General features: G+C 39.7%; 3 protein-coding genes across 3 annotated transcripts; 2 read left to right on the top strand and 1 right to left on the bottom strand.

The window, feature by feature from the left end:
- Positions 1-10,329: 10,329 nt before the first annotated feature.
- On the top strand, positions 10,330-17,001 carry LOC136150873 (olfactory receptor 2G3-like). The gene is made up of 2 exons (XM_065911730.1): positions 10,330-10,364; positions 16,074-17,001. The coding sequence occupies exons 1-2, from the start codon at positions 10,330-10,332 to the stop codon at positions 16,999-17,001; spliced, it is 963 nt and encodes a 320-aa protein (XP_065767802.1).
- Positions 17,002-36,230: 19,229 nt separating this feature from the next.
- LOC136164551 (olfactory receptor 2D2-like) lies at positions 36,231-37,169 on the top strand. The gene has a single exon (XM_065929661.1). It carries the CDS (start codon positions 36,231-36,233, stop codon positions 37,167-37,169), a length of 939 nt encoding a protein of 312 aa, XP_065785733.1.
- A 5,982-nt stretch (positions 37,170-43,151) lies between these two features.
- LOC136164546 (olfactory receptor 2G3-like) lies at positions 43,152-44,099 on the bottom strand. Its single transcript, XM_065929650.1, has one exon. The coding sequence runs from the start codon at positions 44,097-44,099 to the stop codon at positions 43,152-43,154; it is 948 nt and encodes a 315-aa protein (XP_065785722.1).
- Positions 44,100-59,560: the final 15,461 nt, after the last annotated feature.

The raw sequence follows: 59,560 nt of genomic DNA, 5'->3' as shown, positions 1-59,560 counted from the left end.
CTAGGTTATTGCTTTATTGTTTTTCCTTGGTTCTCTCCTCAACTCTGGAAAATTATGTCAATTCAATATATCATGGCCAAGTGTTTAACATGCATATGTGCTTTTCAATAGTGTAAAGGACTGGGGGTGAAGATGACATAAAGGGTAGCAGATTATGTAGGAACAGTCTTGTGTTATTCTCTGACAAGCACTCAGAAGTAATATTAGCATTGCTTTTTGCACTTGGTGGTATAAAATCTAAGTTAGAGTTATTTTAGACATATCTGTAAAACAATATGGCTAATAATATTCTTCAACTTGTGAAAGGGACTCTTAGCTGATTTTATATTTTAAATATCATTTTTATTTTCATAAAAATAAATATACAATTCATAAAAGAAAATACATATATATATATATATATATATATATATATACCTGCATCTTTTTTTTTTTGGCTCTTCTTCATTGTGTGTCTTTGGCTGAGTCTTCGCTGTGGCACATGCACTTCTCTAATTGTGGCACATGGGTTCTATAGTTGATGCCCGGGTCTTAGTTGCCCCATGGCATGTGGGATATTCCATCCCTGATCAGAAATAGAACCTGGGTCCCCTGCATTGGAAGCATGGATTCTTAACCAGGACAAGCAGGAAAGTTTCCTATGTATCTCTCTTTTTATGTTTATGTGTATAATGAGATACCAGACAGAGTCATAAATATGCAGAAAGAAATTATAGAAAAGAATATAGCAAAGACCTTGTTTTCTCACACTCAAATATGTTAATATTTTGCCATATTTAGTCTGAGTCTTTTTTATACTTTAGAAAGGGATTAAATAATTACAGGGAAAATTGAAGTTCTCTTTGACTATTTCCATCTTCTCTGAATCAACCACTTTTATTAGATTGAAGTCTATTCTCTGTGTTTCAAAGCTTTTGCTTACATATAATCACATCCATAACCAATAGACAAAATTGTTTTTGTATAAACTTAACATTTTATAATGGCATCAAGATATCATTGCCACTATGAAAAAATTTAACTCAACATCATGATTCTGACATCCCCCACAGGATACTTAGAGGTCTAAATCATTCTCTTAAGAATTTTAAACATTTTACCATATCTCATTTATCTAACTCTTTATCATTAGACATTTGTTTAATTTTAATTTTTTGCTATTTAAATAATATTGAGATGATTTTCTTTGGACATGTCTCCATATGTAAAAAGTTTTCCCAAGACGTATTTATAGCAGTGAATGTAGCAGTCTTTAGAACTTTCCAATTTACTGCTGCTGCTGCTAAGTCACTTCAGTAGTGTCCGACTCTGTGCGACCCCATAGATGGCAGCCCACTAGGCTCCTCTGTCCCTGGGATTCTCCAGGCAAGAACCCTGGAGTGGGTTGCCATTTCCTTCTCCAGTGTGTGAAAGTGAAGTCGCTCAGTCATGTCTGATTCTTCGCGATCCCATGGACTGCAGACCACCAGGCTCCTCTGTCCATAGAATTTTCCAGGCAAGAGTACAGGAGTGGGTTGCCATTGCCTTCTCCATTCCAATTTACAGGATACCCCTAAATTATTCTTCTAAGTACTGATACCAATCTACACCTTTCATTCTCATCAACCCTTGATAATGTTATTTATCGAAACCATGCTAAAAGAGTCTATCTCATAGATGGAAAGTGGTGACATTTTTTGTTTCACTTATAATCCCCTGATTGCTAATGAATTTAACATTTTTTCATAAGTCTGTTGGTAGTATTGTGTGGTGAAGTCAGCCCTGGAGTCAGACTTCTGTATTCTAACCACAGCTAACCCTTTACTAACTCAGTGATGATGGGTAAGTTACCTAACTTCTGTGAGTCTCAGTTTCCTCATCTGTTAATGGGAAGAACATATTATAGATCTCAGAGGGGTGTTAGATGGATTAAATGAAATAATACATGTAGAGCATTTAGCATAATAAAAAATAGTGAGTGTTCAATGAATAAAAGATATGTTTACCTTTTCTTATTTATAGTTCATTAAATATTTTGGCTGTTATTCTTTCTCTATTACACGCACTGAAAATACCTTCTTGGGAACTTTCATGGAGGTTCAGTGACTGGACCTCTATACTCTAATGCAGGCAGCGTGGGTCCAATTCCTGGTGGAGGAACTAGATTCCACAGATCACAATTAAGAATTCACATGCCTAAGACCTGGCACAGCCAAATGTATAAAAATTTAAAAAAAAAAAAAAGAAAAGAAAGCATCTTGTCTGAGTCTATTATTTGTTTTCATTATTGCAAAAGTAGTATATATTTGTTCTGAAAACTTCGCATTTATAAATACAAACAAACAACTGTTATCTTAGATTTGGAGACAACTAAATTAACATTTATTTTCTGCTTCTTTTTTATTTTTTAAATTATGAAAGTATAATAACACACTTATAGGAGAGTTGGAAAATACAGAACAAAGTTACATATATTTCCACTATATATTACAATCATTTTTAAGTAGATAAATTAAAATTTTTAGTTGGAGTAATTAACAAATCAAAAATTAATAGAGTGAATACACAAAGAAGTAGAAGGATACAGTAGACCTGAAAATCACTATGAGCCAATTCAACATGATTAAGATTTAAACAATTTTCACACAACAGCAGCATACAAATTCTATTCAAGTTCCCTTAGACTAAACTAGGAGACCCCACAACATATCCAATGACATAAAACAAGGTGCAAACATTTCATGGTCTAAAGGTATTGAAATTATACAGAGCCTGTTCTCTTATCACTATGGAACTATGTTAGAAATCAATATCAAAAGATATTTGAAAATAACCCACATAATTTCAAGTGCAATGTGACACTTACCAAGAGAGATCTTTGATTTAGCCATTGAAAGCCTCAATAAAGTTTGAAAAAACATAAAGGGTGATGGCAAAGAAGAAAGCATTTAAATAAGAAATTAATATCAAAATGAGAAATTAATGATAAAGATATTTTAAAAACATGTGTTTGAAAATTAAATGTCTGCTTTTAAATGTTGTATGCGTCTAAGAAGCTATAACAAGAAAAATTTGATATTTGTAAGAAAATCAAAATGAAAAGAGAATTTATCAGAATTTGTCGCATGCAGCTGAAGCTACTCAATGCAACTAAATATAATATGAAATCTTGAATAAGATATGAAAACAATGGACACTAGCATAAAATTTCATGCAATGTGAATAAAATCTGTACTTTAGTTAATAATACTGTATCACATGTTAATTTCCTGTTTTTTAAACTTAATTTATTTTAATTGGAGGCTAACTACTTTACAATATTGTAGTGGTTTTTGCCATACATTGACATGAATCAGTCTTGGGTGTACATGTGTCCCAAATTCTGAACCCCCTTTCCACCTCGCTCCCCATCCCATCCCTCAGGGTCATCCCAGTGCACCAGCCCTGAGCACCCTATCTCATGCATCCAACCTGGACTGGCAATCTATTTCACATATGGTAATATAGATGTTCCAATGCTATTCTCTCAAATCATTCCACCCTCACCTTCTCCCACTGAGTCCAAAAGGCTGTTCTTTACATCTGTGTCTCTTTTGCTGTCTCACATATAGGGTCATTGTTACCATCTTTCTAAATTCCATATATATGCCTAATATACTGTATTGTTGTTTTTCTTTCTGACTTACTTCACTCTGTATAATAGGCTCCAGTTTCATCCACCTCATTAGAACTGATTCAAATGCATTATTTTTAATAGCTGAGTAATCTTCCATTGGGTATATGTGCCATGGCTTTCTTATCCATTCATCTGCCGATGGACATCTAGGTTGCTTCCATGTCCTAGCTATTGTAAACAGTGCTGCGATAAACATTGGGGTACATGTGTCTCTTTCAATTCTGGTTTCCTCAGTGTGTATGACCAGTAGTGGGATTGCTGGGTCATATGGCAGTTGTAATTCCAGTTTTTTAAGGAATCTCCACACTGTTCTCCATAGTGGCTGTACTAGTTTGCATTCCCACCAACAATGTAAGAGGGTTCCCTTTTCTCCACACCCTCTCTGGCATTTATTGTTTGTAAACTTTTTGATAGCAGCCATTCTGACCAGCGTGAGATGGTACCTCATTGTGATTTTGATTTGCATTTCTCTGATAGCGAATGATGAACATCTTTTCATGTGTTTGTTAGCCATCTGTATGTCTTCTTTGAAGAAATGTCTATTTAGTTCTTTGGCCCATTTTTTGATTGGGTTGTTTATTTTTCTGGAATTGAGCTGCCGGAGCTGCTTATATATTTTTGAGGTTAATTCTTTGTCAGCTGCTTCATTTACTATTATTTTCTCCCATTCTGAAGGCTATCTTTTCACCTTGCTTATAGATATCTTCGTTGTGCAAAAGCTTTTAAGTTTAGTTAGGTTCCATTTGTTTATTTTTGCTTTCATTTCCATTACTCTGGGAGGTGAATCATAGAGGATCCTGCTGTGATTTATGTCGGAGAGTGTTTTGCCTATATTTTCCTCTAGGAGTTTTATAGTTTCTGGTCTTATGTTTAGATCTTTAATCCATTTTGTGTTTATTTTTGTGTATGGTGTTAGAAAGTGTTCTAGTTTCATTCTTTTACAAGTGGTTGACCAGTTTTCCCAGCACCACTTGTTACAGAGATTGTCTTTTCTCCATTGTATATCCTTGCCTCCTTTGTCAAAGATAAGGTGTCCATAGGTGTGTGGATTTATCTCTGGGCTTTCTATTTTGTTCCATTGATCTTTATTTCTATCTTTGTGCCAGTACCACACTGTCTTAATGACTGTGGCTTTGTAGTAGAGTCTGAAGTCAGGTTGGTTGATTCCTCTAGTTCCATTCTTCTTTCTCAAGATTGCTTTGGCTATTCGAGGTTTTTGTATTTCCATACAAATTGTGAAATTATTTGTTCTAGTTCTCTGAAAAATACCGTTGGTAGCTTGATAAGGATTGCATTGAATCTATAGATTGCTTTGGATAGTATCTCATTTTCACAATATTGAGTCTTCCAATCCATGAACATGGTATATTTCTCCATCTATTTGTGTCATCTTCGATTTCTTTCATCAGTGTTTTATAGTTTTCTATATATAGGTCTTTTGTTTCTTCAGGTAGATTTATTCCTAAGTATTTTGTTCTTTTCGTAGCAATGGTGAATGGAATTGTTTCCTTAATTTCTCTTTCTGTTTTCTCATTGTTAGTGTATAGGAATGCAAGAGATTTCTGTGTGTTAATTTTATATCCTTTTATATCCTGCAACTTTACTATATTCATTGATTAGCTCTAGTAATTTTCTGGTGGTGTCTTTAAGATTTTCTATGTAGAGGATAATGTCGTCTGCAAACAGTGAGAGTTTTACTTCTTCTTTTCCTATCTGGATTCCTTTTATTTCTTTTTCCTTTCTGATTGCTGTGGCTAAAACTTCCAAAACTATGTTGAATAGTAGTGGTGAGAGTGTGCACCCTTGCATTGTTCCTGACGTTAGGGGAAATGCTTTCAATTTTTCACCATTAAGGATAATGTTTGCTGTGGGTTTATCATATGTGGCTTTTATTATATTGAGGTATGTTCCTTCTATGCCTGCTTTCTGGAGGGTTTTTTTTTTTATCATAAATCAATGTTGAATTTTGTGAAAAGCTTTCTCTGCATCTATTGACATAATCATATGGTTTTTATCTTTTAATTTGTTAATGTGGTGTATCACATTGATTGATTTGTGAATATTGAAGAATCCTTGCATCCCTGGGATAAAGTCCACTTGGTCATGATGTATGATCTTTATAATATGTTGTTGGATTCTGTTTGCTAGAATTTTATTAAGGATTCTTGCATCTATGTTCATCAGTGATATGGCCCCATAGTTTTCCTTTTTTGTGGCATCTTTGTCAGGGTTTGGTATTAGGGTGATGGTGGTCTCATAGAATGAATTTGGAAATTTACCTTCCTCTGCAATTTTCTGGAAGAGTTCAAGTAGGATAGGTGTTAGCTCTTTTCTAAATTTTTGGTAGAATTCACCTGTGAAGCCATCTGGTCCTGGGCTTTTGTTTGTTTGAAGATATTTTTTTACAGTTTTGAATTCTGTGCTTGTGCTGGGTCTGTTAAGATTTTCTATTTCTTCCTGGTTCAGTTTTGGAAGGTTATCCTTTTCTAAGAATTCATCCATTTGAGATCAGCCCCCCAGAGGAGACACACAGCACACCTGAGATGGCACTCTTGGGGCACCCCCAGGAAATCAAGCGGCTGGGACTGGGGAGGTGATAAGATGCACCATACACTGGAATAGTGCGCTTACCAAGCACCTGGTTGCCTGAGCTCCTCAGGCCTGGGAAGGGCACAAAATGCAAGCCCAACTGAATCTGTGCCTTTCTGGAGTACCCGAGAACCTGAACCTGAGCAGCTTAGACCCGGAAAGAGCACGCAACCCAGGGCCTGTTTTGGACAGTTTCCCTTCAGAGCAACCTGGAGCCTGAGCAGTGTAGACGGGGAAAGCACAGGCACCGTAAGCTGGGGCAAACCCAGTGCGGTCCATACACTGCGAGCACTCCCCACACACAAGTGATATTTGTTTGTGGTGTTCCTCCCTCCCCACAACACAACTGAACAAGTGAGCCTAAATAAGTGACCACCTTCGTCCCCTTGTGTCAGGGTGGAAATTAGACACTGAAGAGACTTGCAAACAGAGGAAGCCAAAATAAACAAAAAGAGGGAGACGCTCTGGAAGTGACAGGTACAACAGATTAAAACCCTGTAGTTAGCATTAACTGTTTTTTATTTTTACAACATAGTATTTCTTTATATTTTCAGAATGGGAGCAGAAATTTCAAGCCTCATTCAAAAAAAAATTTTTTTAATCACTAAGATAAGCTTTCTAGACTTTTAGCAGTAATGCATGCATGCTCAGTCACTCAGTCGTGTCCAACTCTTTACGACCCTATGGACTGAAGCCTCAGGCTCCTCTGTCCATGGATTCTCCAGGCAAGAATACTGGAGTGGTTGCCATGCCCTTTGCCATTAGCAGTAATACCAGATGCCAGAATAAATGGAACTACATCAAAGTATTGAGTGAATATGAATTAGAAATCTAGCATTCTATTCATCTTAGTCAAACAAATGAAACCAAAAAGTCATAAAACTTTTAGCCAGGCAAAACTTTGTAAGTTTTCTAAAATATATATTGAATGTATATATTTAATTAATATTTAATATTAATTATTGTTAAATTTAATATTAATTAATATCAAATGTACTATTTAGTGATATATGTATATAATAGCTTTTCTACTACACTTGATAATGGTTTGAGAAATAACAACAAAAAATGAGAGAGAAATTAAGAAACATAAACTAAATGAAATGGGAGTACTGAATATGAAATAGAAAAAAGTGAAACAAACCAGATAAAAGTGAAAGATATATAGTCCAGTTGTTTTTAAACATGGTTGCTCATTAGAATCACATCTGGAGCTTTGGAGAAAGAAAACAATACCTGGGCATTTGTATTTTTCAAAAAATTCCAAGATAATTCTAATGTGCATCTGGATTTTAAAAGTTGATTACAGGTTTTTCTATTAAATGATAGTTTTAGTGATATAGAATTCTATTATCTTCTGTTGACCAATTATGATACAATTGTATTAAAATGAATAATAGTTACATGGGGCTTTTCCTGGTGGCTAAGAAAGTAAAGAATCTGCCCACAAAGTGGGAGGCCCGGATTCGATCCTGGGGCTGAGAATATCCCCTGGAAAAGGGAATGGCTACCCACTCCCGTATTCTTGCCTGGGGAATTCCATAGATTGAGGGAACTAGTGGACTATAGCCCACAGGGTCACAATGAGTTGGACACAACTGAGCATCTAAAACACACATCCAATCACAATAGTAAAAGAGGTTTATCAGTTTTCACAATCAATAGCCAGACAAAAAAATAAAAGATAATTACAGTTGCAAGCCATAATGGAAACATGATTAACCTAACAGTATAAAATAATTACATACAATTTGGGGTTTAAGTAGAATGATGTGTTAAGTGGAAATGCATACATACACATATTTTCATCCACCCAGCCAGTCTATGTCTTTTGGTTGGTACATTTAATCCATTTACATTTAAGGTAATTATCAATATGTATGATCCTATGGACATGAATTTGAACAAACTCTGGGAGATAGTGAAGGACAGGGAAGCCTGGCATGCTGCAGTCCATGGGGTCTCAAAGTGTCAGACACAAGGTAGTGACTGAACAACAACAACAAATGACCCTATTACCGTTTTCTTAATTGCTCTTGGTTTATTTTTTGAGGGTCTTTTTCTTCTCTTGTGTTTCCTGCTTAGGGAAGCTCCTTTAGCATTTGCTATAATGCTGGTGTGGTGGTACTAAATTCTCTTAACTTTTGCTAGTCTTTTTGCTTTACAGCCTTTGATTTTTCCATCTGATCTGAACAAGAGTCTTGCTGGGTAGAGTATTCTTGGTTGAAGAGTCTTCTCTTCCATCACTTTAAATATATTGTGCCATCCCCTTCTAGCCTGTAGAGTTTCAATTGAGAAATCAGTTTATAGTCTTCTGTGTGTTTCCTTGTATGTTATTTGTTGGTTTTCCCTTGTTGCTTTTTATCTTTTATCTTTATCTTTAATTTTTGTCATTTTGATTATTATGTGTTCAGTGTGTTCCTCCTCGGGTTTATCCTGACTGGGACTCTCTGTGCTTCCTGGACTTGGCTAAATATTTCCTTTCCCATTTTAGGGAAGTTTTCAGCTATAATCTCTTCAAATATTTTCTCAGATCCTTTCTCTCTTCTCCTTCATGCCTATAATGCTAATGTTGGTGCATTTAATGTTGTCTCTTGGGCAGAGGTCTCTTGGGCTGCCTTCACTTTTTTTCAGTCTTCTTTCTGTTTTTCAGCAGTGATTTCCATCATTCTGTCTTCCAGACATTTATCTGTTCTTCCACCTCAGTTATTCTACTATTGATTCCTTCTAGTGTATTATTCATCTCTGTTTGTTAGTTCTTTTGTTCTTCTGGGCCTTTGGTAAACATTTGTTGCATCTTCTCCATTGCTTTTCCTAGGTCCTGGATAGCTTCACTATAATTATTCTGAATTCTTTTTCTGAAAGGTTGCCTATCTCCACTTCATTTAGTTGCTTTTCTGGGATTTTAGCTTGTTGCTAAATCTGGGACATAACCCTCTGTCATTTTCATTTTGATTAACTTTCTGTGATGTGGTTTTCATTAGGGAGCTGCCAGATTGTAGTTCTTCTACAATCAACAATCTTCTATAAGCCTGTTAGCCTCATTCACCAGAGAGCAGACAGAAGCAATAAGAACTACAGTTAACATTTCAAGATCTAATTTTTTAATTGCTTTCATTAATATTTTTGAAGAAACATAACACAATTTATTGTTTCCATAATTTTTAAAATTGAGTTACACAGTATATATATTCTTTTGTACCTTGATTTTTTCACTCAATATAGGTTTTAATATTTTTCCATGTTCATTATTTTCACTCCTGAGAAGTATTCCTTTAATTTTTTTGACAAATAGAATAATGACTTTGAATGAATCAAATTCTTAATGAACTTATGAGTCTCTTTACTTATGATTTTTGTTAGATGAACATACGTCAGAGGTTTCATTGAGCTGCAAAAAGGAAGGCCGGAGTGATGGACAAGATTCAGAGCAAGAAGGATTTTGACATCTGAACTAAGGACTTGAGACTAAATTCCACACAAGGGAATCAATGAGGCCTCTAGGACAGGGGGAACAAAATCAGAGCTGCAGATTAGAAAGATGGCTACAGCCGCCATGGGAATGTCACAGAACTGGAAACCCTCATTGCTTGAGGTAGACAGCTTGGGAGAGGGTTTTTCAGGCTGGTCCAGTGGAATGTGAGGAAAGAAACAGCCCTCCAGAGGTATGAGGAGTCTGCTGGGCTGATGCTTCCCTTTGGAGCAGATAAAGGCCTTCAGCCCTGAGGGTCTCAGAGGGAGCTGAAGCCAGAATTACCTGGACATGGATGCCACAAAACCCTGAGCTCACCTCGAGTGGAAGAGGGGATGGCCTGGTCAGTGCTACGATGGACTCCATTCTGGGGTCAGGATCAGGATCTTTACATCTGTAGACTAAAGCTCCAGGACCCTAGAAATTTTGCCTACAATTTTTAATGGATGAAACAGCCCTCAGGATGCACCTTGGCAGAAGGAGAAGACAATCCCATGGCCTTCATCAACCTATACCTCCCAGGGGGCCTCATTTTTTTTTTTTTTTTCCCCTGGGGAAGGAGGAGCAAATGAGAAAAGATCCATCCCTCAGGGTCCCTTCTGAGTCCCCAAACATGCCTCCTTTCCAGCATCCACACTCCTGTCCCAGGTGAGCCTTACATCCCCCCTTCCCTCCCTGGGCCTGCCGAAGAGCCTGGTCTGAGCAGGGGTGATGCTCCTGAGTGGGAGCCTAGGGCTTCCTCCCCAACAGGAAGAGACTGCAGTAACTTAGCTCCTGGCTAGAGTCCTGGGGCCACATGTCACCCAGGAGTTGTCCCCTGAAACTGAGGGAGCTTTGCCCACAGCTCCCTTCCCTGTAGGGTTATAAGTTCAGGACAACAGTGCCCACAAACATTCTGGGGAGCAAGTCAGGCTGCAACTGTCCCCCACCCCCGGACTTGTAGGAAGCTCTAGGTAGGACCTAGTCCATTGTTCCTGCTCACCTTGGTTTCTGTCCCCACATCTATGTGAGTATCTCCTTGGCTGAGTCTGCCTCTTTCTCTCTTTATGTTTATCTATTCCTTCCTCTGTCTCTGGGTCTGTCATTCTCTCTCTCTCTGCCTCTCCTCTTTCTTACTTTCCATATGTCTCCTCCTGCCTCTTTTTCTGTTTGCTGTCTCTGGGCTTCTCTGTCTCCAAAGATTTCATCCATCTCTCTGATCCTCTTTCTAAGTGTCTAGCTCTGGTGTTCTGTCCGACTAGATCTTCAGCTCACTCTGGGCCTTTCTTTCCCTCTTGACCTTGGTTTACTGCTTGCTCTGCCCCTGGATTTGCCTGTAGCTCAGTCGTCTCCAGCCTCCCTGCTTCTCTCCTCTTCTCCTCGCTCTGTACCTGCCTCTTTGACTCACAAGGATTGTCCCTGCAGGGTTTCTCTGCGTCTCCCCCTGCAACCCAGTTCTCTGCCCTCATTCTCCACTGTCTGTGAATCTCCCTCACCTTCCAGCTCCCTCTGCTTCCACCCCTCTGTCCAGCTCTCCCTTGCCTGCAGTCACCCCATCTTCTTGCTCTTGCCCTCTCCTCCATCTCCTTCTCTCTCCCTGGGAGACTGGTCTTGCCCCTGCCTCTCTCCACCCGCCCTGTAGATTGCCTGTCTCTCTTTTCCCCTGTCTGGCCTCTGCAGGCTCTTTGCTGCTTCAGTTGCCCTGCTCTGTCCTCTGGTGACTTTTTCTCGCAGGCCTGGCTCACACACCACCTTCCCAGCTTTTCTGATATTCCCTCCTGTGTTCTCCCTTGTCTCCCTGTATCTTTCTTCATCTGTGTCTTCACCATGTTTTGTCCCTCTGACTCTCCCAGTGGGTCTCCATGCCTTTTGCCCCTTTCCTCTAGTCTTTTTACTTCTTCTTTCACAAAGAGAAGAAGAAACAATTTCCCACCTTTTTCCTCCTGCTGAGCCCCCTCCTTCTCCTCCCACTGATGTCTATTATACTCCCAGCATTAATTTTCCTCTCTCCCTGTCTGTAGCCCACTTGCAGATTCTTCTCTGTACCTCTCTCCACCTTCTTCTCAACTGTGTTTGTGTGTCTCTCTCCCTTCGGGGCCTCTCTATCTTTTCCCATCATTCTCTGTGCTGTTGTTTCTTTCTAGCTTTGTCTGTTTATTGGACATGACTGAATGACTGAGCATGCACACACTGAGCATGCACTGGGTCATTTTTAGTCCCTGCAGATCTGTGATGATGCTGGAGGAGGGTATGGGTAGGGAGAGCTGGAGAAAGGGGAAGGGAGGAAAAACATATCTTCAGAACTTGACAGAACCATGTATTATTGCAATGAACCTCCTGCTTTTTTTTCACAGATGAGAAACAATTACTTGCTCAGAGTGACAGCAAAAGTGAAAATTCAAAACTACTTTGAGTCTTTTGTCTCTTAGCTTGTGCTGCAAGAGAGTCGGTATTCGAGTAAATGATAAATATAAGGATACAAAAAGATAAACAAAACAAATTTTCTGTGATTTCTATTACATCCTAACAAGAAACCAAGACTGACATCTCTAGCCCCAGATCCAGCCAATTTGGAATCTGAAGGTTTATCCCTACAAGGACTTGGCAATCGCATGATTCATTTCTGTTCTTTCACTGGTCACAGGTCATTATCACACCTGGAGTGGCAGGGTCAGAACCTGAGGTTCAGAGAGTTAAGACACCCAGCAAGTCAGCCAAGGAAAGTAAAGGTAGAACCCAGTCCCCAGGCTCTACTTAGGGCAAAGACACAAACTCATCAAAGGTCAAGGTGTCCTTGGGGGGCAGAGTCCTGTCACCCACATCTCCTCTACCCTCACCCTGAAAGGACAAGCTGGAGGTAAAAAGTGGGCAGTTTCTCACCAACTGGGACCTGTTCAATTATCTCTCTCTTAGGACCTATTTCATATTCAAAACACTTTTATCTTAAGCAGTAAATGTACTTGCAATGAGCTATATCAGCTGATTCCCAAGTGTAACTCAATGGAGGAGATGAGCTCAGACAAAAGGAGAAGCTCTCCCTTCCATCCTCTTTCAGTCTTGTCTAGGTCCAGCATGTCTTTCTCCATCTCTGATCTTTCACTCTCATATCCACCCTTTTACCTAGCTTGTCTGAACAGAGAAGTTAAATCCCTATAAATTCCATCTTCACAGTATCACTGGGGGCTTCCCTGGTGGCCCAGTGGTTAAGACTATGCCTTCCAATGCAAGTCTCTCCCCACATGTCTCATTTTTCCCTAGGCAAAATTCTTACTGGTGAATTTACATACTGTCAAATTTTCTTGCAGAAATATTACAGTCATTTATTTCCCATATGAATTTTCATATCTATAAATAAGAATGTCTCTTTTACTGTAAACTGGATGACAGGTATTATCATTTTAAGAGAATTTTTTGCCAATGTGTAGGCTCAAGTCTCTTTCATTAATATTTTAACAGGCAGTCTTTAAACTTTTGTGAGTTCATTATTCATGAATCTCTTCTTTTGAGAAAAATTGATTATTCATATGTCAATTTTGGTTATTAGTCTTTTCTTTAAGAAGAAATGACCTTTATTTTCTAATCATTTTAATAACTTGTATGCCACATTGTTGTTGATGTTCAGTCACTAAGTCATGTCCAACTCTTTGAAACTCCATGAATGGCAGTATGCCAGGCTCCCCTGTCCTTCGCTGTCTCCTGGAGCTTACTCAAATTCATGTCCATTGAGTCAGTAAAACCATCCAACCATCTCATCCTCTGTCACCTCCTTCTCCTTTTGCCCTAAACCTTTCCCAGCATTAGGGTCTTTTCCAAGGAGTCGGCTCTTCACATCAGGTGGCCAAAGTATTGGGGCTTCAGCTTCAGCATCAGTCCTTCCAATGAAAATTCAGGGTTGCTTTCCTTTCAGATTGACTGGTTTGATCTTCCTGCTGTCCAAGAGACTCTCAAGAGTCTTCTGCAGCACCCAAATTCAAAAGCTTCAATTCTTTGGTGCTCAGCCTTCTTTATGGTCCAACTCTCACATCCACACATGACTACTGGAAAAACCTTACTTTGCCTATACAGATTTTGTTGGCAAAGTGATGTTTCAACTTTTTAATACAGTATCTAGGTTTGTCATAACTTTTCTTCCAAGAAGCAAGTGCTTTCCATTTTGTGGCTGCAGTCACCATTTGCATTGATTTTGGAGCCCAAGAAAACAAAATCTGTCACTGCTTCCACTTTTCCCCCATCTATTTGCCAAGAAATGATGGGATCAATGCCATGATCTTAGTTTTTTGAGTGTTGAGTTTTAACTCAGGGTTTTCATTCTCCTCTTTCACCCTCATTAAGAGGCTCTTTAGTTCCTCTTCACTTTCTGCATTAGAGTGGTGTCATCTTCATATCTGAGGTTGTTGATATTTCTCCTGGCAATCTTGATTCCAGCTTGTGATTCATCCAGCCCAGAGTTTAGCATGATGTACTCTGCACAGAAGTTAAATAAGCAGAGTGACAATATACAGCCTTGATGTATTCCTTTCACAATTTGAAACTAGCCCATTATTCCATGTCTGGTTCTAACTATTACTTCTTGACCTGATACGGGTTAATCATGAAGCAGGTAAGGTGGTCTTGTATTCCCATCTCTTTAAGAATTTTCCACAGTTTGTTGTGATTCACAGAGTCAGAGGCTTTAATGTTGTCAATGAAGCAGAAGTAGATGTTTTTATGGAATTCTCTTGCTTTTTCTTCTATCCCACATATACAACTATTATTCTTTTTTTAACTTAAAGAAAAAAATATTTTTTATATTTATAACATCAAAATATTTACTTTTTCTTTTTTTACTTTTCTTCTTTTATTCTTATGCTTAAATGAAAGAATGAAAATACTGAATAGTGGCATTTAAGCAGGGGATATGCAATGAGCATAATGCAATTGAGCATGATGTGGAGGCAGGGAAATTCAGCAAGAACAACTTTCTTTTTACCATTAAGTAGATCAGTTTTCAAACTGTGACCACAGCATGTGAAGAACCGGGGAACTTGTTAGAAATGCAAATTCTCATGCTCCAACCCCATCTTCCAATTCAAATCTCCTTTTGACACACAGCAGCAGAATCTGGCACACCTTCCAGGTAATTCTGAAGCACAGTGAAGTTTGAAAGCACTGATTTGGAAGCACTGGATTTGTGGCTCATGGCCCAAGTAACAGGAGTAAGGAGAGTCCTAGAACAGGGAGGCAAGCAGAGATGGGAGGAGGTTCCAAGAAGTAGACCAGTCTCCACTCACCTGCCAGCTGGCTGGGAGCTAGAGAGGAAGAAGTGCTACACAGATAACTTAGGAACTATACAGCATTAAATGTTCATTAAAATAAGAGTTTTCTGTTCTGTGCTGCATTCTAAGTCTTTCCTTTTACACATACCTTTAGGACAAGTCTTACATATATCATCCCTGTGTTAGTGAGGTTTGGGGACATGAAGAAGAAAGAGCATAGGGATGATCCACTGAAGAGTTCAGTACCCACACAAGCAAGGCAGCAAGGTGGATCAAAGATTCCATGAGACCAAGGATTTTAGAGCAAAATGACCTGGGATACACAAGGAACCCTCACAACTACTGAGTAAATAGACAGAAGGTCAGATGAGGAGCTGTGTTGCTTTCTTTGGTTATTAGAGGAAAAGGGTCAACACCAAGAGGCTGAAGGACTAATCAGTTGATGCTCAAAGGCATCTCTCTCACCATAAAATAAATATTCACCCATATATTTTTCCAAGATTGTCTTACTATATTATTTCTTGCATTTCACTCTTTAACATATTTAGAATTTATCTTGGTAGATGCGTGAAATCATTTTCCCACCCATATCATTTATAACTCTTCCTTGCCACCCTGATTTGCAACAGAGAGTAAGCATTTGGCAAAAATCATGTTGAATCAATGACATAATTAATGAACAATGGTAAAGTTTCATTCACCAGAAAAAGTCTAACATTAATGATAATCCTAACAGTGATGAAAAGCTTAACCCAAATTATGAGTGTAATAGTTCTAATCCTGATCTTTAAACCAAGGTTTAGCAACCTCTGTTGTCCCAAGAGAAATCATAAACTGGAATGAATAAGTCTGAGAAAAGCAAAGCTGTCTCTAGAAAGGGAAAGACAGAATTGAACACAGCACACAGCATTTCCTTGACACGGCCTTCACCATTTCATCACCATGACCGTGACTTAATCCAGAACCAATGCTGACACCACTCAAACTACCACAGGGACCTCTCCAGCAGTGCCCCATCTGCTAGCCCAAACTTCCTGTTAAGAAACATAAATGAAAAAATGATGTGAAAGTTCCTTGATACCAAAACCCAATAAACTACATATCCCTCAAAATCTTTAAACAGGCAGATCACAGTGCAGGAGCTCAACCAGCCCTCTGTGACAGAATTCACCCTGCTGGGCTTTGCCTCGAACCCCAGGACCAATCCTCTGCTCTTCACCTTCTTTCTGGTCTTTTACCTGCTGATTCTTGTGAGCAACAGCCTCCCCATCACCCTCATCCACCAGGACACACGCCTCCACACGCCCATGTACTTCTTCACCAGTGTCCTCCCCCTGCTGGACATGGGCCATACCACCACGACTGCGCCCCAGATGCTTGTGCACATTCTCAGCAAGAGGAGAGCCATTTCTTTTGCTAGATGTGTGGCCCAGATGTACATCTTCCTCCTCTTTGAGATCACTGAGTCCTGGCTTTTCACCATCATGTTCATGGACAGGTACGTGGCCATCTGCCACCCTCTCCGATATAAGGTCATCATGAGCCACTGGATGTGCCTTCTCATGGTGGGCATCTGTGCAGCCTATGGTGTAGTGGGTGGTCTGTCCTATACCTTCTTTGCTATGCACTTTCCCTACTGTGGCCTTAATGAAATTGACCACTACTTCTGTGAGGTCCCTGTGGTCCTGAAGCTGGCCTGTGCAGTCACATGCCTCAATGATTTGGTGGACTTCATCACAGGCTTTAATGTCATTGTGGTCCCACTTTCCTTGATTGTCCTTGTCTACGTCAACATCTTTGCCACCATCATGAAGATCTGCTCAGCCCAAGGACAGATCAAGGCCTTCTCCACCTGCACCTCCCACATCACTGTGGTTACCATGTTTGCTATTCTATGCATCATCACATACATGAGCCCTGGCTCTGACTCCTTGTCAAACAATGGCAAGAAAATGGCCCTTTTATATAACATTGCCACAGCCTTCCTCAACCCTGTCATCTACAGTCTGAGGAATAAGGATGTGAAAAATGCTTTCCTCAAATTGATGTGAAGACGCAGGGTCCCAGAGTGACACTTTAAAGATTAAGATCTGGGAAATCTTACATGAGGGCGCATACTCACCAACTCCCTGAAGACTCTTCCACGAAAGCTGGAAAAGATGGTCTCCATAAAGCTAACCATTCAACTCTTGAGTGGGAGAGAACAGGGTGCTTGGCAATCAGCATTATCTATGGTGCTGTGGTTTTAGACAAAGACAATCCAGAAGATCTAACACAGTGGTCAAGAACCTGGACTCTAGTGCCAGGCAGACCAGAATGACACCCTTGACTTTATCAATAATGAGATATGTCAATTTTTTTCTATTAACATAATTAATCATATGTTTTTATTTTTTAATTTTTTGGCATGTGAATTCTTACAGCTCACTTAACTCCTCTAAGGTTTGTATCTCTCCCTCAGAGGGAAGTTGTAATGATTAAATGAGATAATACACAAAATGTTCTTCATACAGAGCCTGACATACAGTAATTTTTTAGGAAATGTTACTTTCAATTTTCAATATCTTTTACTCGCAGATGAATTATCAACCCTTAAATGGTCATGATCTCCCTGGTTAGTGACAGTGACTGAATCCCTAGAGAGACAGTGGAGGAAAAAAAAAAAAAAGAGGGTGATGGAGTTGGAGGGTGGAAGAAGGAGGAACTCAGAAACTGTGAAGTGGAGATTTTTAAGGTGGGAAAAGAAGTTGAGAAGAATGAAATGAGCCTATATGTACCCATCTATAAGCTGGGCCAGTTAGAGCGTCTGGGATCAATTGAAGTTATTAGTATCTTAGAAAGGAGCAAAATTTCCCTTTATGACCATTTTTTTCTGTTCTCGTATTTTTCTCTCTTCATTTCTTTTTTTTTTTTTTTTCTAATGACATCCACTTTTAAAAACAATAGCCTCAAAAAAAAATAAATAAATAAAAATTTTAAAAATAAATAAATAAATAAATAAAAAAAACAATAGCCTCTCTGGATAATCTCAAGGAGAAGAGACTCTGTGCACTTAAGGATGAGAGACATTAGAGGATGAATACAATGTGACCTCTAGATGCAAAATTTAGGAAGTTCAGAAAGAGGTTAAAAATTCAGTGGAGTTTTTTTGCTCTATTCTCACTTGCTTGAAGGGACTTTCCCCCAAAACAATGTTTATTTCTCATAGAATCTTTACAAATATGAATTTTTTCCCCATGTTTCATCAAACTGCAGGGTCATGGTACAGGGCATCACCTGTATTTACTGACTGCTGGCTGTCATGGGAACTTAAGAACCCAACAAAGCAATTCCCCTGATGTTCTAGAGACATGTCCCATAAGCTAGCATGCAGCCCCTTTGGATTTTTCCCAGCTTCTTGCTGATGTACACTGCCTATGAAACTCCTTACAAAAAAATCAGCTGGGCTTGCCAAAAAATATAACATGAATGTCTGTTCCCTCTCTAAGAGGCCAGGCTCCATGTCAAAGGTGCAGGTTCACAATTCCCCAAAGCTATTACCCAACCTCACCATCCAGGAGCCAGAGCATTGCACAATGAAGCAAAATTAAAGGCAAATAGGAACACAAAGCATATAACTGCAACATACTTATAGACACATGAATAAAATCATTAACACAGAAGAAGCTCTTACAAATTGGTAAGAAAAATATACACACTTAGGAAAACTGGCAACAGATATGACACTTTATAAAAAAGAAGTTCAAAAAGTTAATAAACATATGGGAAAATCATACCATAATAGGCACCAAGAAATGCGATTTAAAATATCAGTGAGATACCACTTTTTGCCTTTAGAATCTGGCAGAGTTTACAGAATAGAGGAGAGGTGGCCTCAATAATAAATTGAGAACACAATAAAACATGGATTTTCATACATTGCCAGTTGGAGTGCGGATTGACCTAAAAAGCACATTTGTATTTCACATGACCAAGTAACAGTAATTAGTCTAGGTTCTGGTTGTATAGTAGCAAAGACCTTCGCAAGGCTCAGTCTATGGCCAGAGCATTGCAGAAGATGTTTAATACTATGCAGTCAGCTGTGTTCATACTCTAGGTTTTAGCTCCATTAGAACATGTGGTCAAACAGAAAGTCAAAACTGAAAGCAGAAAAACCAGCAAAGAAAATTTCAACTCAACCCCAGATATACTCAGCTCAGCAGCAGGCTGCAAATAAGGATGTGGAAGTCGTTGTTCATTCTGGTCAAGAGGGCAGCAGAGGTGAGGCCGATGGAGCCCAGGAAACCTACCTGGATGACCTCTGACATTGTCTCCAACTCTGAGGGTCATGATTACTAGAGCCTTGCAGAGCAGGAACACCAAGCACATCACCCCTTCCTCCATTACCTTCCTCTTACAGGGAGTCCTTATCTGTTCCCAGAGTGATGCCTGTCAGAACTGGTTGCAGTTACAGATTCCTCTGTGTCTCTAATGGGATACATTATGCTCTCCTGGCTGCTAGAAGGTGATGGGAGTGTTGATCACAGAAGTGCTAGGTCTGCTTCTGGTGAACACAATGGATGCTGTCCCCACATTAAAGTGTGAAATACAATTTGTATGGAAATACAAAAAACCTCGAATAACCAAAGTAATCTTGAGAAAGAAGAATGGAACTGGAGGAATCAACCTGCCTGACTTCAGACTCTACTACAAAGCCACAGTCATCAAGACAGTATGGTACTGGCACAAAGACAGAAATATAGATCAATGGAACAGAATAGAAAGCCCAGAGATAAATCCACGAACCTATGGACACCTTATCTTTGATAAAGGAGGCAAGGATATACAATGGAAAAAAGACAATCTCTTTAACAAGTGGTGCTGAGAAAACTGGTCAACCACTTGTAAAAGAATGAAACTAGAACACTTTCTAACACTATACACAAAAATAAACTCAAAGTGGATTAAAGATCTAAATGTAAGACCAGAAACTATAAAACTCCTAGAGGAGAACATAGGCAAAACACTCTCCAACATAAACCACAGCCGGATCCTCTATGACCCACCTCCCAGAATATTGGAAATAAAAGCAAAAATAAACAAATGGAACCTAATGAAACTTAAAAGCTTTTGCACAACACAGGAGACTATAAGCAAGGTGAAAAGACAGCCCTCAGAGTGGGAGAAAATAATAGCAAATGAAGCAACAGACAAAGGATTAATCTCAAAATTATACAAGCAACTCCTGCAGCTCAATTCCAGAAAAATAAATGACCCAATCAAAAAATGGGCCAAAGAACTAAACAGACATTTCTCCAAAGAAGACATACAGATGGCTAACAAATACATGAAAAGATGCTCGACATCACTCATTATCAGAGAAATACAAATCAAAACCACAATGAGGTACCATTACACGCTAGTCAGGATGGCTGCTATCCAAAAGTCTACAAGCAATAAATGCTGGAGAGGGTGTGGAGAAAAGGGAACCCTCTTACACTGTTGGTGGGAATGCAAACTAGTACAGCCACTATGGAGAACAGTGTGGAGATTTCTTAAAAAACTGGAAATAGAACTGCCATATGATCCAGCAATCCCACTTCTGGGCATACACACCGAGGAAACCAGATCTGAAAGAGATACGTGAACCCCAGTGTTCATCGCAGCACTATTTATAATAGCCAGGACATGGAAGCAACCTAGATGCCCATCAGCAGAAGAATGAATAAGAAAGCTGTGGTACATATACACCATGGAATATTACTCAGCCGTTAAAAAGAATTCATTTGAATCAGTTCTAATGAGATGGATGAAACTGGAGCCCATTATACAGAGTGAAGTAAGCCAGAAAGATAAAGAACATTACAGCATACTAAGACATATATATGGAATTTAGAAAGATGGTAATGATAACCCTATATGCAAAACAGAAAAAGAGACACAGATGTACAGAGCAGACTTTTGGACTCTGTGGGAGAAGGCGAGTGTGGGATTTTTCAAGAGAACAGCATCGAAACGTGTATATTATCTATAGTGAAACAAATCACCAGCCCAGGTTGGATACACGAGACAAGTGCTCAGGCCTGGTGCACTGGGAAGACCCAGAGGGATCGGTAGAGAGGGAGGTGGGAGTGGGGATCGGGATGGGGAATACATGTAACTCCATGACTGATTCATGTCAATGTATGGCAAAAATCACTACAATATTGTAAAGTAATTAGCCTCCAACTAATATAAATAAATGAAAAAAAGTAATAAAGTGTGAAATACTCAGAAGAACTATACCAAAAAAACTATACAAACCATGATGGTATGATCACTCACTTAGAGCCAGACATCCTGGAATGTGAAGTCAAATGGGCCTTAGGAAGCATCACTGTGAACAAAGCTACTGGAGGTGATGGAATTCCAGTTGAGCTATTTCAAATCCTAAAAGATGATGCTGTGAAAGTATTGCATTCAATATGCCAACAAATTTGGAGAACTCAGCAGTGGCCACAGGACTGGAAAAGCTCAATTTTCATTCCAATCCCAAAGAAGCGCAATGCCAAAGAATGTTCAAACTATGCCACAATTGCACTCATCTCACAGGCTTGCAAAGTAATGCTCAAAATTCTCCAAGTCAGTCTTCAACAGTACATGAACCATGAACTTCCAGATGTTCAAGCTGGTTTTAGAAAAGGCAGAGGAGCCAGAGATCAAATTGTCGACATCTGTTGGATCATCAAAAAAGCAAGAGTTCCAGGAAAACATCTACTTCTACCTTATTGACTATGCCAAAGTCTTTGACTGTGTGGATCACAATAAACTGTGGAAAATTCTTCAAGAGATGGGACTACCACACCATCTTACCTGCCTCCTGAGAAAGCTGTATACAGGTCAAGAAGCAACAGTTAGAACTGGACATGGAACAATGAACTGGTTCCAAATTGGGAAAGGAGAATGTCAAGGCTGTATATTGTCACCCTGCTTATTTAACTTCTATACAGAACACATCATGAGAAATGCTGGGCTGGAGGAAGCACAAGCTGGAATCAAGACTACCTGGAGAAATGTCAATAACCTCAGATACACAGATGACACTACACTTATGGCAGAAAGCGAAGAACTGAAGAGCCTCTTGATGAAAGTCAAAGAGGAGAGTGAAAAAGCTGGCTTAAAACTCAACATTCAAAAAACTAACATTAAGGCATCTGGGCCCATCACTTCATGGCAAATAGATGAGGAAACAATGGAAACAGCGAGAGACTTTATTTTCTTGGGCTCCAGAATCACTGCAGATGGTGACTGCAGTCATGAAATTAAAAGACGCTTGCTCCTTGGAAGAAAAACTATAACCAACCTAGACAGCATATTAAAAAGCAAGGACATTACTTGCTGACAAAGTTCTGTCCAGTCAAAGCTGTGGTTTTTCCAGTAGTCATGTATGGATGTGAGAGTTGGAGAAAGTATGAAGAAAGCTGAGCACCGAAGAATTGATGCTTTTGAACTGTGGTGTTGGAGAAGACTCTTGAGAGTCCCTTGGACTGCAAGGAGATCAAACCAGTCCATCCTAAAGGAAATCAGTCCTGAATATTCATTGGAAGGACTGATGCTAAAGCTGAAACTCCAATATTTTGTCTACCTTATGTGAAGAACTGACTCATTGGAAAAGACCCTGATGCTGGGAAATGTTGAAGGCAGGAGAGGGGACAACAGAGGAGGAGATCATCGGATGGCATCACCAACGTGATGAACATGAGTTTGAGTAAGCTCCAGGAGTTGGTGATGGACAGGGAAGCCTGGCATGCTGCAGTCCATTAGGTTGCAAAGAGTCAGACACGACTGAGTGACTGAATTGTACTGAACCCTGAGTAAGTGATATCTCCTGGCCAACCTCCAGTAACCTGCAGGGCCAGTCCCCAGTATAGTTCTTCTATTTCACAGTTCAAGAATCTTTGCAAGTTCAGAGGTACCACCATTTTGGTTAAATCCAGCTGGTTCAAGTTTTCCACCAGGAAGAGGAGGTGCCTGCTATAAATTCATGCCTGGCAGGCTAGCTCTGCACAAACTTGTTCTATGTAGCAACTGGAGTTCATTCAAGAAACATAGACACTGCATGTGCTATGGATTAAGAATTTATTTTAGGGATTAGACCTTACACAACTGTGGGAAGACTGAGGAGGGGGCATTGGAGGGTCAGAATAAAATCGCTAATACTTAATCAGGATCCACTGGTAAAGGCAGACAAGTCAGAGCTTACCGGAAGGTGTGAGATGCCCCAGATCCAATCCATTAACACACTATAACAAGGGAATGCTCTCTTTTAATTGGAATATAATTGCTTCACAGTGTTGTATTAGTTTCTCTGGACAACACAGTGAATCAGCTATATGTATACATATACCCCTTCCTTCTTGAGCCTCCTTGCCACCACCCCATTCTACCACCATAGGCCGTCATAGCACAGGGCTGATTTCCCCATGCTATACGGCAGCTTCCCACTAGCTAGCTATTTTACACATAGTAATGCATATATATCAATGCCACTCTTTCAATTCATCCTCCACTCTCCTTCCCCACTGACGTCCATAAGTTCATCCTCTATGCCTGCACCTCTATTTCTTTCATGCAAATAGGTTCGTCAGTACCAGTTTTCTAGATCCCGTATATTTGCATTAATATGTGATATTTGTTCTTCTCTTTCTGAATTACTTCACTCTGTATGACAGGCTCTAGGTTCATCCACATCACTTAAGCTGACTCAATTTCACTGACAAGGGAACTCTCTCTCTCTAATGTTTTTTAATTGGAAGATAATTGCTTTACAATATTGTATTGGCTTCTGCCATACAACAGCATGAATCAGCAATAAGTATACATATGTCCCCTCCCTTAGCACATGGTGTTGTCACACAGCACCAAGTTGAACTTCCTATGTTATATAGCAACTTCCCCTCCATAGCACATGGTGTTGTCACACAGCACCAAGTTGAACTTCCTATGTTATATAGCAACTTCCCACTAGCTACCTATTTTATATACAAGGTAATGTATATGCTTCAGGGCTGCTTTCTCAATTAGTCCCACTCTCTCCTTCCCCATGTGTACACAAGTCTGTTCTCCATGTTTGCATCTCTATTCCTGCCATTAAAATAGGTTCGTCAACACCATTTTTCTAGATCCCATATATATGCTTTAATATACAATATTTACTTTTCTCTTCTGACTTACTTCACTCTGTATAACAGGCTCTAGGTTCATCCACCTCACTAGAACTGACTCCAATTTGTTTCTTTTTATGGCTGAATAAATATTCCATTTTTTGTGTATATATACATATACATATCACAACTTTATCCATCCCTAACGGCAATCCTGTGTGCTCAGTAGCTAAGTCCTGTTCAACTCTTTGCAACTCCATGGACTAGTCCACCAGACTCTTTAGCCCATCAGATTTATCAGGCAAGAATACTAGAGTGGATTGTCATTTGTTTCTTCAGGGGATCTTCTCAACCCAGGAATCTCCTGCTTGGCAGGCATATTCCTTACCACTGAACCATGACAGGGGAACTCTTAAAGAGGTCTCTGGAAACCTGTTGCTTCTGAGAGGCCACAGCCAAGGATTCAGGTGTAGTCCAGGCTTTACTATTAGTTCCAGGGTCAGCTTTCGATAAAATAAGCTTACCAAGGAAAACAAGGACAAACTAAGACCAAATGAGCCTCAGTGTCTAGCCATCACTATACCTGATCACGAAGACTTTCAATCCAACGATAAGAACTGCTACTTCACTCCTGCAGGCCAAATCCCAAAACAAATAAGAAGAAGATTCTGGAAATCAGGTCCCACATTTACCAGTTAGGACATTTTAGAAATAAGGTACTCTGAGTCAAACTCTATCATTAAATTGTAGTCTATTTAGGGTGTTTTAAAGCTTTTGCTTACATATAATTGTATCCATAAACAATACATAGAATTTTGTATGCACTTAAGATTTTATTAAAAAGCAGAGACTTTACTTTGCCAACAAAGGTCCATCTAGTCAAGGCTATGGTTTTTCCAGTAGTAATGTATGGATGTGAGAATTGGACCATAAAGAAAGCTGAGTGCCGAAGAATTGATGCTTTTGAACTGTGGTGTTGGAGAAGAGTCTTGAGAGTCCCTTGGACTGCAAGGAGATCCAACCAGTTCATCCTAAAGGAAATCAGTCCTGAAAATTCATTGGAAGGATCAATGCTGAAGCTCAAGCTCCAATACTTTGGCCACCTGATGCAAAGAATTGACTCACTGGAAAAGACCCTGATGCTGGGAAAGATAGAAGGCAGGAGGAAAAGGGGATGGCAAAGGATGAGATGGTTGGATGGCATCACCGACTCGATGGACGTGAGTTTGAGCAGACTCAGTTGTTGCAACTTGAAGGCTCTAGAGCACAGGCTCGGTAGTTGTGGCACATGGGCTTAGTTGCTCCCTGGCATGCAGATTCTTCCCAGACCCGGGGTCAAACTCATTTCCCCTGCATTAGGCAGATTCTCATCCACCAAGGAAATCCCTAACTCACTCTCTTTAACAAGCAATTTAATTTGCCACATTTCATTTATCTAATTCTTTATTATTGAACTTTTGTTCATTTCCAACTTTTCACTATTTAAACTATTCTGTGGCAAATGTCTTTGGACATTTCTCCATATGTAAGTATTTTTTCCAGTGAATGTGGTGGAGTTTAAAACTTTCAACTTTACTCAGTTCAGTTCAGTCGCTCAGTCGTGTCCAATTCTTTGCAACCCCATGAATTGCAGCACACCAGGCCTCCTTGTCCATCACCAACTCCCGGAGATTACTCAAACTCATGCCCATCGAGTCAGTGATGCCATCCAGCCATCTCATCCTCTGTCGTCCCCTTCTCCTCCTGCCCCCAATCCCTCCCAGCATCAGGGTCTTTTCAAATGAGTCAACTCTTTGCATGAGGTGGCCAAAGTATTGGAGTTTCAGCTTCAGCATCAGTACTTCCGATGAACACCCAGGACTGATTTCCTTTAGGATAGACTGGTTTGATCTCCTTGCAGCCCAAGGGACTCTCAAGAGTCTTCTCCAACACCACAGTTCAAAAGCATCAATTCTTCACCACTCAAATTTCTTCACATGCTCCTAAATTATTCTTCTAAGTAGTTATACCAATGTACACCATTCATTTTCATCAACACTTGATAATATCATCTGTCTCAATCATTCTAAAGTTGCTATCTATCTCATAGATGGAAAATGGTGACATCATTTTTGCTTCATTTGTAAGTCCCTGATTGCTAGTGAATTTAACATCTTTTCATAAGATTATTGGTAGTATTGAGTAGTGAAGTCAACCCTGGAGTCAGATTTCTGTATTCTAACCTCAGCTAACCCTTTACTAACTCAGTAATAGTGGGCAAGTTACTAACTTCTGTGAGTCTCCGTTGCCGCATCTGTTAATGGGAAAAATAAACCATAGACTTCAGCGGGGTGTTAGAAGGGTTAAATGAGATAATACATGAAAGCACTTATTATAATAAAAACAAATACTAACTGTTCAATGAATATGAGATATGTTTACCTTTTCTTAATTTATAGCTTATCATATGTTCGCTATTATTCTCATGCTCTGAATATATCTTCTTGGGAACTACCCTGGTGGTTCAATGGCTGAGACTCCATGCTCTCAATCCACGGGGCCTGGGTTTGATCCCTGGTGGGGGAACTAGATCCCACATGCCCCAATTAAGAATTGACATGCCACAACTAAAACCTGGTATAACCAAATAAATAAAAAATTTAAAAAGAAAATATCTTCTCTCAGCTTATGACTTGTTTTCTTTGATTCAAAAGTCATATAAGTTAATTCTTAAAATTATATAATAGACACAAACACATAGCTATTATCTTAGACTTGGAGACAATGATAGCTAACATTTTAAGGTCTAAAATTTTTTAATTGCTTTTATTAATATTTTGAAAAATATAACACAATTCTTAAACAATTTATTGTTCCCATGATTTTTAAAATTCAGTTACACATGTTACTTGATTTGTTCACTCATTCATTATGTTTTGACAATTTTCCTCATTGATTTTTTCTCACTGCTGGAAAGCATTCTTTTCACTTTTTTGATGAATAGAATAATGACTTATAATGAATAGAATTCTTAATGAACTTATGAGTCTTTTCCTTACCGTTTTTCTCAAATAAACATATGTCAAAGATTTCCTTGATCTGCAAGAGGGAAGGCTGTGGAGGTGGACAAGTTTCAGGGCAGGAAGGTCTTTGGCAGCTGGACAAAGGAGCTGCACATGGAACCAATGTGGGCTATGGCCATGGGGAGGAAAGTCAGAACTGCAGGTTAGAAAGCTGGCTGTAGCAGCCATGGGAATGCTTACCACCCCCAGAGTCTGTTGTTGAATCCAGGCCCTGGCATATGAGAAGAGAGGTGGGTCATGCACCTGGAAACCCTGGCTGCTTGGAGTGGGCAGCCTGAGAGAGAGCGTTCCAGGCTGGGCCAGGGGAATGTGGGAAAGGATACAGCCTTCTAGAGGTGTGAAGATAGGGTGGGAGGCAGGCAAAGACTTTCCTTTGAGACCTGAGGGTCTCAGAGGGAGCTGAAGTCAGATTTAGCTGGATGTGGGAACCACCAAACCCTGCACTCCCCTCCCGTGGAGGAAGAGGCCTCAAGGGCCTAGTCAGTGCTGCAGTGGACTCCACAGTGGGGTCAGGATCAGGATCTGGGGAGCAGGAGACAGACCGCCACCCAGGAGGAATTGCTCAAGTGAGCAATAAGGAGAAGGAAGGGACTTCATCTGGTGCATGTAGGACACAGTGAGGGCTTGAAAGTGCCTGGTGCCCCCGCCTAAGGAGACTGCCTTTCCCAGAAGCAAGGCTCTGCAGATGGGCTCTGCTCTCATCAGCCTCTCCCCTGTGGCTCCCAGCTTTCAGCACAAACCCCAGTCTGGCTCCTGTGGGGAAACACTGGCCCAGGAAACAAGTGTAACTCCAATTCCCCTGGGCTCTGTGTGGGCAGCGGACCTTCTCATGCTCAGGAAGGATGGAGTCTGAAGTTTCTTTTGCCTTCAGGCAGGACTGAACTCCCTACCCCTTGGTCAGAGGTGTCAAAAGGGGGGCTCCAAAACCTTCCTTGCTACCTCACTCTGTCAAAATTGCAGGAGGCAAGTTCTTCCTGTTTCCTATCTCAGGTCCTTGATGCCACAGTCCTTGCCAAGTAAGGGGCCACAAGGGTACCTGGCCCCTTCTCTTCTGCTTGAGTAGAGCTTTTCATCAAGTGACTTGAAATGACACAACATACCCTCATGGGTCTGAGACTCAAGAGGCCAATGGGTAGTTTCAGACCTCCATGGGCACCATTGTTTACTAGACACATGTTAAAATGTACCACATCCTACATCAAATATAATGAAGATATCACTTCTGATATATGACTATCTAAGAGTTGAATGAATTGTCATTGACTGCTGCATTCAATATGCCAGCAAATTTGGAAAACTCAGCAGTGGCCACAGGACTGGAAAAGGTCAGGTTTCATTCCAATTCCTAAGAAAGGCAATCCCAAAGAATGCTCAAACTGCCGCACAATTGCGCTCATCTCACATGCTGGTAAAGTAATGCGCAAAATTCTCCAAGCCAGGCTTCAGCAATACGTGAACCATGAACTTCCAGATGTTCAAGCTGGTTTTAGAAAAGGCAGAGGAACCAGAGATCAAATTGCCAACATCCACTGGACCATTGAAAAAGCAAGAGAGTTCCAGAAAAACATCTATTTCTGCTTACTGACTACGCCAAAGCCTTCGACTGTGTGGATCACAATAAACTGTGGAAAATTCTGAAGGAGGTGGGACTACCAGACCACCTGACCTGTCTCTTGAGAAACCTGTATGCAGGTCAGGAAGCAGCAGTTAGAATTGGACGTCTAACAACAGACTGGTTCCAAATAGGAAAAGGAGTATGTCAAGGCTGTATATTGTCACCCTGCTTATTTAACTTATATGCAGAGTACATCATGAGAAATGCTGGGCTGGAAGCACAAGCTGGAATCAAGATTGCCGGGAGAAATATCAATAACCTCAGATATGAGATGACACCACCCTTAAGGCAGAAAGTGAAGAGGAACTAAAGAGCCTCTTGATGAAAGTGAAAGAGGGAGTGAAAAAGTTGGCTTAAAGCTCAATATTCAGAAAACTAAGATCATGGCATCTGTCCCATCACTTCATGGCAAATAGATGGGGAGACAGTGGAAACAGTGTCAGACTTCATTTTTGGGGGTTCCAAAATCACTGCAGATGGTGATTGCAGCCATGAAATTAAAAGACGCTTCCTCCTTGGAAGGAAAGTTATGACCAACCTAGATAGCATATTAAAAAGCAGAGACATTACTTTGCCAACAAAGGTCCGTCTAGTCAAGGCTATGGTTTTTCCAGTGGTCATGTATGGATGTGAGAGTTGGACTGTGAAGAAAGCTGAGTGCCAAAAAATTGATGCTTTTGAACTATGGTGTTGGAGAAGACTCTTGAGAGTCCCTTGGACTCTCAAGGGATCCAACCAGTCAATCCTAAAGGAGATCAGTCCTGAGTGTTCATTGGAAGGACTGATGCTGAAGCTGAAACTCCAGTACTCTGGCCACCTCATGCGAAGAGTTGACTCACTGGAGAAGACCCTGATGCTGGGAGGGATTGGGGGCAGGAGAAGAAGGGGATGACAGAGGATGAGATGACTGGATGGCATCACCGACTCGATGGGCATGAGTTTGAGTAAACTCCGGCAGTTTGCGTTGGACAGGGAAGCCTGGCATGCTGCGATTCATGGGGTTGCAAAGAGTCGGACACGACTGAGTGACTGAACTGAACTGAACTGATAAATAGTTCTACTTACTATTTATTTAGCTATTTACTAATTTTATTTTGTGGGATCCCTATTTTGACTCAAATATCATTCATGTCTCTAATATGTCTGTTTATTAAAGTTCCAGGACCCTAGACACTTTGCCTACAGTTTCTAATGGATGAAAGAGCCCTGGGGATGCCACCTGGTGGAGGGAGAGGACCATTTCATGGCCTTCATCACCCTATATCTCCCAGGGGAGCTCATTTTTCTTTTCCTGGGGAAGGAGGAGCAGCTGAGAAAAGATCTGTCTTCCGAGCACAGCCTGAGTCCCAGGACATGCCACTCCCTCAGCAACACTCCTGTCCCAGCTAAGCCTTACATTCTGGCTGCCCTACCTGGGCTTCTAGAAGGGCCTGGCCTGAGCAGGAGTGATGCTCCTGAGTGGGAACCTGGTTCTTCCTCCCTAACCACAGGAAAGGGCTGCAGAAGCTGTGGCTGCTGGCTAGAGCCCTGGGGCCACATGCCACTCACGAGTGGCCCCTGAATCTGAGGGAGCTTTGCCTGCAACCCCCTTCCCAGCAGAGTTATAAGCTCGTGATAGCAGTGCCCCAACCATTCTGGGGAGCAAGCCAACCTGAAACTGCTCCCAAGCCATTCTGGGAGCTCTAGAGTGGAGCCCAGCCTGGTCTGCAGTTCCCGCTCACTTCGGTCTCTCTCTCCACATCTATGTGAGTGTGTCCATGGCTGTCTCTGCCTCTTTTTCTCTGTGTCCATCCACCCCTTTCTCTGTCTCTGGGCCTGTTATTACCTCTCTGTCTCTGCTTTTCCTTTTCTTTCTTATTCTCCATCCATCTCCATCTTTCTCCTTCTGCCTCTATTTCTGTTTGCTGTCTCTGTGTTTCTCTGCATCCAAAGTTTTTGTCCCATATCCTCTGACATTTTTTCCTGAGTATGTAGCTTTACTGTTCTGTTTGACTGGGCCTTCAGTTCACTCTGTGCCTTTCTTTCCAACTTGACATCTGTTTACTGCTTGCTATACTACTGGATTTGCCTGCAGCAGCGTCATCTCCAGACACCCTGCCTTTCACCTCTTCTCTTTAGTCTACAGCTGCCCCTTTGACTCACAAGTGTTTCTGGGTCTAGCCTGGGAACTCAGTTCTCTGCCCTCATCCTCCGCTGTCTGTGAGTCTCCCTCACCTTCCCGCTCCCTCTGCCTCCAGCCCTCTGTCCTGCCCTCCCTTGTCTGCAGTTGCCCCCATCTTTTTGCCCTTGCCCTCTCTTCCAGACCCTTCTCTCTCCCCGGGAGACTGGCCTTGCCCCTGCCTCTCTCTACCTGCCCTGTGGGTTGCCTGTTTCTCTTTTCCCCCGTCTGGTCTCTGCAGGCTCTTTGCTGTTCCAGTCACAACCTCTGGTGCCTCTTTCTCTCAGCCCTGGCTCTGACCCTACCTTCCCGGCATCTCCGACATTCCTTTGTCTTTCCCTTGTCTCCCTGCCTCTTTCTCCTCTTGTATCTTCATCTTGTTCCATCCACTGACTCTTTGGGTCTCATATCTCTCTGCCTCTTTCCTCTAGTCTTTTGTCCACTCTCTACACAAGGAGAATAAACATTCTCCCACGTTTCTCCTTCCGAGTCCCCCCTTCTCCTCCTGTTGATGTCAATTACACACCCATCATCCATTTTCCTCTCTTCCTGTCTGTGCCCCGCCCCCAGATTCTGGTTCTCAGCGCCTTTCCCTCCCTGCCTTCTTGTCTCTTGTGTTTGTGTCTCTTCTTGCCTTCTTGGCCTGACTATCTATTTCCATCATTCCTTCTGCTTTTGTTGCTCTCTAGTTTTATCTATTTTCTGAGTCATCCTTAGCCCCTGCAGATTAATGCTGATGCTGCAGGAGGGTATCAGGGAAAGAGGGAAGAGGAGGAGAAAAGGGGAAGGGAGGAGAAAGCATATCTTCAGAACTTGACAGAATTGTATATTATTGCGATAAATCTCTTTTTTTTTAATAGATAAGAAACAATTACTTGCTCAGAATCATGGCTCTAAATGGCAAAAGTGAAAATTCAAGACTACTTCGAGTCTTCTGTCTCTTAACCTGTGCTGCAGGAGAGTAGGCATGTGAGTAGAAGACAAATATAAGGGTCCAATGTGAAAAGAAAACAATTTTTTTCTGATTTCTATTACATCCTAACAGGGAACAAGGCTGGTACCCCCAGCCCCATGAGTGCATGCTAAGTCGCTTCAGTCGTGTCCGACTCTTGGTGACCCCATGGACTGAAGCCCACCAGGCTCCTCTGTCTATGGGAATTCTCCAGGCATGAATACTGGAGTGGGTTGCCATGTCCTTCTCCACCCCCAGCCCCAGCTACAACCAACTTGGGGACTAGAGGCTCACCCCTACCAGGAATTTGCAATCACACAATCCATTTCTGACTACTTCTCATTGGTAACGTTTCTTTGTCAAATCTGGCTGTGGCAGGGTCAGAAACTGGGATTCAGAGAGGCCAAGTAAATGGCCCTTAAGACACACAGCAAACCAGCCAAGTGAAGTAAAGGCAGGAACCAGTCCCCAGGCTCCACTTAGGACAGTGACATAAACTCATCTTAGGGCAAGGAGTCCCGGAAGGCAGAGTCCTGTCACCCACATCTCCTCTACCCCAACCCTGCAGGTACAAGCTGGAGGTAAAATCTGGGCAGCCTCTCATCACCAGGAACCTTGTTCAAGGGTTTCCCTCTCTCAGGACTATCTCCTATCCAAAAGACTTTTACCTTAAGCAGTAAATGTACGTGTATTAATCTATATAAGCTGATTGCCAAGCGCAGCTCAGCGGAGGGGATGAGCTCAGACAAAAGGAAAAGCTCTCCCGTCCATCCTTTTCCAGTCTTGTCTAGGTCCAACATGTCTTTCTCCATCTCTGATCTTCCACTCTCATATCCACCCTTTTATCTAACTAGTCTGAATGGAGAAGCCAAATCCCTATATGTTCCATCTTCAAAGTATCACTCGAAACTTATTCCTTATTATAAAAGTTATTTATGTTTATTGTATAAAAATTGGAAAGTTCAAAGAATTCTTTGATCCTGGGAAAGACTGAAGACAGGAGGAGAAGGGGACAACAGATGATGAGATGGTTGGGTGAGTCGGCATCACCAACTCAATGGACATGAATTTGAACAGGCTCTGAGAGATGATGGAGGGCAGGGAAGCCTGGCATGCTGCAGTCCATGGGGTTGCAAAGAGTCGGACACGACTGAGCAACTCAATACCAACAACAACAAAGAATTTTTAAAAATAAATATCACCCGTAAATTTAATCACCAGAAATGACCACTGTTAATGTTTTGGTATAATTATTTCCAACTCTTAGTCTGTGTATATGATCTTTGTACTGTTAGGATTGGGCTATATATAGTTTCATATTCTGCTTTTTAACTTAACAATCTGTTGGAGCATTTCTCTACAATGTGAAATAACTTACAAAATATTATTTTAAAGGTTGGTGTGTGCATGCCCAGTTGCTCAGCTGTGTCTGACTCTTGCAACCTCATGGACTATAGCCCAACAGGCTCCTCTGTCTATGGAATCTTTCAGGCAAAAATACTTTAGTGGGTTGCCATTTACTCCTCCAGGGAATCTTCCCAACCCAGGGATCAAAACCACATCTCCTGTGTCTCCTGCTTGGCAGGCAGGTGCTTACCACTGAACCACCTGGGAAGCCCATTTTAAAGGCTACAAGGTGTTTAATCATAACAATAGACCACAATTGATTTAAGCAATTACCTGTTATAGGACATTTATGTTTTATCCAATTTTACCCATTAGAAGTAATACTCTAATAAACCTCCTTGATGAAAATCTCTCCCCACATCTCTCATTTTTCCCTATGCAAAATTCTTAAAGGTGAGCTCTGTTCAGTTCAGTCACTCAGTTGTGTCCAACTCTTTGTGACCCCATGGACTGCAGCATGCCAGGCTTCCCTGGTCCATCACCAACTCCCAGAGCTTGCTCAAACTCATGTCCATTGAATAAGTAATGCCATCCAACTGTCTCAACCTCTGTCATCCCTTTCTCCTCCTGTCTTCACTCTTTCCCAGCATCAGAGTCTTTTCCAATGAGTCAATTCTTCAAATCAGGTGGCCAAAGTATTGGAGTTTCAGCTTCAGCATCAACCCTTCCAATGAATATTCACGGTTGATTTCCTTTAGGATTGACTGGTTTGATCTCTTTGCAGTCCAAGGGACTCTCAAGAGTCTTCTCCAATACTACAGTTCAAAAGCATCATCCTTTGGTGCTCAGTCATTTTTATGATCCAACTCTCACATCAGTACATGACTACTGGAAGAATCATAGCTGTAACCATATGGACCTTTGTTGGCAAAGTGATGTCTCTGCTTTTTAATATGCTGTCTAGGTTTGTCATACATACCTTTTCTTCCAAGGAGCTATGACAGGTGAAATTACATACTGTCAAATTTTCCTACAGAAAGATTAATTTATTCCCATATGAATTCCCATATCAATATATAAGAATTTCTCTTTTACTGTAAGCTGGTTGATGCCAGATATTATAATTTTAAAATAATTTTTCTCAATATTAGGTTAAAACTCTTTCATTGATGTTTTAACTTGCAGTCTTTGATTACTATTAAGTTTAAACTTTTGTAGGCTCATTGTTCATTAATCTCCTCTTTTGTAAATGGATTATTCATATTCTCGATTATTATTGCTTTTCTTTATGAAGAAGCAATCTTTATATTCTTTATATGCTAATGATATTAATCACTTGTATTCCACATATGCAACAAATATTATTCATTTTTTTAACTTAGAGAAAATTTCCATTTTATATAGCCAGGACTATTTATCTTTTTCTTTAGTTTTCTTCCTTTATTTTTATGCTCACATGAAAGAAAGAAAATATTGGTCTGGGAAATGGGGAATATAGCAGCTTGACCATTAATGTAGAGACAAACTGTGAAAGAGCCAAATTTCCCTTTACAACTAAGTAGATCATTTCTCAAAGTGTGGCCCCCAGCATCTGCATTACCTAGCAACTTATTAGAAATGTGAATTCTCAGGCTGCACCCAAGATTTTCCAAATCACAACTTGGTATGAGACACAACAGCATCTGACAAGCCCTCCAGGGGATTCTGAAGCACAGGAAAGTCGAAAAGCACTGAGTTAGAGAAATTGGGAGTTTGTGGCTGGTTGCCCTGGTAACAGGAGTAAGGAGAATCCTAGAGCAGGGAGACAAAAAAATAGATGAAATGAGGTTCCAGGAAGGAGGTTAGAAACAGTTGGCTGGAAGATAGAGAGGAAAATCTGCTGCACAGATGACTTACGGACTTTACAATACTGTGTTCATTTGTTAAATCATTTTCTGTTCTGTGCTGCAATGTAAGTCATCATCCTTTTACCACACCTTCAGGATGAGTCTTACAAATAGCATCCTTGTGTTGGTAAACTCTGGGGCATAAAGGAGAAAGAGAATAGGGATAAGCCACTGAAGAGGTCAGTACTGACACAAGAAAGACAATTAGGGGGGTCAAGGATTGAATAGCAGCACAGATTTTAGAGCAAAATGAACAGAAATTCACAAGAATCCTGCAACAATACTGAGGAATTATAGAGCAACTCAAATGAGGATTTGTGTTGCTTTGTTTGCTTATTAGAGGAAAAGGGGTCAACACCATGAGGTTGAAGGACTTAGAACACTCTGGTGATGCCAACAGCCTTTCTCTGTTCCATCATAAAGTAAACACTCACCCAAGTGTATTTTCTCCTAAGTTGCTTTATAATTGTATTTTTTTAGTTAAACTCTTTGACATGTTTAGAATTTATCTTGGTAGACTGTGTGAAATCACTTTTCCACCCATATTATTTTTAACTCTTCCTTACCTCTCTGATTTATGGTAAGTTTTTGGCAAAAACATGATGAATCAATGACATCATTAATGAACACCAGTAAACTTTTGTTCTCTAAAAAAAGGTAAATCTTAAATATGAAGTCAAAACTTCATGTAGAATCCACTTTAATCCCCAGTTCTAAACTTAATGCTAATCCTAACAGTGATAAAAAACCTTAACCCAAATAATGAGTGTAATAGTCCTAATCTTGATCCTTAAACCAAGGCTTAGCAACCTCTGTTGTCCCCAGGAAAACAGAAAATGGGATGAACAACAGAGAGAAAGGTAAGTCTGTCTCAGGGAGGGAGTAACAGAATGGAACATCGAATACAGCACTTCTCTGACTTGGTCTTCTCCATTTCATAATGATGACCCTCAACTTAATCCCAAACAAAACCCCAAAATCATTCAAACTATTACGGGGACGTATCCAGTAGTACCTCCAACTGCTAATTCAAACTTCCTGTTAGGAGACACAAATGAAACAATAAGTGTGAAAATTCCTTGGCACCGAAACCCAATACATTACATATACTTCAAACTCTTTCAACAGGCAGAGCACAATGCAGGAACTCAACCAGTCCGCTGTGACAGAATTCATCCTGTTGGGCTTTGCCTTGAACCCCAGGACCAATCCTCTGCTCTTCACCTTCTTTCTGGTCTTTTACCTGCTGATCCTTGTGAGCAACAGTCTCCTCATCACCCTCATCCACCAGGACACACGCCTCCACACGCCCATGTACTTCTTCATCAGTGTCCTCCCCCTGCTGGACATGGGCCACACCACCACGACGGTGCCCCAGATGCTCGTGCACATTCTCAGCAAGAAGAGAGCCATCTCTTTTGCTAGATGTGTGGCCCAGATGTACATCTTCCTCCTCTTTGGGATCACTGAGTCCTGGCTTTTCTCCATCATGTCTGTGGACAGGTACGTGGCCATCTGCCACCCTCTCCGTTATAAGGTCATCATGAGCCGCTGGCTGTGCCTTCTCATGGTGGGCATCTGTGCAGCCTATGGTGTGGTGGGTGGTCTGTCCTATACCTTCTTTGCTATGCGCCTTCCCTACTGTGGCCCTAATGAAATTGACCACTACTTCTGTGAGATCCCTGTGGTCCTGAAGCTGGCCTGTGCAGACACATCCCTCAATGACTTGGTGGACTTCATCACAGGCTTCAATGTCATTGTGGTCCCACTCTCCCTGATTGTCCTTGTCTATGTCAACATCTTTGCCACCATCATGAAGATTCGCTCAGCCCAGGGGCGGATAAAGGCCTTCTCTACCTGTGCCTCCCACATCACTGTGGTTACCATGTTTGCTATTCCATGCATCATCACATACATGAGCCTTGGCTCTGATTCTTTGTCAAATAGTAGCAAGAAAATGGCCCTTTTATATAACATTGCCACAGCCTTCCTCAACCCTGTCATCTACAGCCTGAGGAATAAGGATGTGAAAAATGCTTTCCTCAAACTGATGGGAAGGGGCAGGGCCCCAGAGTGACACTTTAAAGATGAAGATCTGGGAAGTCTTACAATGCAGAATGCACACTCATCAACTCCTCAAACACACTTTCACGAGACCTGAAGTGGTGGTCTTCATATAGCTAACTGTTCACCCTGGGCCTGTGGGAGAGAACAGGGTGCTTGGTCATCAGCATTATGTATGGTGGTGTGGTTTGAGACAAAGAGGATCCAGATCTAACACAGTGGTCAAGAGCCCGGACTCTAATGCCAGGCAGACCAGGATGAGAGGGTTGGCTTTACCAATCACTAGGCAAGTGAATTCTTGCAGCTCATTTAACTTGATTCTAAGGTTTAGATTGCTTCCTCACAGGGAAGTTGTAATGATTAAATGTGATTATACACTAAAGGTACAGAATTGGCATACAGTAATTTTTTAGCAAATGTTAGCTTTAATTTATAAAATTTTTTACTCAGGATGAATTACCAACTCTTACATGGCCATTGTCTTCCTGGTCTGTGGAAGTGACTGGATCTGCAGAGAGAAAGGGGAAAATAGGTGGTGGAGGGGGAGAGAGAGGAAGAAGGAGAAACTCAGAAACGGTTAAGTGGAGATTCTAAGACGCAGTAGGGACTTAAGAAGGAGGAAATGAACCTATATAACCCATTCACAAACTGTGTCAGTTAGATCATCTAGGGTCAATTGAAGTTGTCTGAGAAAGTCGAAAATTCTCTTTTACCACGATTTTTTTCTGTTCTTTTGTAGTTTTATACTCTTGATTTCCCTTTTCTCCTTGTTTCTATTAATAATAGTGTCCATTAAAAAAAAAATTTTAGCCTCTCTTGGGTAGTCTCAAGGAGAAGGGACTTTGTCCACTTAAGGATGAGAGAAATTAGAGGAGGTGGGGAGGGTGAATACAACCCCTGGATGCAAAACTTAGAGAATTAAGAGAGAGAGGTTAAATATTCAGTGGGGAGTTTTTGCTCTGTTCTCTCTTGCTTGAAGGGACTTTCCCTGAAACAATGTTTATTTCTCATAGAATCTTTACAAATACGAATGGCTTTTCCCCACGTTTCATAGATCTGCAGGGTTATGTACTGAGTATCACCAACATTTACTGACCGCTGGATGCCACAGGAACTTCAGCACTCATCAAAGCAATTCCCATGAGTTTCTGGAAACTTGTCCCATAAGCTAACATGTTGCTCCCTTGGGTTCATTTTTCCAAGCCTCTTGCTGATGTTCATTGACAACGAAACTCCTTGCAAAATAATCAGCTGAGGTGACCAAAAAATATAACATGAATGTCTGTCCCCTCCATGAGAGGACATGGCAAGGGTGCAATAGATTATTTAACTGACACAATTTGTGAATGGGTTATAGAGGTTCAAACATCCCCAAACGTACTATCCAATTCTCCAATCCAAGTGCCAAAGTGTTTTATAAATAATGAAACAAAATTAAAGGCAAGTAACAACACAGGGCACATAACTGCAACATACCTACAGACATATGAATAAAATAATTAACACAGAAGGAGCTTTGACAAATTGGAAAGAAAATTATAAACAATCAGGAAAACTGACAACAGTTCTTTTTTTGAAAAATCATATAATTAATAAACATATGGGAAAATCACACCACAGTAGGCACCAAAGAAATGCAAATAAAATGTCAGTGAGATAACACTTGTTCGTGTTCAGAAACTGGCAGAGTTTTTAAGACAATATGTCAGAGTTTTCCAGTATACAATAAAACATGGACTTCATACATTGCTAGCATGAGCATAGATTTACTTAAAAGTAGTATGAATATTTTATACACCCAAGAAAAGTAGTTAGTCTAAGCCCTGACTGTATGGCAGTTAGGACTTTCTCAAATCTTCAGTTCAATTCAGTTTAGTTTCTCAGTCGTATCCGACTCTTTGCGAACCCATGGACTGCAACATGCCAGGTCTCCCTGTCCATCACCAACTCCCGGAGTTTACTCAAACTCATGTTCATTAAGTCGGTGATGCCATACAACCATCTCATCCTCTGTCATCCCATTCTCCGCCTGCACTCAATCCCTCCCAGCATCAAGGTTTTTAAAAATGAGTCAGCTCTTCGCATCAGGTGGTCAAAGTATTGGAGTTTCAGCTTCAGCATCAGTCCTTCCAATGATCACGATGGTGTGATCACTCACCTAGAGCCAGACATCCTGGACTGTGAAGTCAAGTGGGCCTTAGGAAGCATCACTACAAACAAAGCTAGGGAAGCTAATGGAATTCCAGTTTTGTTATTTCAAATCATAAAAGATGATGCTGTGAAAGTGCTGCACTCAATATGCCAGCAAATTTGGAAAACTCAGCAGTGGCCACAGGACTGGAAAAGGTCAGGTTTCATTCCAATCCCTAAGAAAGGCAATGCCAAAGAAGGCTCATACTACTGCACAATTGCACTCATCTCACAGGCTTGCTAAGTAATGCTCAAAATTCTCCAAGCCAGGTTTTACCAATACGTGAACTGTGAACTTCCAGATGTTCAAGCTGGTTTTAGAAAAGGCAGAGGAACCAGAGATCAAATTGCCAACATCCACGGGATCATCAAAAAAGCAAGAGAGTTCCAGAAAACATCTGTTTCTGCTTTACTGACTATGTCAAAGCCTTTGACTGTGTGGATCACAGTAAACTGTGGAAAATTCTGAAAGAGATGGAAATACCAGACCACCCTACCTGCCTCTTGAGAAATCTGTATGCAGGTCAGGAAGCAACAGTTAGAACTGGACACGGAACAACAAATTGGTTCCAAAAAGGAAAAGGAGTACATCAAGTCTGTGTATTGTCACCCTGCTTATTTAACTTATATGCAGAGTACATCATGAGAAATGCTGGGCTGGAGGAAGCACAAGCTGGAATCAAGATTGTGGGGAGAAATATCAATAACCTCAGATATGAGATGACACCACTCTTATGGCAGAAAGTGAAGAGGAACTAAAGAGCCTCTTGATGAAAGTGAAAGAGGGGAGTGAAAAAGTTGGCTTAAAGCTTAACATTCAGAAAACTAAGATCATGGCATCTGGTCCCATCACCTCATGGGAAATTGATGGGGAGACAGTGGAAACAGTGGCTGCCTGTATTTTTTTTGGACTCCAAAATCACTGCAGATGGTGACTGCAGCCATGAAATTAAAAGAAGCTTACTCCTTGGAAGGAAAGTTATGACCAACATAGACAGCATATTAAAAAGCAGAGACATTACTTTGCCACCAAAGTCCGTCTAGTCAAGGCTATGGTTTTTCCAGTGGTCATGTATGGATGTGAGAGTTGGACTGTTAAGAAAGCTGAGTGCCGAGAAATTGATGCTTTTGAAATGTGGTGTTGGAGAAGACTCTTGAGAGTCCCTTGGACTGCAAGGAGATCCAACCAGTCCATCCTGAAGGAGATAAGTCCTGGGTGTTCATTGGAAGGACTGATGCTGAACCTGAAACTCCAGTACTTCGGCCACCTCATGCAAAGAGTTGACTCATTGGAAAAGACCCTGATGCTGGGAGGGATTGGGGGCAGGAGAAGAAGGGGATGACACAGGATGAGATGGCTGGATGTCATCACCGACTCGGTGGACATGAGTTTGAGTAAACTCCGGGAGTTTGTGATGGACAGGGAGGCCTGGCGTGCTGTGATTCATGGGGTCACAAACAGTCGGACACGACTGAGCAACTGAACTGAACTGAACTGGGAGTTGGTGATGGACAGGGAGGTCTGCCATGTTGCAGTCCATGGGTTCGCAGCGTTGGATATGACTGAGCGACCAAACTGAACTGAAATGAGGTAGTGGTGAAGGAAATGTTAATGGTGTGAATAAGAGTCCAACCTAACTGGTGTGTTTCAGAGAAGATTGTAGGACAGAAATTAGAGTATGGACAACTCTTTCTAGAAAATTTTTTCCAGAGAAAAATGAAGATATGGATGGTAGCTGGCAGGGAAATTGAACAAAAAAAGTTGCCTTTCTTTGAGATAAGATAATAAAATGTCAATAACTCTAGCCCTTTTCCTTCTGCCAATTCCAGATAACCACATGCTACTCTTTTTTATTCTTCTCAACAAAATTAAGTGAGAGTTACAAACAAGGTGGTCAGAAGAAAAATTCAGATTTTTCTCAAGATAATTACAGTGTCAGATAACTGACTCATTACAAATGACAAAGTCTCAGAGACAAGAGAATTTAAGATCAGTCTTACCTGAAACCCTGGAGCCAAACTTGTGTCAAGGAAGTTTAGGTTTCTCCTCTTAGTTTTTAAAAAGCTTTATTCACTTCTGAGCTTAAATTTTCACAAATATTTTTTAACAAAAAAAGCTGTAGTTATACTACAGGTCTACTGACACAGGCTGTGTGATACTGTCCTTGCAGTGTTGGCTAAATCACTGTTATCAAACTCAAATGTGCATAAGAATCGCCTGAAATATTTTGTAAGGTGAAATTCTGATTCCATAGGTGTGTAGGGTGCCAAGATTCTGTACTTCTTAACAAGTCCTAGATGATGCTGGTGACACTAAACCATAGATCCCCTCCTTGAGTAGCAGCAAGAGTCTGAGTCACAAGGGAGAAGTTTACATGAACCAATGACCTCTGTATTCTGGTATTCATGTCTAAGGTAATCCCCTCCCCTTGAATCTGGGCTAAATCCGTTAGTTTGCTATTCATGAATATCCCAAAAGTGATTAGAAGTCACATTCAAGATTAGGCTACAAAAGACCCTGGCTTCCACATTTCTCACAGGTTCTCTCTTGCTCTCTTTCTTGCTCGCTCAGATAAAGCCAGCTGCCACATGCAGAGCTGCTGTAGGGAGAAGTCCACACTAAAGGAAGTGATGAATGAATCAAACAACAGTCAGGAAGAAAACAAGACCCTCAATCCAGTAGCCTGGCAGGACTTAATCCTGCAAAGAGCCATGTGTGCTTAGAAGTAGATTCTTCCCCAGTTGCACTTTAGAAGATCTACTCTTCCAGCTGATACCTTTATTGCAGTCTCCTGAAAGCCCCTAATCCAGAGGACACAGAAAATTTTCATTCAAATTCTTGACCCACAGAAAGTGTAAAAAAAATTTAAAAATGCTTGTTGTTTTAAGACACAAAATTGGGGGGAGGTGGTTTGTTACATGACAATAGATAGATAACTAATACAGAGGAATTGCAAAGATCACAAGAAAACTTGGGGGAATGGTGGTTATGACTATTTTGATTATGGCGATGGTTTCACAGCTATACTCATGTTTCGGAACTCATCAAAATATTTACCTTTAATATCTACCACTCATTATATGTCAGTGCACTTCAATAAAGTTGAAAATACATTATAAAAGTGTCTGGGTGGGAGGAGATTTTCACCCAATTTCTAGGAGATTCTAGTCCCCTTTACAAATATCACCTCACTAAAACAGAGTTCCTTTCGTTAGTGACATGAGGGTTTCTGTGTCCTAAATTCATTATCTCTTAATAGTACTAAGTGAAAACTGACCTTTATTACGTCCCTGAACTCTATTTAATAGGACAACCATCTATTTCTTGTAAATTAGTCTTACTTCAGAACTTGTCAAACCCCTGATTAAGCTATAGTTGGGTCACTGATCTGGGAATCTGGAAGTCATCTCATCCCCATAAATTTGAATTTATTTCATGAGTCTAGAGCTCAAGCACCCAGTCTTGTGCTCATTTAGTAATAAAAATAGTAATATTTTTATTATTTTAATAAAACAATATTTTATTAAAAATAAAAATTGATGCCAGTTCTTCACTAGATCTTATAAACTGGTGATATGGAGATGAATCAAACATGGGACTTGCCTACATGGGGTCCACTATCTGGTATCTTTGTGCTTGAGGGACTCCCACTGCCTTAGCCCTTCAGCCGTTCTGATATGCATCCCCACTGAATGTAGCCAACTGATATATCAGGTGTGCCCAGGGACAGTTGAAAGAATTTGGATGGAGAGGTCATATAGGCTGTGTCCTGGGTTTGTTGTGGGTGCCCCAGCTTCTGTGACTTCATTCTGGTGCATTGCCCCAGCCTGTCACTTTGAGGAAAGCCCTCTTCACATCTTTGTTCCTCAGGCTGTAGATGATGGGGTTGAGGAAGGCAGAGATGACATTGTAGAACAGTGCCAGCTTCTTATCCTCTTCTGGGGAGGCCTCTGATCCAGGTCTCATGTACATGACCATGCATGGAACAGAGAACATGGTGACCACAGTGATGTGGGAGGCACAGGTGGAAAAAGCCTTGAGCCGCCCTTGGGATGAGCGAATTCTCAAGATGGCAGCAAATATATTGACGTAGACAATGATGATGAGGGAGAGTGGGACCAACAGAAGGATGAAGCCCAAGATGAAGTCCACCTGGTCATTGAGAGACGTGTCTGCACAGGCTAACTTCAAGACTGCAGGTACTTCACAGAAGAAATGATTTATCTCATTGGGTCCACAATAGGGAAGAATCATAGCAGAGATGGTATATATCAGAGCACAACTAGTACCCCAGAATCCGCAGAAGGCCACCATTAACCCACACAGCAAAGGGCTCATGATGACATTATACCTCAGGGGGTGGCAAATAGCTACATACCTGTCGTAAGCCATGATTGCAAAAAGCCAAGACTCAGTGATACCTAGCATCAGAAAGATGTACATCTGGGCCACACATCCAACATAAGAAATTGTCTTTTTCTTGGAAACCAGATGCACCAGCATCTGGGGCACTGTGGTGGTGACATACCCCATATCCAGAATGGATAGGACACTAAGAAAAAAATACATGGGTGTGTGGAGGCGGGAATCCTTGCGTATCAAGGTGATAATGAGCCCATTGCCCAGAAGGGTGACAAGGTAGAGGAAAAAGAAAATGATGAACAGAATAACATTTATCTTTGTGTTGCCAGAGAATCCTAGAAGAATAAATTCAGTAAGGGAGCTGCGGTTTCCCAAGAGGAAGTCCTGCATCCTTCTCCTAGTGTAGAGAAATAACAGAGTCATGATCCATAAAGTGAAATCTCCAGATTCAAATTTTGCCGTTATTCGAATTAGGAGTACCAGATACCAGTAGCAAAGTAAGTGTATATCAGGACAATTGCAAAGCCAAATTTTTAAAAGAATTTCCACTTGATATGAAACAGCATGTCAATATTGTATTATTTAATCCTAATTTATATTGAGATCCCAAATAACAAACTCTGCTTTTCAAAATGTAGAACTTGCAAAAGGAGCATCTAAACCTATTTGTTTTACTTCATGAACATGTGTAGTTCATGCAACTTATAAAATATTTTAAAGTGGCCAAGGAAAGAATTAAATATCTGTGGATACAGCATGTGCTCTGTTTCATATCAAATGGGGATGTCTGCCCTTCCTTTGAAGCCTCCCCAAAAATGGGCTTCAGCAGAAGCACTTGAATACACTAGAACTTTAGAAACACAGTTGTTAGGTATCTTAAGTCTGTAGTATCAAGAAAAGAACTGTTATTTGGAAATAAACTGTGCCCCATGGAGAGTCAAAGTCATGTGTTCCAGTGAGCCGCAGGTGGCTCACATGGGAGAGAGAAGGAGAGGCAGAGGAGGCATGAGGATTAAAAGAAGAAAAGAGTAGGAAATGGGAGAGGTAAGTTTGGGAAAGGAGCTGAGAGGGAAACATGGTAAGTCTAGCCTTGGATTCAAGGAGCTTGTGGGACTCCTAGTATCTATTGGACTGATGGATCAAAACCTAAAGAAAATGCTCTGGAGATAGGAATCTGCATGTTATCAGCATTTCTGGAGGAAGTGAAGCCATCAGAAAGGATGGGACCACTCAAAGAGAGTGCGCAGAAGAAAACTAACACCAGAACCCTGAAAAGCTCCAATATTTCAGGACAGGCTTAGAGGAGAATCCAGAGAAGGCAGTATTGAGTGACCAAAGAGAGACAATACAACACAGAAACCCCAGATGAGACAAGGTCTGCAAGGAGAAGGTGGTCTTTGTGGTCAAATGTGTGAAGAAGACATCAAGTAAGACAAGAATCTTAAAAGTTGTCTATCACTTTTAGCAACTAAGAGGCTTTGGGAGAATAGTTGCAACAGATGTCTATTAATACATGAAGTAGGTTAAAAGAAGCCAAGTGTAGGCGGGATTTCTAAGATTTTTGAACCAAGTGGAAAGGAGGTGTAAGTCATGAACTAGATGGTAAAAAACAGTATTTTACATTGTAAGGATTTTGGCTTGTTCATATGGTAAAGGAACTGGCCAATTAATAGAGAATAAAATTACAGGGCTATGACAAACTAAATCATGGACCTAGTGTTTAATGAAACAGGAAAAGGTGGGATCCAGGGAAGGATTGGGCTCAATTTGAAGGAGTGATCCTCTTTATATTGTGGTTGGTGGGATGGAGTTAAGAATTTATGTGGACACAGAATAATTGAAAGTCAACATGTAGCAGAAATTCTGAAGTAGTCTGTGTCAGTTCTGTTGGATAATATCAAGGATTTTTTCCTTTTTAACATACCTCATACCCAAGGTATGATCTATCAGAATTAGTCACAGAATCAGGACACAAACCCATCTCACCCAACTGGAAAAATGGTCTGAAACCAACCACTCTGTGTCTTAAATATATCTTCATACTTATATCACTTTGCCCAGACCCTTTCCTGAACTCCACGTATCCAGCTGACTGACTACTTGAACTCTGCCTTGAATGTTTAATAGGCACCCGAAACTCATCGTGTCTAAAACTGGACTCCTAATTTTCACTATATGATCTAGCTCTTGGATCTCATCTCCCATTACTGTCTCCTTTGCTCAGTCCACCGAAACCACATTGTAATTCTTCTATTCTGCCAACTTGGCTTTCACCTAAATTCTCTTGCCACAAAAGTACTTACATGCTCTTTTACCAGATACTTTCAGGTTGAACTCTTTTGCCTCCTTTGCTTTTCTGTCCAACTGTCACTTCACCAGAGAGCTCCTTCTTCACCATCCTCTGTAAAGTACAACTATCCTTTACTGTCTCTTTAGCCTGCTTTGCTTTTCTTCATTGTATCTCACTTCTCTAAAAAATGTATCTATTATTTATCTGATTGTTGTATGCTGCCCCCAAATAGACTGTCAAAGCAGACTTTGCTCACTACTATTACTGCAGTGGCAATCATTATGCCTGGCACATGGTAGGAGCTTAAATAATTAATATTTATTAAGTTATTAAATCAAGGATGCTAGTTTTGCGCTCCATCCCAGATGCTGTGTTGGCAAGACAAGGAGAAGTGATTGACATCTATCCTGTCCTGTGGAGCAAAAACATGTGAAAATATAGAATTTACTCCCATGACCCCTGTCCTAGTAAGGTGGGGGGACAAGTTGTTGCATGTAGGAAGGTATATAGCAATGGTGAAAAAATAAATCTAAGCAAGTGATAATATTTTCTCTGCAAAAATTTAAGCTAGGGAGGATGCTGTCTAGAGAAGTATCTAAAGGGCTGTGTTAGGAAAGGTGAATAAGATTGCTCTGCATCACCCCAGTTTTAGAATTATGTGTAAATTTTACCGGGATAACAAGTTTCAATTTGACTAGAGAAAATGTTCTGACTCTCAGAATTGTCCATAGACAGAAAAATTGTCCTGAAAAATAATGAGCTCGCTATTGTGGGTTGAGCAGTTCAAGCTGAACCTAGCTGAATGAATGTCTGGGATGCCCTGGGATCAACCCAGACTTAGAGAAAGGTGGGACAGGAAGACTCTTCCGGTTCATTCCACATGGAAGAGTTAAGAACTTTCCCATCTTCTCTGTTCTCTTTGTTATATAATTTTGTTTGTTCCTAATGCCTATTGTCTGGAGCACTGCAGTAACTTCTCACTTGTGACTTCCATCCCCTATTCCTACAGCATTTGCTAGAAGCAATTTTTCATTCACTGTGACCTCCATCTCTTCAAGTATGGTCCAGAATATGTGGGGGAAAGAGCATGGGGTGCTTAGAGGAGAAGAAACAGGGGGAGTGGGAATAGGGGATAGATTAGCAGGCTCCAAAAGCCCACTCGGTCCCCAATCCCTGCTGAGTATGGCAGAGAGCATCAGTGGACTGCAGGTATTTTGTGGTAGGTGCCTGTCTTGCTCCCCACTCCTCAATAAGAGATCCTTAGAGAAACATCCAATTTCAAGGTGGCCCCAAATTCCTGACTCCCCTGAGATCTCCTTGCAGATCCCTTCTTTCTTTCCCATATCCTAAAAATTCTAATTGTTTCCGTCTCCCCCCAACAACACTTCCTCCTCCTCCTCTTTGATTTTATTGGCAGCAGGAAGTCAGATGCCTTGAGGGAGTTGTGCCACTAAGATAAAGACAGAGAGTGAAAGAAGGGCAGTTGGACAGAGAGAAGAAAACAAAAAAGCAAGTCAGAGAGACAGGGAAGAGAGATGTACAGAGAAGCAAAGGATAGAGCAAGAAGCACAGACATGAAAGGACATGCAGGTGTGAAGGTTTGTGAACAGTAGAAAAAACTAGGGCAGGCAGAAGACAGGATGCTCCAAACCTTGGGCCCCACTGCTGCACCTCCACCATTTGTTACCTGCTGTTGGGCTCTGTGTGAGGGATGGTCATGAGTCTGAGGATATTTCCTTTGAAACTCTCCTCCTGGGGGCCTTAATTCCTATGAGGAAAACCCAGTGCCTTCCTAATGCGCTCTCTGTGCCTTTGAATCCCCCAAGGTGTGAACATCAACTTCAAACTCCAACATCTAGTACTCAAGACTGTGATTAGCCAGCTCCCTGACCCCTCTAGTCTGAGTCCCTACCACTCCCTAAAAGTCTTTTTTTTTCTTCTGTTTTTTTTTATGATGCCAAAGCTCAGTTTTTCTGTACACCAGTACTGAATCATATCTGGAAGATAGAGCTTTGGGTGAAGTAGAAAAGGATAGCTTTATTATTTTGCCAGACAAAGAGGGATATAGTGGGCTCCTGACTTGAAAATACATTTATCTCAACTTAGGATTGTGAGAGGATTTATAGTAACGGTCCAAAGAGGAAATGATCAGCTCACGGACATTCTTCTGATGGGTTGGTTGTGAGGTAAGTAGAAGTCAAGCATCAGCAACATTCAGATTGCACCTGGTCTGTGGTCTACAAGCTTGTGGGCAGCATACCACTGTTGGTCGTTAAATTCTCCCTCCTGAAGGGTGTTTCAGTATCTGCAAAACAACTTAAAGATACTTTTGTGTGTATCCCTTGATGGAGAAATTGGACTTTGCTCCAAGGCTGCACTATTGTTTCTCTTGACTGTTTCTCCCTGGTCTTGCATCCCTTCTCTTTCCTGAATAGCAACTGCTTGATCTGCCTGTTGGAACTCAGGAAAGTTCCAACTAGTTCCAAGTTGGAACTCAGGAAAGGTCATAGAGGCTGAACGAAGGCTATTTCCAATAACAAAAAAAATGGGGGACACAGAAAATCTTTGTTCCCAGGAGCCCCACTGTGTCCAGTAAAACTATTATCCAAAAATGAAGCATAAATTAGGGATTCCCTGGTGGCTCAGATGGTAAAGCATCTGCCTGCAATGCGGGAGACACAGGTTCCATCCCCGGGTTGGGAAGATCCCCTGGGGAAGGAAATGGCAACCCACTCCAACTCTTGCCTAGAAAATTCTGTGGATGGAGGAGCCTGGTGGGTTACAGTCCATGGGGTCGCAAAAAGTCGGACATGACTGAATAAATTGAGGCATTCACAAACAAACAAGAACTGAAATAATCTGTTGCTAGCAAGCACTACATGAAATATTAAGGGAGACTTTAAGGCTGAAATGAGAAGCTATTAGACAGTAAATCAAATCATCATGAAATAATAAAGAGTACTGGTAGAGATAATTATAGAGGTAAATATAAAAGAGACTATATGTATTTTTGTTAGCAATTTTTTCTTATGTAATTTAGAAGACAACTGCATAAAATAATAATTATAAACCTATGTTAATGGGTGCACAACATACAAAGATGCAATCTGTATGACAATAGGAAAAAAATATGAAGGAGGGAATGAAGACAAAAAAGAGCAAAGTTTTATACTCTTATTCTAAGTTTCAGTAGATTAGATGGCTATAAGTTAGGATATCAATTATAATTTTCAGAGAAACCAAACATTTACAGAAGAGTTAATGCATAACTTTCTGAAATCATTGCTAAAAACTGCAGAGGAAGGAACACTGCTGAATTCATTCAATGAGACCACAATCCCCCAATACCAAAATGAGACAAAGATATCACAAAAAAAAAAAAAAAAAAAAAGAGAGAGAGAGAAAGAGAAAATTACAGGCTAATATCACTGACAAACATAGATGTGAAAATCCTCAACAAAATGCTAGCAAATAAAATCCAAAAGTACATTAAAAGGATCATACACCATGATCAAGTGGGATTCACCCCCATGGATGCAGGGATTTTTTAATATCTGCAAATCAATCAGTGTGATACACCACATTAGGAAATTGAAGAATCTTCTCAATAGATGCAGAAAAAATTTTTGATAAAAGTCAATACCCACTTATAATAAAAACTCCCCAGAAAACAGGTATAGAGGGCATATACCTCAACATAACAAAGGCCATATATAACAAAGCTACAGCTAACATGCCTAACAGTGCAAAGCTGGCATTCAAACTGGAAAAGAAGTAAAACTGTCACTGTTTGCAGATGACATGATATTCTACATAGACAATCCTAAAGACACTACCAGGGTGCAACCAAATACCACCGAAAATTAACAAGTAAAACTAAACTGTGAGGGAAATGAGGAAGGACATAGTTTCCTTTAGCAGAGGTGTTCCTAATGTTTTAGCCAACACTTGGTTGAACCTTAGGAATGGACAATGTCTTAAACTCACTCCCATTTCATGACCAAATTGTAATTGGTACTGAAAAACTTTCTAGGAAGTGTGCAACTGATTGTTCAAGATGCATGACTTTATGTAAAACATGATGTTCATAAGGAGTCAACATGTAATTTAAGAGATAATCATCATATACAAATGGAATAGCTGTGGTTTTTAAACTGTACTAGACTTCAGAACTGTGATCTCCTGTTATTATATACAACCTTGAACTCCAAATCTGCAGGGTTCTTCTGTGATTAAATAGGCTATAATTATAAGTAAATTCAGAGTAATTTAGTTCTTACCTAAAAAGAGTACCTTTGTCTGGAGGTGAGTTGCACTGAAACTTCACAACAAAATGTCTATGGGCGTGGAGAATGAGAGAAAAGAAACACAGGACACTAATTCATCTGTAATTTACTATTGGCAAGCACAGCAGTAAATAAACATTGGCCAGTTCTCTGATCTTGATTAATTTTAAACTTGCAGATGTTAACTGGAAAAGTTATAACAGAGCTGAAGGAATTAGGATCCTTGACTTTAGACTATACTACAAAGCTACAGTAAACACAACAGTATGGAACTGACAGACAAATAGAAATAAAGATCAATGGAACAGGATAGAAGGCCCAGAAATAAACCCACACACCTATGGTCAATTAATCTATGACAAAAGAGGCAAGAATATACAATGGAGAAAAGATAGTCTCTTCAATAAGTGGTGCTGGAAAAACTGGACAGCTACTTGTAAAAAAATGAAATTGCAACATTCTCTAACACTGTATATAAAAATAAGTTCCAAATAGATTAAAGACCTAAATGCAAGACTGGATACTATAAGACTCCTAGAGGAAAACAGAGAATACTTTTTTACATAAATCATAGCAATATCTTTTGGGATCTATTTCCTAGAATAATAGGAATAAGAGCAAAAGTAAACAAATGGGACCCAATTAAATTTAAAGGTTTTGCACAGTAAAGGATACCATAAACAAAACAAAAAGATAATCTACAGAATGGAAGAAAATATTTGCATACAATGTGACTGACAAGGGGTGAATTTCCAAAATATAGGAAGAGCTCATACAGCTCAATATCAAAAAAACAAACAAACAACCAAATCAAAAAATGGGGGGAAGATTTAAACAGACATTTCTCCAAAGAAGACATACAGATCACCAACAAGCACATGTAGAAATGCTCAATATCACTAATTATTAGAGAAATGCAAATCAAAACTACAATGAGTTATCTCCTCACACTGGTAAGAATGTCCATCATCAAAAAGTCTACAAATAATAAACATTGGAGAGGGTGTGAAGAAAAAGGAACCTTGGTACACTATTGGTGGGAAGGGAAATTGGTACAGTGGCCATGGAGAGTAATATGGGTGTTGCTTAAAAAACTAAAACTAGAGTTACCACATGATATATCTGAATCACTTTGCTGTATGACTGAAACTAACACAACATTGTAAATCAACTATACTTCAATTTAAAAAAAGAAAAAAGATAAAACAATTATAAATATATAGTCACTCAACATGAGAGCATCTAAATATTTAAAGGAAATATTGAGAGATCCAAAGTCAGAAATAGATAGCAATATAATAATAATAAGAGACTTCAATACCTCATTTTCAACAATGGCTGGAACATCCAGACTATAATTAGTAAGGAGACATTTGACTAGAACTACATTGTAACACTTTTTGCCAAATGAACCTAACAGATATTAAGAGAACATTCAATTCAACAGCAATAGAATATGCATTCTTCTCAAGCACACATGAAACATTTTCTAGGATAGATCATATATTAGGTCACAAAGTAAGTCTTAACAAAATTAATAAGATTGAAATGATACCAAATACCTTTCCAATCACAGTGGTATGAAACTAGAGATTTATAACAAGTGAAAATCTGGAAAATTCACAACTATGTGAACATTAAACAACATATTTCTGAACAACCAATGGACTGAAGAAGAAATCAAATGGAAAATTTTTAAAAACATATTGAAACAAGTGAAATGGAGACACAACATACCAAAACTTATGGGATACAGTGAAGGCAGTTCTAAAAAGAAAGTTTATAGCAATAATAAATGCCTTCATAAAGAAAACAATCTGAAATAAACAACCTAAATTTACACTCTAAGTACAGAGTAAGTCCAAAGTGAACAGAAGGAGGGAAATAAAAAAGATTAGAGCAGAAATAAATGAAATACATATCAGAAAAACAATAGGAAAGATTAACAACACTAATGGCTATTTTTTAAGATAGACAGAATCAACCAAACTTTAGCTAAATTAACTGAGAAAAAAGAGAGAAGACAAAATGATAAATGAATGAGGAGACATTGCAACTAGTAGCACAAATATACAAAGGATTATAAGAAACTAGTATAAGCAATTATACACCAATAAACTAGATAACCTAAAAGTAATGGATAAATTCCTAACAACATGTAACCTGTCAAGAATTAATCATGAAGAATAACCTGTCAAGAATTAATCATGAAGAAATAGGAAATCCGAGCAGACCAGTAAGAAGAGTATGTTGAATCAGTATTAAACATTTCCAAACACAGAAAATCCCAAGACCCTTTGGCCTTGTGGGTGAATAATACTAAATATCAAAGAAGGGTTAATACTTTAAAAAACAAAAACACTTCCAAATTTATTTTATGAGGTCTGCAGTACCTTGCCAAAATCAGATAAGGATGCCTCAAGAAAAGATTACAGGCTAATATCCCTGATGAACATAGACACAAAAATACTAGCAAGTCAAATTCAACAGCATATTGTAAGGATCATACACCATCCACCAAGTGAAATTTATTCCAGCATGCAAGAATATTTCAATATACACAAATTAATAAATGTGATATATCACATTAACAGAATGAAGGGTAAAAATCATATGATCATCTCAATAGATGTATAAAAAGCATTTGACAAAATTCAACATCTTTCATGATAAAAATTCTCAACAAAGTAGGTATAGATACTTCAATATAACAAAGGCCATATAGGATAAGCCCACAGTTAATATCATACTCTTAAAAAGCAGAGACGTTACTTTGCCAACAAAGGTCTATCTAGTCAAGGCTATGGTTTTTCCAGTAGTCATGTATGGATGTGAGAGTTGGACTATAAAGAAAGCTGAGTGCCGAAGAATTGATGCTTTTGAACTGTGTTACTGAAGAAGACTCTTGAGAGTCCCTTGGACTCAAGGAGATCCAATCAGTCCATCCTAAAGGAAATCAGTCCTGGGTGTTCATTGGAAGGACTGATGCTGAAGCTGAAACTCCAATACTTTGGCCACCTGATGCGAAGAGCTGGCTCATTTGAAAAGACCCTGATGCTGGGAAAGATTGAGGGCAGGAGGAGAAGGGGATGACAGAGGATGAGATGGTTGAATGGCATCACTGACTTAATGGACATGAGTTTGAGTAGGCTCCGGGAGTTGGTGATGGACAGGGAGGCCTGGAAAGCTGCAGTCCATGGGGTCACAAAGAGCCAGACACAACTGAGAAACCGAACTGAACTGAATTGAATATCACACTCAATGGTAAGAAGCTGTAAGATTCTCCTCTAAGATCAGGACAAGTGTGCCTACTCTCACTACTCCTATTCAACAGAGTACTAGAAGTTTTAGCCTGAACAATTAGGCAAGAAGAAGAAATAAGGAAATGAAAGACAAGCAAACCAGGAAAGAAAAAGTAAAAATTGAATCTGTCTGCAGATTATATGTATATAGTGTGTGTATAATCTTTACTCTATCTATAAAACTAAAGAGTTCGCCTAAAAATCTGTCAGAACTAATTCAGTAGAATTCAGTTCAGTTCAGTCGTTCAGTCATGTCCGACTCTTTGTGACCCCATGAACCGCAGCACACCAGGCCTCCCTGTCCATCATCAACTCCCAGAGTCCACCCAAACCCATGTCCATCGAGTCAGTGATGCCATCCAGCCATCTCATCCTCTGTCGTCCCCTTTCCCTCCCACCTTCAATCTTTCCCAGCATCAGAGTCTTTTCAAATGAGTCAGCTCTTCGCATCAGGCAGCCAAAGTATTGGAATTTCAGCTTCAGCATCAGTCCTTCCAATGAACACCCAGGACTGATCTCCCTTAGGATGGACTGGTTGGATCTCCTTGCAGTCCAAGGGACTCTCAAGAGTCTTCTCCAACACCACAGTTCAAAAGCATCAATTCTTCAGTGCTCAGCTTTCTTTATAGTCCAACTCTCACATCCATGCATGACCACTGGAAAAACCATAGAATTAAGTACTGTATAAAACTTCATATCCATAAATTTTAAAATATAAATTCAATGAATAGTTTTTTAGAACAATTTAACTGATCAAATCTCTCAAGAAGAAGTAAGATCTCAGAACAGACCACGAAGATAAGTTATTATGTTAGTCAAGTATACATACTTTCTAAAAAGTCTTGGGGTGCAGATGTTTTGTAAATGAATGCTACTAATCTTTTTATATAACAAATTTTTCCCATGTTAACACAAACTGTCTCTGAGTGTAGGAAAAATGGCTGCTTCCTACATTACAAGACTGTTACTATAATGGACAAAGAAAGAAGGATCATACAAAATGTGAAAGTTAAAGGCCAATATTTCTCTTAAAAATAGATATAAATAAACTTCTACAAAAATTAACTGAAATGTAGCAGTATATTAAAATAATAATGTATCATAACCAAGTAGGATTTACCTATTGAATGCCAAATGATTCCAAATTTTAAAATAAACTTATGCATGCCCTATGTTTTTAGATTCAAGAACTAAAACTACATATAAGATGAACAAAGATAAAGTACCTTCCAATTATTACCAATGTAAAGAAAAATTAATATTTGTAATTGCTATAAAATTATAGTTTAAAAAATTTATTTAACATTTAAGACATATATAAGAATGATATATAATTTTACTAATAAATAAAGGCAAAAATATATGAGTGGGAAACTTCAATATTGTAAATATGTCACTTCTGCAATTTATTAACTCAAAACCCAAACTAAGTCCCAAAAATGTATTTATGAAAATCAGCTGATTCTAAAGTTCCTGTGGAAGATAAAATATGTAAAAATAGCAAAAAGAGAAAATGAAAAAAGAAAACTTGTCCTGCTAGGAAAGATAGGAAAACATACCAATTGATCAGTAAAAGAGTAGAGTTCAAATTAAAGTCATAATTCTTTGGATCATTAGAATAAAGTAATAATGGAATTTCAAGTCAGTTGGGTAAAGAATATACTATTCAGTAAACATTATTTGTACAGTTGGCTCTCAACCTGGAGAAAATATTAGATCTCTTTTCCATCACACAACAAAAAATAATTCTTGATAATTTAAAGAGCTAAAAGTGTATAAGGAAAATGTAAAATATTTTTTATAGTTTTAAGATGTAGATTAATTCCTAAGATCACATACACAGCCATAAAGAAAAAGACTGATTGATTTGACAACAAAAAAAATACCAAAAACCTCAAAAGAAAAAATGAATAAAATGAGAGAAAATAATTATAACATGGGTTTCCCTGGTGGTTCAGACAGTAAAGAATCTGCTTGCAATGCAGGAGATCCAGGTTCAATCCCTGGGTCAGGAAGATCCCCTAGAGAAGGGAATGGCAACCCACTCTAGTATTCCTGCCTGGAGAATACTATGAACAGAGGAGCCTGCCAGGCTACAGTTCACAGGGTCGCAAAGAGCTGGACATGGCTGAGTGACCAACACACACACTTACAGCATATTTAATACAGAAAAAAGATATATATGCATAATATGTAAGAATATATACAATATACACAATACATAAAGAATTATTCTCAGAATACATACATTTAAAAACAAAACTAATTTTAAAAATGGACTAATTATATGATAAGTAATTTATAAAAATAAAAAGAACATAGTCAATAATTTTTAAATGCCCATCTCATTAGTAATTAGGTGACATTCCAATTAAACAAGATGTCAATTCACTCATCAAGTTGGAAAAAAAAAATTTTTTTAAGTAATTGGTAAACAAGATAAGGGTGCTCTCTCTTACCACTCTTATTGAACATAGTACTGGAATTCCTAGCTAGAGCAATCAGACGAGAAAAAGAAATAAAAGACATCAAAATTGGAAAGAAAGAAGTAAAACTGCATCTATTTGTGGATGACATAGTTTTATATATAGAAATCCTAAAGATTCCATCAAAAAGCTGTTAGATTTAATCAGGGAATTAGGTAAAGTGCAGAATACAAATTAACAGACAAAAAACATAGTTTTATATATAGAAATCCTAAAGATTCCATCAAAAAGCTGTTAGATTTAATCAGGGAATTAGGTAAAGTGCAGAATACAAATTAACAGACAAAAAAAATAGTAGCATTTCTTTACACTAACAACTAATATTCTGAAAAATAATGATTCTGTTTACAACAGTATCAAAGAAAAAAACAAAAAATACTTAGGAATAAATCTAACCAAAGAGGTGAAAAGAGCTCTGCTCTGAACACTACAAGACATTGATGACACATGTTGAAAAAGACACAAATAAATGTAAAATGTCCTGTATTCATGGACTGGAAAAATTATTGTTAATTTTTTAAATTATTGTTAATATTGTTAAAACATCAATACTACCAAAAGCTATCTATAGACTTAATGAAATCTCTATAAAGATTCCACTGGCATTTTTACAGAAGTTGAGAAACAATCTTACAATTTGTATGGAATCACAAAACATCCCAAATACCCAAAGTAATCCTGAGGACAAAGAATGGAGCGTCATACTTCCTGATTTTAAGCTACGTGTGCATGCTAAGTGACTTCAGTCATGTCTGACTCTGTGCCTCCATGGCCTGCAGCCCGCCAGGTTCCTCTGTCCTTGGGATTCACCAGGCAAGAATACTGGAGTGGTTGCCATGCCCTCCTCCAGGGATTTTAAGCTATATACTAAAAAAAATAAAAAAACCTATAGTAACCAAAACAGCATGTTATTGGCTTTAAAGTGGACACAAAGACCAATTGGAAAGGCATTGAGAGCCCAGAAATAAATCCATGCACATACAGTTATCTAATACCTTCACAAAGGAGCCAAAAACACTTAATGACAATCCTCAAAGACAATCTCTTCAATAAAAGATGATAGGAAAATTGGATATTCACATATAAAAGAGTAAAATTAGACTCTTACACCACTCACAAAAATTAACTCAAAATGGATTAAAGACTTAAATGTAAGAACTGAAACCACAGAAATCCTAGAAAAAGAAAAAAAAATCTCCTTGACATGGGTCTTGGCAAGGATTTTTTGGATATGACCTAAAGCACAAGCAAAAAAATAAAAAATAAAAAATAGGACTACATCAAGTTAAAAATCTCCACTGCAAAGGAAACTGTCAACAAAATGTAAAGGTAACCTAAATAATGGGAGAAAATATTTGCAAATCACATATCTGATAAGGGACTGCAGGCCTGGTGGCTCAGACAGTAAAGAATCTGCCTGGGTTCGATCTCTGGGATGATTCCCTGGAGAAGGAAATGGCAACCCACTCCAGTATTCTTGCCTGGAAAATCTCATGGACAGAGGATCCTGGCAGGCTACAGTCGGGTTACAGTCATGGAGGTCGGAAAGAGTCAGATACGACTGAGCGACTAACACTTTCACTTCATCTGATAAGGGAGTATTTTCAAAATACATAAAGAAATTATACAGCTCAATAGCAAAAATGGGGTAAAAACGAATCTGATTTTAAAATGGGTAGAGGAACTGAATAGACTTTCTTCCAAAGAAAACATACAAATGCCCAATAGTTACTTGTATATTGATTCAGCATTACTAATCATCAGGAAAATGAAAATCAAAACTATAATGAGGGATCACCTCACACCTGTTAGTGTGATTATCACCAAACAGACATGTGACAAGTGTTGACAAGGATGTGGATAAAAGGGATCCCAGGTGCACTGTTGGCAGGAATGTAAGTTGGTATAGCCACTACGCAACACTATACAGAGAGTTCTCAAAATTTTTCTTAGAAAGAGCTACCGTATGATCCAGCAATCATACTTCTGGATATATATCCAAAGGAAATAAAAAGAGGATGTCAAGAAGATATCTGCACTTCCATACTCACTGAAGCATTATTCACAATAGCCAATATATGGAAACAACCTAAATGGCAAAAATGATGTAGATAGGTAGATAGATTGATACATAGGGATATGTATTATTCCTCCATGAGAAAGAAGGCAATCTTGCAATTTACAGTAACACAGATGGACCTTGGGGCATCATGTTAAGTTAAATAAGACAAATACTGGATAGTATCATATATATTTCATTTTTAAAATATTAAACTCACAGAAATGGGAGTAGAAAACCTGTTGCAGTAGCTGTGGGAAGGGGAAAATAGGGAGAGTTTGGTAAAAGTGTACTACAAACTTTCAGCTGTAAGTTGAATAAAATCTGAAGATCTAATAGAACTCATGACTTTTTTTTTAAATGATGACTATAGTTGCTAGCACAGTATTATATAATTGAAATTTCTAAGAGAGTACAACTTAAATGTTGTCACACACACACACACACACAAAACAGATAAATACATGAGTTAGTAGATAGAGGAATCCCTTCATAATGTATACATATATCCAAACACCATGGTATATGCTTTAAATATCTTACAATTTTACAAGTTGATTATATTTCAGTAAAGCTGAAAAAATTTTAGGTATGTATATCTTTTGATCTGGGCTTCCCAGGTGGCGCTAATGGTAAAGAATCTGCCTGCCAATGCAGGAGACATAAGAGATGTAGGTTTGAACCCTCGGTCTGGAAGATCCCCTAGATAAGGCATGGTAACCCACTCCAGTACTCTTGCCTGGAGAATCCCACAAGAGGACAAGAGGAGCCTGATGGGCTACAGTCCATAGGGTTGCAAAGAGTTGGACACAACTGAAGTGACAGCACACACACATCTTTTGTCCCAGCAGTAAAAACAATATGCCATTTGTATCATTATTACATTATGGTAGCAGTTATGTCCCTCGCCTTAAAAAAAAAAACAAAATTATATTTCTATATGTTCATATATATATATATATACAATGCTAAAGCAAATTTTCTTAAAATCTGGAAGCAGACTTAACCTCTGATGTGGAGACTAATAATGAAGTAAAGATCAAAGGGTACTTTTACTTATCTGTATTGTTTGAATGTTTACAATGAGTATATTAATGTTAACTTGTATAATTAGAGACAAAATAAAAGAAATTACAAATAACAGCCATTAAAAAACACTGCAATGGTTTCTCATGTAACCAGGCTATCACTGCCACCTTTCAGGCTTCTGATAGCTCTGGTCTTCAGTAACTGAATTGCGTGGCAAGGTTATCTCAAGGTGGTGAAAGCTTCTCAGCAAAGATATGCTCCCTGAATTTAGAGGGCTACCTTAGGTTCGTGATGTGACTTCCTAAGGAAAATCAAAGGCCCCAGACTTTGAGCTACTGAGAATTCCCCAGAAGCTCTGCATTAGCTTGACACTTCCCAGGAGGATGCAAGAACTGTCAA

Source organism: Muntiacus reevesi, chromosome 1 (genome assembly GCF_963930625.1).
Source record: "Muntiacus reevesi chromosome 1, mMunRee1.1, whole genome shotgun sequence".
Classification (NCBI taxonomy): Eukaryota; Metazoa; Chordata; class Mammalia; order Artiodactyla; family Cervidae; genus Muntiacus; species Muntiacus reevesi.
Note: the sequence above shows the minus strand (reverse complement) of the source record. Positions and strands in the feature narration are given on the sequence as shown.

Coding starts and splice junctions, on each gene's coding strand:
- LOC136150873 (XM_065911730.1), top strand. CDS start 10,330: ATGCCTCCTTTCCAGCATCCACACTCCTGTCCCAG. Junction 10,365..16,073: donor CATCCACACTCCTGTCCCAG/GTGAGCCTTACA, acceptor ATCTTTAAACAG/GCAGATCACAGTGCAGGAGC.
- LOC136164546 (XM_065929650.1), bottom strand. CDS start 44,099: ATGCAGGACTTCCTCTTGGGAAACCGCAGCTCCCTTACTGAATTTATT.
- LOC136164551 (XM_065929661.1), top strand. CDS start 36,231: ATGCAGGAACTCAACCAGTCCGCTGTGACAGAATTCATCCTGTTGGGC.